A 72,089-nucleotide genomic window follows, 5' to 3' on the forward strand; every position below is an offset into this window, starting at 1 on the left:
AATTGAATATCTAAAGGTAAAGTTGGTCATGACCAATTTCTAACCACCATAACCTTAGCAGAATCATCAATAATACTATCCTTGGACACTAAGTGTACCAAGAATACCACTCAACTAAACTAAAATTCACACTTTGAAAACTTGGCATATAACTTCTCGTCCCTCAACCATTAGAGTACGATCCTCAGATATTTTGCATGATTTACGTCGCTCTTGGAATACACCAAAATGTCATCAATGAACACAATCACAAAAGAATTAAGATATCAATTAAAAAATCTATTCATTAACTCCATGAATGCTGTTGGGGGCATTAGTAAACCCAAAGGACATAACTAAGGATTCATAATGGCCATATCTATTCCAAAAAACTGTCTTATGAATGTCGAGGCCTAAATTTTCAATTGATGATACCCCAATCTCAAGTCAGTCTTTGAAAACATTGAAGCACCTTGAAACTGATCAAATAGGTCATCAATATGTGGTAGAGAATACTTATTCTTGGTTGTCACCTTGTTCAATTGCTTATAATCAATGTACATCCTCATAAACCTATTTTTCTTCTTGAAAAACAATACTAAAGCACCTCATGGTGATACACTTGGTCAAATAAACCCTGTGCTTAAAAAAATACTAAAGTTGGTCTTTCAATTCTTTTAGCTCAACTGGTGCCATCCTATAGGGAGGAATAGAAATGGGCTTAGTTCCCAACTTTAAGTCAATACCAAAATCAATATCTCTATTAGGAGGAACACTTGGAAGATCGATAGAAAAAGCATCCATGAACTCTCTAACCTATTTCACTGACACCAAGAAGGTATCTCGGTACTAGTATCACAAACATACACTAAATATGATAGACACCCCTTCTCAACTAACCATTGGGTCTAAATGAATGCTTAGTATATGAACTCTGAACACCGCTCCACTCTAACCTCAGATAATTAGGCGTATCTAAAGTAACTGTCTTAGCATAACAGTCCAAGATAGCATGATAGAGAGAAAGGCAATCCATGCCTAAAATTATGTCAAAATCGACCATATCGATGATAATTAAATATATCTAGGTATCATACCCCAAAATAAAAATAACACAGGATCAGTGATATTCAAATATACCCAAGTATCACACCCTAAAATAAAAAATATCACAGGATCGGTACACCTGATCCTCTACTAAGGAATCACCTATTGGGATAGAAACACGAATAGGCACAACTGTAGACTCACACATCATATAGGCTGGAAGAAAAATATGAAGACATATAAAATAAAGTAAAACCAGGATCAAACAATATTAAAGCAAGCCGATGACAAATTAAGATGATACATGTAATAATTGCATCAGAAGACTCTACCTCAAGCTTCCCTGAAAAGGCATAATAGTGAGGTCTATCATCTATCGCCTAAGTGCCTTCTCTACCACCTTTCTTGCTAGTTGGTGGTGTACCTCAACCTCTTTGAGACATGCCCCAACCAATGGTCGGAGGCATTGATGCTCTAGTAGAAGCCTGCTGACCCTACTATAGACCCCTCAGTTTGTATACTAGATAATTCCTTCAAAGATGATCTAGAATACCATACTCATAATAGGATCTAGGAGCTATAAATTACTTACAATAACCTAAATATATGATATGGATACCACAACCTAAAAACCACTGAGATGAATCCTGTGAATCCTATCCTGAACCATAAGAACCCCATCCTGAATGTTCACCTTCTGATGTCTATATCGCTACATGAACTGGCCTACCAAGCTGAGGGTGAAAATCTTTCATGAATGAACCTCTACATATAGATGAGGTACTACTGAATTGACTGAAGTATGAGACCTTTTATCCCTTATATCTTCATACTCCTTATAATGTATCAACTTAAACTCCTTTGTTGACTCAACTACCCTCTGAAGAGAAGCCGTAGATTGATCCATAACAAATACGACCTCTTTGATCCTAAGTGTAAAATCTCTTATAAACTTTCTGACCATATCGGCCTCATCTAGAAAGATCATTATAGCATAATGGGATAAGTCATAAAATCAAATCTCATACTCGCCATAAAAATACCTTTCTTAGTCAAATTCTCAAATGGGTGCCTAAGCTCCCCCCTTAAGCTATGTGGGATAAATCTATCTAGGAAAGCATATATAAACATAATCCAAGTCATTGATGAAGAACCCAATGGCCTAAATTAATATAGGAGCGCCACTACTGCTTGGTAGGACCATGCATCTATAAGGTAATATAATCAACCCCGTGAGAGTCAATCAATCCCACTATCTAAGTTTCTTATGGAAACTGACCAAAAACTCATAGGCATCCTCACGCTGATCACTCTAAAACTACAGTGGATCCATCTTTATAAACTTCTCAAACTACCACTGATCCTCATCAAACATAACTGCCCTCACCCTACTGGTATTTTTTACCCTTGGTAAAGGCATACCATTATACCTTAATTTAGGTTGAACCATTGGACCTTCATAAATTGGAATGGGCTGCTGATCTAGAATCTGTGTCCCCACCCTAACTTGTGAACCCTATGGATTGCAAATGATCTGCCTCCTAAGCTATACTCTTCAAAACTCCCAGAACCCTAATCAAGGTATTATGTAGAACTCGTGTAGCAACAAATCTTAGTAGTGCTTAACCTGGGCCCATATCATCAGAGGGATCCTAAATATCATCATCACCTACCTCAAACTCATCCTCGAGAGATCCCTATCTATCAGGAATCTAAATGACCCCTCAAGCACTCTCTCTACTATGAACTCTACCCCTACTACATCCCTTACCCTATCCATATATCCCAACTCAAGCAGACAACATAAGGATAAGTATAGGCTCATGACCACCATCCTAAGATATATGAGTCTTTACCATCTATAAGAGAATAAGAGAAGAATTTTATTATTTTAAGAAAAAGGGTCAATATTGCATGATAAGAGAGAGAGAAAAGAAAAGAATATTTCCTAAGGTCCTATAACCTCCCAAAGATAGGTAACGAATGTTTATGCACCAATCCACAAGGCTATACTAAACTCGGGTTGTATTTGAGATACCAATGAACCTTGAGCTCTGATGCTATCTACCACGATCCAACTTTGAGATCGTGATAACACCTATCCCACCCCCCGTGATAGGTAAGACAAGAGCCCAATTCCAGAAACAACATCACAAACCTATAGAAGCAGAAGAAAATATGGAAATAAGAACATAATAAACCCTGAATAATCTCAAAAGTAGATTAATAAACTAGTATAGTCTAAACATAGACAATCTCAGGTCTGGAAGTACTAATGCAAGCCACAAAATATAGAAATCAAAGACAAGTTTGAGTATCTTAAAATGCAGAAAATGCATAAAGATAAGGCTCGAGGAGATTTCAGTAGTTTATGAAAACAATAATAGCTACCTCAAATCTCCAAGGATGCTAACACTAAAGGAACCATAGGAATCAATGTGCAAAGGTGATTAATACATGTATTTAAGGTACAAAAAAAACATGGGTGAGTACGAAGCCATGTGTACTTAGCAAGCATCGTCGATCGACCCTAATTTAAAATGGGGATGAGTAACACCACATAAATCATCTAAAAACAACCATACAACCTGCACTTAGAAAAGCCACCCTAGTCTAACGGAATAATGAATTCTGAAAATCATAAAGTTATGATAACACATTCCAAGAAATCCTTAATATAGTAAAATCAAGTAACGGATATTCAAATACTTAATAAATAGTACCAAGTCAATAAATACACCTTACCCAATTTGAACCATGAATGAATGAATGAATATTGTGTAATGTAATACATATGCTATGTACACACCTATAAATCAATGGATTCAAGGTCAGGATGCATAAGAGATTTACAAGGTTCGTGTACTGTGTAGACATGCACTCCAATCCCAATAAATATATTGTGTAGGCGTGCACTCCGACCCCATACAAAATATAATTCATGATGTGTAGGCATGCACCCGAACGCATACAAAATACAATTCATGATGTGCAGGCATCCAACTCTAATCCCCAAAAGAATTTATTTACCGTAGTAAATCATCTCATCTTACTAGCAAATATGGAAAATAGTTTCAAACGTACAATTGACTTATTTTAACCCCTCAAATCACCAGTACCCACATAGATGCTCATCATTTAACCTATATGGGACCCCCATTCCCCATTTCTCCCATTATACATAACTAACATATAAATACTTTAAAAAAGAGTATAAGAAAGTCTCAACTTACCTTAAAATAAGACCCGCAAAGTAAACCCAAAATTGTAAGAGTTACATAGGAGCTTTCCCATTTTATATTGTCTTCGAGTAAGCCAGTATATTTAAGTACATTATTTCCATAAGAATACAAATCTAATAACACCCATTTTATAATTTTGTACTCTAAGAATCCCACATCTATGCTTAAAATTATCAAATCATAACAAATCAAAACATAATAATTTAAAGGTAAGGACGTAATGAGAATCAGTGGATACAATAATTTTTTTTACATGTATGAATAGGCCTTTATGTATGAATAGGCCTTTATATTATGTCTATTGAAAAAAAGTAAAAACAACGACGTGTGGAAAATTCTGAAACCCTAGAATGGGCATGAAACAGTGCACTACAAGTTAACAATTACACAAAACCCATGTGAAATCATTAACCTTAAAACAATTCTATTGTTATTTGAATGACCAACCATCATTGTCCACTCATTATCCTAAATTTTCCTTGCAAAAGTTTTCAATTCACCAAATCATGTTAATTGTACTACTAATTCACTATCATCCCTTATTAATTTCACATATACAACCACTAATATTATTCTAACTAAATCAGTAATAACGTTATAATTTACCGCAACAAAACTTTAGTTTAAAGTATTCTCAACCCCAAAAAATTATATAACTAGCAACAATAGTTGAATTCTTAGAAATCAACATAGAAAAGGAAAAGTTTTAGTGTATGAAGATCGTACCTAAAGTGAGCAGTAGATCGACCTCAAGGAACTAAGTTTTTCAAAACCTTTTTTCCTTTGGTAAGTTGATATCCTTAGAAACTATCGTGTATTACCCTATATAACATATTGGTGCAGTGAAAGAGTGGTGGGTATGGCACACTCCTAATTTTAATAAAATTATATTCATATTAATCACCAATAACTAAGTATCTAAATATTTTGCCACTTAAATAATCATGGCTAAGAGAATTGTTCAAAAATTCTTGTTTGAAAACTAACACAAAGAGTCTTTTGGAGAAATAAAATTATAGTGTTCAAAACGAGTTAACAAGTCATTATATTCAGACCTTTTGATGAATAAGGAGTTATCATAGAAACTCTGATAAATCCACATTGAAGCAATGACTCAGTAATTTTATATTTCATTGTCTAGGAGCATGTTTAAGGCCATATGAATGCTTGTGAAGTCTATAGACCAAATGTGACTCTATATGTCTAGAAAACCCTAGAGGAACCTACATATACACTTCCTTCAAAAGATCACAATTTAGAAAAGCATTATAAACATCTATCTGGAATACAAAATAATTCTTGGAAGCAACAAGCGATATAATGGACCTGAGAGTAAGTATCTTGACCTCTGAACTAAAGATTTCACTATTATCTAAACCTTCCTTCTGGCTATAGACCTTGGCAACAAGCCTGGCTTTAAAATTTTTTAATCTCACCATTTGACCTATACTTCACTTATAAATCCAACTATGACCAATAGACTTATCCCCAAGATGAAGAGGGATCAAAGATAATGTATCGTTGTTTTTCGAGAGCAACATCTTCCAATTTCATAGCTTAAACCCATTTTAGATCAACATAAGATTTTAAAAAAGTGGTAGGTTCTGAATTACTAAGAAAGCAGACACTACTTGTCCATGTAGTAGAGACAAGTGAGCATAAGAGAGGTATACATAAATGAAAAGCAAGCTTAACCCCTTCCATTTCATTAGGTATCATCATTTTCAGGATCTTTTAGATTTTATCAATAAAGTTCTAAGGATCCTTTTTAATATTAGACATTGTGAACTCTAGATTGTCACTACCTAACTAATAGGATCATATAGGCACCTACTCTAATCTACCTTGATAGGAGAACCTTTTCTACCCAAATAGAAACAAGTAGAATTCATAAAAAAATATCATTAATCTCTTTAAGATTCTATAAACTTAATACAAAATCCTAAATATAACAAAAGAAACCTTTTTCTATAAGGACCTAGTCTAGATATGTATACGAGTTACTAAATAGTCTAACAAATAAATAAGACCAACTTTTACCATAAAGAGAGAAAATAGAAGCTGCTGGATATCTCTATCCACATTGAACAAGAAACATCAACTGATTATGAAACCAGGCTATATCCTAAAAAAGGTATAGCAAGAGTAGTATCTATACAACCATAAGTATTGGTAGGCATTATTTCCAAACCCAAGATAAATCACATAAATATAATACAAATAGGCAAAGTTAAACATGAACTTGCATCATATGAAAATTCAGTTACTTAATCTTATGTTTCCCAGTTACCTAGTTCCCTATTCTTATTCTAACTACCAAGCCTTATTAATTTATTTTACTTCTTTCTATTCACAAGTCAGTTCACAATGAAATATTCATCACTAATATACCACTTCCCCTTCATTTTATTCTCCTCTGAGCTATGCATTTGTCATTTTTATAATGATCCTAATAGCTTTTAGTTTACAACATTACCTAAGGTAGTTAGTTTTAATGACTCCTTTCATCATTATGGGTAAGTTTAGCGCATCTAAATTTGGGTAAGACGTTTCCCAAATTGAGAGTTAGAAATTTTTGGCTAGGCTAACTTGAACAAAATTTGAGTGTGGTTTGGTTTGGGGTACTTTAAAAATAGATTAGCTATAGGTTAGGAGTTTGAGATAATTTTACAACAGCTAAGATGGTAAAAAATCTACAAGAACTTTCAGAAGTAAATTAGCATGAGTAGAACTTCCAATATTGAATTTGATGGAAAGGGGTTGGTTTGAAATGTCAAAATATTAGGGTGTGTTGAAAAATAGTAAAATTGGATGAAATCCTGAGTTTTTGCCTCGCCAACCTACAATAGCAGGTGGCAGTCCACTACCTTTATGCTGCTATAGCGGGACTCAACTTTGGTCAATCCCACCATTATAGGTGAATCCCATTATAGTGATGCTGTTATTGTGAGATAGGGCTACTATAGTGGGATATGTGCTGATTAATGCAGGAAATATCCCAAAAATATTATTTTTATTTCACATTCATATAAGGGACAGGGTAGGTAATTTTTTGCAATTTCCAACCAAATTCTATAAAATTTCTTCGTTAAGATAAGTTAATCCCTTCCATTAACAAGTTTTTTATTATTAATTCTTAGAATCATTAGTTTTTAGGTTTTAAAAATGATTAAGCTTGACCTAGGAAATATTTCTTGTGCAATTGGGTGAATTGGGTAGAAAACCCTTGGATTTTGGTTAAAGTGGTTAAATTACAATTACATTGTTAGAATGCACCATTATATTCATGCTATTAGTATAATTAAGGTGGAATGATGATAAAAAAGCCATGAATAGTAGAAATGATCATGAATTTGGCCTTGGAGTTATGGTATTAAGTTGTAATCCTTAAATATACTAGGTCGTTATTTGAATTGTTATCATGTTATTATTTTTAGACCATGACCAAGAAGAAATCACGAAAAAAAGGCAAGACTCAGGCTTATTAGAATGATGCAAGCTCAGATTAAAGTAGGTGATGGTTTATTATGGCTGAAACTCAACTTGACTGATGTGTGCATGTTAATTATTTCTTTGTATACTTGTTATAATGCATGTTCAAGAATTAATTTATTCAATTATATCTTAATGTTAGTTAAATCTAATAAGGTTTTACTAAAGAGTTGTTGATTTTACAAGGGCGGTCATTATTTGCTCATTATGATTGTGGTTTTTTTGATATATGTTGATTATAATGAATTGTACTGATATTATTTGCTCATTATGATTGTGGTTTTTTTGATATATGTTGATTATAATGAATTGTACTGATACTTGGACATCTTCATGGTATTTAAATTATAATTTGGGATTTATAAATAATTGTACATCTTTAAGGGATAGTTGATATAAAGTTGGCAGGAACTAGATGTCTGGAATTGCGATACATGGGCAAGAGCCCTTCCCCTGCAGGTCGTGGCTAGTGGGTGACCATAAGATAGCATGTGTATACATGGTAATAGGTGAGTGTGATGGTTCCTTGAGCATATCGAGTTTGGGAGAAACAAGGTATTTTCTAGGAAGCTTCAACTCATCATCATATTAGAGTATACCATCATAATGGATTTTAGGGACTGGTACATGATCAAATTTATTGAAATTCTTGTATTCAAGGGCCTTTCCAAGCATGACCATACGATCTGCTCTGAATGTGAAAGTCACAACTACATCACCATCCAAAATCGACCTAACAGGCTTTCCATTATCGTCAATAATAATAAAAGAGTCTAAGTATTGATCATAGACATTGGGTTCCTACCTTAACTTCTGAATTACTTCAACAGATACTAAAACTTGTCTTTGCCTAGAGCCAGTGTTAGTTAAAGAATAATCTCTGTCACGTCACAATCATAGTACTCTCTGTCAGTTACAAGACTCAGGAAAACTTAGTAGACCCAGTATTAGTTTAGTCTAGTTCAGTATTCAGTTCAGACCTCAGTAAACTCAGTCAGCTAATAGAACTTAGTAGTATTCCATCAGTCCACAGAATTTGCTGAACTCAGTTCAGTTCAGTCAAGCCATAATATCAATAACAGTTCAGCTAAGCCTAGTATGAACTAGGGAAAATTAGTTCAGTGTCTATTCAGATGGGAGTAGGATTTAGCACTGAGTTAATCCAGGGATGAGGGCATTCCTGCCAGTAGAGGGTTTAACCTTTAGTAGAAATCCCTGAGTTACAGAACTACGTAGCCATCATAGATAGAGATATATTCCTACCATTATAAGGGTTGATACATCTCATTCAAGTTTTCCTGCTAGTGAGGGTTGACGAAAGAGCTTTCTGTTAGAAAGGGTTAACTCACAGCTTATGCTTACCCATGGCACGGTATTAATACCCTTTTAATTGGGGCTATAGGTTCGACCCTAATCTATCTAGTAAGAGGTATGTCGGTTAGATGATTATCTCCCACAGTCTCAGTTTTAGATTTAGTCTCAGTATAGAACTCAGTTCTGTTCTATAGATTCAAGATTGTCAGTTACAGTCACTCAACTTAGTATAGAACTTAGTATAGTTCCATAGAATCTTGACTGTTAGATACAGTCATTTAATTATCAGTAATATAGTATTAGTAAACTTAGATTTCAATTAATCAGTATTTAGACTCAGTATTAAGTGTTATCATGATCTCAGTTACAATCTACGTATTCGTGTATGTACTCTCTTTCAGTCATATTCATGTTATTCTGTTAGCATTGTTCATATATATGAACCCATACATCTCAGCCTACCTCACTGAGCATACCAGTACACTCAAAGTACTGATGCATGCTTTTCTTTTGTGCTATGATATCTTATATCATAGGTTTAGATTCATGGGTTTCAAAGCACCCTTAGCAGTTCAGATTCTCAATAGACAGAGTTAGTGGTGAGTCCTCATAGTCCGAGGATATGATTGTTTTTAGTAGTCAGAGTTAGTTAGGGGCTTATCCCATTAACTCCACAATTCAGACAGTTTAGAGGTTTTTTAGATGAGTATTTTTAGGAAGTTGTTCAGTTTTTAGTATTGAAGTTTAGTTTTGGTATTGTGATACCATATTCAGTATTTATTTCAAATTTGAATCTTATGGTCATTTTCGCCTAATTCCATAAAGTTATAGTCTTACTATTCAGATGTTGCAGCAGGTACCTGACATGGGTTAGCTTGTCGTCCTTTGAGATTATGAGCACCATGTAGTGTCCGGAGTATTGACTCAGGGCATTACAAACTTGGTATCAAAACTTAAAGTTCGACAGATTCCTAGGAAGTCTGAAAGCCACATCTAGTAGAGTCTTGTGCATGGGTGTGTTGCACGCCACACTTATGGACTGAAGGCTATGAGATATTTTAGGAAAAGTTTCCCTTCTTTTGGTATTCGTGTCGTGCAAGTGAGCATGATCTCCAGTTAAATTCTCTATCTAATCCTTTCTCTTTCATTTACAGAATATGCCTCTAAAGAGGACTAAGGAAAGAGGAATGAGAGACTAGTCAGAACCTTGGCCCATCCAACTAAATCCTATAGATGAACACATCTCTCACGCTGAGTTAAGAGCAGCATTCACCACACTAGCTCATTCTATGGCAGCACAGAATAAATGCCCAGCTATTATTCCAGCCAACCCAATGGCCAATACTGTTGCTGTCGAGATTCTAGACCTCACCCAAATAAACCCTCTATCATTTACCGAGTCTAAGTCAGATGAGGACCCTCAGGAATTTCTTGATCGGGTGCAGAAAGTTACTGATATTATGGGGGTGACTGCTATTGTGAGCACTGATTTGGACGCATACCAGTTACAGGATGTGGCACACTCATGGTTCAAGTAGTGGAAGGAAGAGAAGGCCACAGATATAATATCCATAGAATGGGAGAAATTTGCAGTTGCTTTTCTAGATAGGTTCTTCCCTCTAGAGTTGAGGGAAGCGAAGGTATTGGAGTTCATTAACCTGAAAGAGGGCAATATGATAGTACAATAGTATTCTCTCAAGTTTACTTTGCTAGCCAGATATGCCCCGCATATGGTAGCAGATAGCAGATCTAAGATGAGTAAGTTCGTATCAGGGATGTCTAGTAGTATGGTCAAAGAGCGCAGGTCCACACTGCCGATTAAGTTAATGGACAATTCCAAGATCATGGTCCATGCTCAACAAATAGAGGAGGCTAAGAATAAAGAGAAGGAGAGGGATAACAAGAGAGCAAGAATAGGTAGTTTCAACTTTGCTCAACCTAGGTTAGAGGGTGGGAATCATTCTTAGTTCTGCCCAAAATTTTTAGTCCCATCTCCATTCTGAACTAGTGATCCTATGCCAAAATTGAAAGATGGCCATAAAGATAGGGCATCAGGCCCTCAACCCCAGGGCAGTATTAGTAGTGCCCGAACCAATCCCTTTTGTTAGAAGTGTGGTAGAAACCACCAAGGTATCTGCACAGCGGGTAGGCCACAGGGTCAGACAGTATCATCAGGTAGGTTTGCAAAGTTAGCATAATCGTCCTCCAGCTTAGTCCAGTCGCCAAAATGAGAAGGGTGCCTCTTACAGTGCCAAGAGTGGGAAATACCCAAATAGACTCTATACTATTCAGTCCTGACACGATCAGGAGAGTTCCATTTACATGTTTATGCTTTGCTAGATCCGGGAGCTTCTTTGTCCTTTGTTACTCCATATATAGCAGTTGATTTCAGAGTCAGTACCAAAATTCTAGTGGATCCTTTCTCAGTCTCTACCCCAGTGGGTAAATCTATTATAGCTAGGCGGGAATACAGGAACTGCCCGATTATGATATCTTAGAAAGCCTCTTTTGTAGACTTAGTCAAATTAGAGATGACTAATTTTGATATCATTCTCAGCATGGATTGGCTTCATTCCTGCTATACCTTAGTCGACTACAGAAATAGAATTTTTTAGTTTCAGTTTTCGAGCGAGCCCATCCTAGAGGGGAGGGGTAGTACTTTAACATTTAGGGTTCAAATTATTTCTTACCTTTGGGCTAGTAAAATGATATCTAAGGGATGTGTCTACCATCTCATTTAAGTCCGGGACTCTAGTTCAGAAAACCCTACTCTTGAGTCAGTGTCAGTAACATGTGAATTCTAAGATGTGTTTCCCGAAGATCATTCTGGAGTTCCTCCTGAAAGGGAAATTAGTTTTGGAATCGATCTTCTTCTAGATACTCAGCCCATATCTATTCTACTATGCAGAATGGCTACAATAGAACTCTGAAAATTAAAAGAGCAGTAAAAGGATCTCCTAGATAAGGGATTTATCAGGCCCAGTTTTATTCATATGGAAGAAAAATAGTTCTCTCAGGATGTGTGTAGATTATCGTCAGCTGAATAAAGTCATAGTCAAGAACAAATATCCACTTCTTAAAATAAATGACATGTTTGACCAACTTCAGGGTGCCAGTCATTTATCGAAGATAGAACTTAGATCAGTCTCTCATCAGCTCAGAGTTAAAGAATGTGACATCCTAAAAATAACTTTCAGAACTCTGCATGGTCACTTTGAATTCTTAGTCATGTCCTTTGGTCTTACCTATGCCCCAACAGCCTTCATGGACTTGATAAACTGGGTGTTCAAGCAGTACTTGGACATGTTCGTTATAGTCTTCATAGATGACATTCTTGTCTACTCCTATAGTGAGCATGATCATACAGGCCATCTTAGAATAGTACTACAGACTCTCACAAATCATCAGTTATTTGCCAACTTCAGTAAGTGTGAATTTCAGCTAAGGTCAGTAGCTTTCCTCAGCTATATCATTTCCAGTGATGGCATTAGAGTTGATCTCCAAAAAACCAAAGCAGTGAGAAACTGGCCCAGACCCATCTCTCTATCAAATATCAGGAGTTTCTTGGGTTTGGTCAGCTATTACCGATAGTTCGTTGAGGGATTTTTGTCTATTGGATCCCCCATATCTAGATTGGCGTAGAATAAGGTCAAATTCCAGTGGTCAAATTCTTGTGAGAAGAGTTTTTAGGAATTAAAGACTCGACTCACTGCAGCTCCAGTGTTGACCTTACCAGATGGTTCAAATGGCTTTATTATGTATTGTGATGCTTTCGGAGTCGATTTGGGTTGTGTTCTAATGTAGAGAGGTAAGGTCATTTCCTACGCCTCTAGAAAACTTAAACCCTATGAAAAGAACTATCTTATTCATGATCTTGAATTAGCAGCAGTAGTTTTTGCCTTAAAGATTTGGAGACACTACTTGTGTGGGGTACACACTGATGTGTTCATTGACCACAAGAGCCGGCAGTATGTGTTCTCTCAGACAGACCTAAACGTCAATCGGAGAAGGTGTTTGGAGTTGTTGAAAGACTACAACATAAGTGTCCTATTGTAACGCCCTGAAAATGGGTGCCAGAGCATCACACGGTGCTTGAGGCTATGGGTAGCCCCAAGCTAACTGTTTGAGACATTTTCATTCAGTTCAACACGAATCAACGGGGTTTCCATAAATAACCCTCAAATATCAACAGAGTAATCATCATCCAAGAATAAAAGAATTTTAGAAAGATAAAAAAATACGACTTATTAGTCAACTCCCAACATCTATACTAGTTTGACAAGCCTCTAAGAAAATCAATAAAACTAGCGAGCCATTGAGACATGCCCCAACTGACTTATACTCAGTTATCAAATGTAAACAATTCCATGAAACCAACATCAGACATTACGTTCTCAAAACATGAGGACTTACCACAACAGAGAATGTAGAATAGTGTGTCCAAAGAATCATTATCGAACCTGGAACTGAGCACCTGGACCTACATTCCAAGAAAATACAGCCCACATCCGAAGATATGGGTCAGTACCATGGAAAAAAACCGAGTATATGGGAGTGTATGCAGTTTTATAAACATCATCATCATAAATATTTATAAGAAATATCCAGGATGTATGAAAAACTCACATAGACCAAAGAAAATCATCATAATCATAAGAGGATGAAATAAGTACAATAACACATGTGAGTCGTCATATAATTTGTCAATCACTTTCAGTTCATCAAGAATATCAATTCTCATAATGTAAATATCATTTAAATCTTTCGAAAGAATAACTTTCACAATTCCACTTTCAAATCACTTCACCATTCACCATAGACACAAGGAAACACACACACTGGGAGATCCTATAACTGACATAAACCATGTGAGCTACATGGAGTCCAACGTACAACCCACGTTGGGGAGAGCCGTCCTATCCTTGCCATCAGAGTAGGACTATCGATATCAAATCCATACAAACTAGTGATCACTATATAAATTAGCCTCAGGCTTACTCCTACGGGGGCACGTATTTCTAGGAAAGTAAGGTCGCTTTATACCTCCCACTCAGTGCTAAAGATTTCTCCCGGACTTAGCTCAGATCATTTCAAAGACAATCCACAACAAAACAATTTCAGTAATACATAAATATACATTGGGAGCCATCATGCTTCCCATCTATCAAAATCAACCACGTTGTGGATTTCTTTCACACTTGAGTTCAAAACAACTCCATTAAGACCAAAAGGTCAAATCATTTAAAATATCTCAAATATTCAACATCAACATGCTTATAACACACACTTTCTAAAAAAAACACAATTTTCAATGGGGATTCACGACCCAAATATCAAAATCATGATAAATATCATTCAAGATTCATGCTTTATATCTCCACACATGTAAATTCATCTTTCAAAATCATAAATATCAAGATTTCATAATAATCATCATAAGATATGGGTTCATACTTCAAATTTGTAAAAATCAAATAAAAATCATGCCTTTGTAAAGAAAATTACTTTTGGGCACAAGAATGAAATAGAGTTCTTGTTGAAAAACCCCACATACCTTGAATGATGAACTTTAGATTGATACTCGTTTTTGAGATGTTAATAATGCCTTTGAATGATGGTTCTTGGAGTTCTTGAACTAGGAACTTGGAATCTTGAATAAATTTATAGAATTAATGGTGAACTTTGGAGGTTCTTGAAGTTTTTGAACTAGGAACTTGGAATCTTGAATAAATTTGCAGAATTAATGGTGAACTTTGGAGGTTCTTAAAGTTGAATGTAGGAGCTTAGGATTTTATTTTTGAGGGAATTTGATGAAATATAACATATAATGCTTCTAATAGGATTTAATATAGGGTTTGGATGGATTTTGGGTGAGGGAGAATGACCAAAACGCCCCTAAAAATTAAATAATTCTCAAATCTGTCCTTTGGTGGACTGTTTTGATAGTCTGAAGTAGATCAATCATAATGTTTTACTCTGATATTCAAATAGGATGAAACCAATTTTATTAGAAAGAGGACTCTCATATATTTTCTTTGATATATAGTATCTTACCCTGATTATTGCGTACGAGGATTTATGATAGTTTGAAGTTGACTCAAAAATTCGCTTTTGATAGGCTAAAGTAGATCGACCATAACTTTTTGCTCCAATAGACAAATTGGATAAAACCAATTTCATTGGAAAGAGGACTTGCAGAACTTTTCGTTGATATATAGTAGATCACCCAGATCATTATGTATAAGGAGTTGTTATTATTTAAATTTGGAGCAAAAATACGCCAGGCCTCATTACTTTTTCCTGCACATTTTACTGTTCACTACTATTCACGGATCGATCGGAATGTTCATAACTCATCGCTCGGGTGTCTATTTTGGATGATCCATATATCGTTTGAAAGCTATTCGATACTATACACAATGGTGGGTCATAATCGAAGATATTCCACACGAAAAAATTTATAATTCATTCTAGAAGATAGAACCCTACACGTTTACGCACAAAATTTCAATGAAAAATTTCTCGGGGTATTACACCTGTATCATCCGGGCAAGCCTAATGTAGTGGCTGATGCTCTTAGTAAAATGTCGATGGGTAGTATTGCTCATTTTGAGGATAGTAAGAATAAGTTAGCTCAGGAAGTTCATCAGCTAGCCCGACTAGGTGTCCGCTTAGTCGATACAACAGAAGGTAGTGTATGGGTACAGAGTAGTTCAGAATCATGCCTAGTTTCTATAGCGAAGGAAAAGAAGGATAGGGATCCCAGTTTAGTCAAGTTCAAAGAATCAGTCAGAGATCATAAGGTAGAGGTTTTCTCCCAAGAGGGAGATGGTGTGTTGAGTTATCAGAGGCGACTATGTGTGCCAGGCATAGATGACTTGAGGCAGTGAATTCTTATAAAAGCACATGGTGCACACTACTCAATTAATCTAAGGGCCACTAAGATATTCCATAATTTATGGGAAATCTATTGGTGAAGTGGGATGAAGAAAGATATTGCAGAGTTTGTGGCTAAGTGCTTAACATGTCAGCAGGTTAAGATTGAGCATCAGAAGCCTAGTGGGTCCAAGCAGGAGTTCAGTATTTCTATCTGGAAATGGGAAGAAATGAACATGGACTTTGTGACGGGTTTGCCTCGTACTCGTCGTTAGTATGATTCAATTTGGGTCATTATAGACAGGATGACTTAGCTCATTCCTACCAAGCCATACCTTTTACTCAGTTGAGGATTATGCCAAACTCTATATTAGGGAGTTGGTCAGATTGCATGGTGTTCCATTATCCATCATCTCAGATAGAGGTACCTCACCTCTTATTTCTAGAAAGCATTCTAAATGGGTCTTGGTACCCGAATTCACCTTAGTAAAGCCTTTCATCCTCAGACTAATAGTCAAGTAGAAAGGACCATTCAGACTTTAGAGGACATGCTGCGAGCGTGTACGATGGACTTTAAGGGTAGTTGGGATGACCACTTGCCTTTGATTGAGTTCGCATACAACAACAACTTTTATTCTAGCATTTGGATGACTCTGTTTGAGGCACTTTATGGGGGGAGATGTAGATCTCCCATTAGTTGGTTTAAAGTGGGTGAGGCCACAGTGGTAGGGACTGACTTGGTACTTGATGCCTTAGAGAAAGTTCAGTTGATCAGGGAAAGGCTTAAGATAGCCCAGAGCCAATAAAAATCGGATGTAGACGTACGTAGAAAGGATCTCAAGTTCGAGATTGGTGATTTTATGTACTTAAAAATCTCTCGTATGAAAGGAGTGAATCAGTTTGGAAAGATGGGGAAACTCAGTCCCCGATATGTCGATCCTTACTGAATTCTCAGCCATTTAAAAAAGATAGCTTACAAGCTTGAGTTGCCTTCAGATCTATCTTCAGTTCATCCAATGTTTCACATCTCCTTGATAAAGAAATGGATAGGTGACCTATCAGCCGTAGTCCCCATAGAGGGCATAGATGTTCAGAACAACCTCTCTTACAAAGAGATTTCAGTCGAAATCCTTGACTATCTGATTCGCAGACTGAGAAATAAAGAAGTCCCTCTAGTCAAAGTTCTTTGGTAGAATTATTCCGCTAAGGGAGCTATTTGGGAAGCAGGAGCAGATATACGGACCAATTACCCTTACCTCTTCTCCGCAAACTCAGATTCAACCCAAGGTAATAGTTTTCCTTAAGATTATTCAGTTTCATGCTCAGATTTCCATTACAAACTTGGCATCAGTTACCATTGCATATTTAGTCATGCGTTCATAATTCAGTTCAGTCATGTCTTTATGCATCAAATATGCACGCTCTATATGAGAAACTCAGCTTATTAGTAATCCTAGTCATGCATTCATGAATCAACTCAGTCATGTACTCATGCATCATATATGCGTGTTCAGTATGAAATTCAATATGTCAGTGATGTTAGTCAGATAATCATGTTTCAGATGTTCATGTCTAGTAAGTAAGTTCAGTCTACCAATATTCTAAGCTTAGTCAGTCTCATTTGAGGATGAATGTTTCGAAGGGGGAGATAATGTAAGACTCCACAAAATTCTTATCTTAAATAAGTCCTTTTAGCTTGTTAAGGGATCCCAGACTTAGAAAATTCTAGCTAAGTATTCAGACTTAGTGTTATTTTAGCCTTCGAAAGTTGGAAATCTTGTTTTGCGACCTCTACACCCATTAAATATTGATATTTGAGTTAGTTTATGATTAGGAAGGTTAATAGGTGTTCTCGGATAGGTTTTGGATTTTTCAAACCTTATTTAGACCATGTTCGAATGACCAAAATAGTGATTCAATGAGATCTCGACGCGTTGTGTCGTCAATCGTGTCGATAGATAATTTTTCCCTCAGCTCAGTGCAAATTCAGTGAATCGATGCATGCTCAATGCAGCGCGTTGGCCATCGTATCGATGTCAATGACGCGGCACGTCGGTCTGCGCATTGATAACACAATTTTCAATCATTAAAAGGCCGCGTCCTCAGGGTTAATTAAATTTTTTTTCCACGCCCTTCAGCAACACAAAATTTAGCCTCTTTTTAGCAAGTTATATTCATTTTTTCATAAATTACTCTAGAACAAAACCCTAGGTGAATTAAATTCAAATGCAAGGCTTCAGATTCTACCATTAATTTTCAAGAATTCACCAACTAAGGTATGTGAAGTATTCATCCAAGGGTTCCTTCCACCCTTGGAGTCCAAGAATCTCTTTTAAATTTCAACTAGTTTGAATTCATGATTTCCATGATTGAAATTAAATTGTATTCATGATTAGTATATGAGTTAGATTACTATTTCATGAATTATTATACGTTTCATGTGGGATTGACTACTACGTATGTAAATTCATATAAATGCATTTAAAGCCCTTGAAATTGTGAAATTTGAAGTGAATCCTGTTGTTCACTTATTATGTACATATATTATGCTCACCAAGTTCTTGATGAATTGTTCATGTGAACTAATAAGGGAAAGAAGTCATGTCATTCTAGCTTATTTGCAAGTTATACCATGCAACTATTTGATAAGATATCTCTATATATACATTTTAAATCCAATGTGCATGTTTATGCTAAACAAGATCATGTGATACTTTATTTTCATACTATCAAGTCCTGGGTGTATTTAATACTAGACAATTTAGCTGTTTTCCTAGAGCCAGTGTTAGTTATAGAATAATCTCAATCATGTCACGATCCTAGTTCTCTCAGTCAGTTACAGGACTCAAGAAAACTCAGTAGACCCAGTATTAGTTCAGTCTAGTTCAGTATTCAGTTAAGACTTCAGTAAACTCAATCAGCTAATAGAACTCAGTAGTATTCCGTCAGTCCATGAAATCAGTTGAACTCAGGTTAGTTCAGTCAAACAGTAATATCAGTGATAGTTCAGTCAAGCCTACCATGAACTAGGGAAAATCAGTTCAGTGTCTATTTAGATAGGAGTAGGATTCAACACAGAGTTAACCTAGGGATGGGGGCATTCTTTCCAGCAGAGGGTTTGACCCTTAGTAGCAATCCCTGCATTATAGAACTACATAGCTAGCATAGGTGGAGATATATCCCTTCTACATATTATGAGGGTTGATACATGTAGTTTGCGTTTTCCTGCTAGCGAGGGTTGATGAAAGAGCTTTCTATCAGAGAGGGTTAACTCACAGCTGGTCCTTACCCGTGGCATGGTATTGACACCCTTCCAACTGGGGTTACAGGCTGGACCCCAATCTATCTAGAAAGGGACTATTGGTTAGATGATTACCTCCCAGAGTCTCAGTTTTAGATTCAGTCTTAGTATAGAACTCAGTTCAGTTCTACAGATTCAGGACTATCAGTTACATTTACTTAGCTCAGTACGGAACTCAGTATAGTTCCATAGAATCGTGACTGTCAAATACTGTCATTCAGTTATCAGTAATACAATATCAGTAAACTCAGATATTAGTTAATCAGTATTCAGTGTTATCACAATCTCAGTTACGATCTACGTATTCATACATGTACTCTCATTCAGTCATACTAATGTTATTCAGTTAGTATTGTTCATGCATATGAATCTATACATCTCAGCCTACCTCACTGAGCATACCAGTACATTCAAAGTACTGACGCATGCTTTTATTTTGTGCTATGATGTCTTATCTCATAGGTTTAGACGGATGGGCTCCAAAACACCTTTAACAGTTCAAATTCTCAATAAACAAAGTTAGTGGTGAGTCCTCATAGTCCGAGGACATGATTTTTTTCAACATTTTAATTTATTTTCAGTAGTCAGAGTTAGTTTGGGGTTTGTCCCATCAATTCCACAGTTCAGACAATTTAGAGGCTTTTTAGACTAGAGTATTTTCAGACAGTTGTTCAGTTTTCAGTATTGATGTTTAGTTTTGGTATTGCGATACCATATTCAGTATTTATTTCAGATTTGAGCCTTATGGTAATTTTTGTCTATTTTTGCAAAGTTACAGTATTATTATTCAGATATTATAGAAGGTACCAAACATGGGTTAGCTTGTAGTCCTTCGGGATTATGAGCACCGTGTAGCGTTCAGAGTACAGACTTGGGGCGTTACATAACTATTACTATAAATGAACTTGATAAGAGGAAAATGATCCACCTAACTACCACTAATGTCAATCACACAGGCCCTTAGCATATCTTCCAAAGTCTAAATAATCTTCTCTGCTTGTCTATTTATCTGAGGGTGAAAAACGGTGTTAAGGTTCACCTTAGTCCCTAACTTCTCTAAAAAGAATGCCAAAAGTGAGGAGATAACTGCGTACCTTGATCAAATATGATAGAAACAGGCACACCATGCAACTTCACAATATTTTGGATGAAAAGCTTATCATAATGCTTTGCAGAATAATTAGTACTCATAGGCAAGAAGTGATCAAACTTAGTCATCCTATCCATGATGACCAAAATTTAATCAAACTGACTTCAAGATGATGAAAGACTAGTAACAAAATCTATTTTAATTACTTTCCACTTCCACACGGGTAACTCAATCTCTTGAGATAAACCACCAGGCCTCAAGTGCTCCACCTTCACAAAAACCATACACTTGGCCACAAAATTAACGACATCACTCTTCATGTTATTCCACCAACAAATCTCTTTCAAATTATGGTACATCTTCATCGAACCAGGATGAACTGTGTACCTTGACTCATGATCCTTAGCCAAGGTCCTCTCTCATAGCCTATCAATATTAAGAACACACAATCTACCTTGGTAACTCAAGATACCATCACCACCAATCTCAAAAGCCATGAATTTTTGGTGACCCACCTCATCTTTAATCTGCATCAAGATAGGATAAAACATCTGCTTCTCTTTTACCTCAACACCAAGATATGACTTCATCATCTCATGCATGATCACACCTCCATCCTTAGAGTCCAAAAAATGAACTCCAAGATTAGCCAAATGGTGAATATCCTTCACCAACCATCACTTATTCTCCTCCACATGAGATAAGCTCCTCATGGAAAACCTTTTAAGAGAATTAACAACCATATTAGCTTTACCCGAGTGATAGTGAAGGCTTATATCATAATCCTTGATTAACTCAAGCCATCTTATTTGACTTATATTTAACTTCTTTTGGGTGAACATTTACTGTAAGCTCTTATACTTTGAATATGTGTCAACATGAACCCCATACAAGTAATGGTGCCAAATCTGCAAATCAAAAACCACAACCAGTAACTCCAAATCATGAGTCGGATAATTTTTCTCCTGTACCTTTAGCTGCCTTGAAGCATACGCCACAACCTTACTATGTTTCATCAACACATAACCCAGTCCTACATGAGATACATCACAATTAAAAACAAAGCCATCAGTACCCTCGAGTAGGGTCAAAATAGAGCTGAAGTCAACTTATCCTTCAACTTCTTAAAACTACCCTCGCAGGCATCCAAAAATAAAATATTCACCTTTTTATGAGTCAAATTAGTCAATGCAGCAGTGATCAAAGAGAAACTCTCCACAAACCTCCTATAATAGCCAGTTAAACCCAAAAAGTTCTGAATACAGGTTGGAGTCGTGGGTCTAGGCTACTTCATAATGGCCTTAACCTTTTGTAAATCCACCATGATTTCATTACTAGAAACAATATGACCCAAAAAAGTAATGACATTCAACCAGAACTCGCACTTTGAAAACTTAACGTACAATCGCCGATCTTTAAGATTCTGCAACACTATACGGAGGTGATTGTCATAGTTTTCCTCACTCTTAAAATATACCAAGATGTCATCAATAAATACTATGATGAATAGATCCAAAAACTTCCTAAACACCTGGTTCATAAGATCCATGAATGCTGCTGGAGCGTTAGTGTAACGCCCTGGAGTTTTAGTCCTCAATAATTTTTTGACTTCTGAGCTTTTTAATCTGGAAATAAATTATATAATGAGTTGTAATGTGTCTTAATGGGTTAAGCAACCCTCGTTGTATGGTGTCCAATAAATGGTGCTTGAGTTGCTGTCTTAGGTATGACTTGGGAACACGAGTCGTAAAGAATCATAATGAGTCATTGGGATAAAAGCATATCTAAATAAAAAATTAAGTGGCCAAGTTCTGCTCTGAGTACGAGTGGATCACTATGTGCCATAAGGACTTATTATGAGTCGTTGGGTGCAAATTGTAGGATGTCCAATATTTACCCAATTAGGTTCTGTGTTGACTATGACTAAACCCTATGAGTCGTAGGGTCTCATTGTGAGTGGTACCAGTTGAGTCATAGGGTCAACAATGTGTGGGATTCCTAAATCCTATTTTGGTTATGACTCATGGTGACCAGTCGTAAGGAGTGGCTACAAGTCAACGGTTGACCCGTAGTCAACAACAACATTTTTTTTATCTTTTAAGTTAAGAGCATCCTGGATATTTTCCCTCTTGCCCAAATTAAAACCCACGTCTTATAACCCCTTTAGGGTGCCATTAGTACTCAAAAACAAATCTAAGTAACTTTTCAAACACTCCAAAAGGCTCTTTGAATTCCCTCAAGCAAGTTAAGTTAGGGTTTTATCAAGTTGGTTATCCAAGGGTTTAGGGATCAATTTCTCTTCAAATTTATTGGTGTTTAAGGCTTTTTACTCTTCCCTGATTGTTAATTTGTTAAAATTATATTCTTAAAGTATTGTTCATGAGATGTTTATGTTGGTTTTGAAACAAGGGTTGAGGGTTTTGGATGTTTATGAATTGAATAATTATGGTTTACATATGATTTTCATTCTTTAATTATGGTTTTGAATTTGTAGGTGCATATTTACGGTGAATGAACTAGGGAATTATGATTTTTCCAAAATTGTGACTTTAAAAGTTGTTATGACTCCAACCCCATAATGTGAAAATATTTTTAATTATTAGAAATGTGGGAATTCGTAAAATTGAATCAAGGGGGTTGTGAATTTCCCCAAGTCATGAAATTGTTTTGGCATATTGTCGTTACTTTGCAAGTGTAGTTCGTATGATGATACCAACAATGTATGCCTTAAGGTGAAATATGGTTCATGAATAGGATTGTGAGATAAATGTTTTAATTAGGCTTTAATGGGAGTTGTGTTGTTGAGTCATAAAAGTGGAGGTTCGAGTGATTGATACTGGAAACTGCATTTATCAATGCAAGTGTCAAAGTGACTAGGGAGGTTCGAGCCTCCTTCATTATTATTTCATGATTAGGCAGGTTTGAGTCCCCCATAAATCATCACATGATTGAGTGCTTAATTCACCTTAGTATATGATTGGGAGGTTCGAGTCCCCCATGTATATATATGAGATTATTCTCTATTTCGTGCGGCTATACACACTGGAGCCCGACCAGGGGGTGAGATATGGGGTACATATAGCCCGTGGGTACATGTTATAATGGTTAGGCTACATAATCCAGACTAAGGTTTTAAAAGGAATGTTAAGCCTTGTTCCCTATCCCTGACATGTAATATATATATATGTATATGTATTTGATTATTTGCATTGGTTTTGAATGATTTTGATATGTTGACAATACAATTATGTTAACCTTATCCTTGAGTTTCATACTAGCTCTCCAACCTCTAACTGTCTTCGGATGATGTATCCCCATGTGATGAAAGAATTGGTCACACTTCTACTCCTCCTGCTTAGCGATTAGAATTCAAGATCAACTCGTGAGTTGATATCAAAGTGGTGAGCTTACATATGTCGGAAGTCTACATTTCATGTTTTTTCTTTTATTCCCAGACTGTTTATACTTATTTTGTCTATAGTCAGGGACATTTCCCGACATTTTATTGGTATTTAATTTTGATTCTTTGTTTTGAAGGCTTTGTTTGGACTACTGTGGATATTGGCCGGTGTCGCTTGGTTGTTTGACCAGTCATCAATTGTTTGTTATGGACTTATTTGAATTTTCTTAAGCTTATTGTATGCTATCTTGTTATATATTCAAAATTTTCCGACTTTGGGGGATGTTGAGTTTGATTTGGTTAGGTGCAGAGGGTGATTTATGGTCTTTATGGGACTTGAGATACCCATCACGGCTAGGCCTTGGTTTGGGTTATAACAAGTTGGTATCAGATCCTAGGTTAGGTGTTATTGGGTGTCCAACAAAGTCGTGTCATGTATAGTCTTGGTTATGGTTATGTAGTGCACCACAATTATAAAGGAGAGGATCTGAGGCATTTAGGAATATTTCCCTTTCTTATTATTCTATTTCAAGATGTAGATTATAAGGTCTTGAATCTTCTCCAATTCTCGTGTGTTTGCTTTTTAGATCATGCCTCCCAGAAGATTTGATGCTTATGGTAACTCTTCTGTCATGTCTACGGATAATGTGGATCGAGCTCGTCCAACTCTAGAAGTTTAGACCCGATCTAGGATCGCAACTTCTAATTTTCCTGAGAGTTCACCACCAGTTCCCCTATCCTTCCTTAGGAACCATTTATCGATGTATCTAATGCTGTGTTTCGCCAGTCGATTCAGTTTTTTACCAATTGGTGGACTTCTAGACTGAGCAGGTTGCTTATATTACTCTATCATCTGAGGCCACTAGAGTTGAAAAATTCATGAGGTTGAGTCCTCCTATTTTCACTGATTCTAAAGTTGAGGAAGATCCTCAAAATTTTATTAATGAGATGGAAAAGATCTTCCGCATTATGTATTCTAATGATGTGGAGGTTGTAGAGTTTTATGCTTATCAATTAAATGATGTGCGTACCAATAGTATGATGAGTGGGAACAGTCTAGGGGTGATGCTACTGAGTCCAATTTTTGGAATGACTTACCTAGTCCTTTCTTGATTGCTTCTTTCCTCAGGAGTTAAGGAAGGCAAAGGCCAAGGAATTTGTGAATCTGAAGCAAAACAAGATGTCAGTGAAGGAATATGCCTTGAAAATTCATTAGCTATCGCGTTATTCTCCTGAATTGGTAACTAGCATGAGGGATAGAATGAGGAAGTTTGCCTCGAGTTTGTCCTATGAGTTGATCTTAGAGAGCAAGTGTAACACCCCAAAAATGGGTCCTGAGACGTAACACAGTGCTCATGACTACGAGTAGCCTAAATTTGACCTTGTAAGCCTTCTACTAAATCTGAAACTAATAATGGAGAAATATAAACATAAAATCAATGTGGAAGTCTGACTAATCTAAGTTGAAATTATCTAAACATAATATCTGAAAATATTTGTCTTAAAAGCCTAGACAATCAATACTGAAAATCTGAATCATAACTAGCATTCTGACAAATCTCTACTACTAACAATAGAGAGCCACTGGGACAAGCCCCCAACTGACTCAAACTAACTAAAAATACTAAATCAACCACTGTAATAATCTAGAAAATTTTAATGACTGGGTTTCCAAACTATGAGGACTCACCAACTGTCGGAATACATCGGGAGATGCTCGAAATCATGAACGTTACTGGAACTGAGCACCTGAACCTACATTATGAGACAATGTAGCACATAGACATATATGTGAATCAGTACTTTTGGAATATATTGAGTATATGGGGGTGAAATGCATAGTTAAACAGTGAGGGAATACATATATCTTTCTCATAAATAATGCATGCTAACTAATAATGGCTCACTTTGGCTTGAGTACTTGAAAGTTGTAATCATAAATCATTAATGACAAAACATACTATATGAATGATGTGAGCCACCACACTTAGTTCTAAATCTATGCTTGAAATCTTTGTGTCAAATCACACATGCTAAGTATAAAAGGACTCACCACTGTATGTGTAAACTGAAATATGAAATCTAGTAACTAATGACTTATATAAAACAGTATCTAAATAAAATTGTGAGCCTTTACACTTAGTTTTTGAAAGTTTTTCTATTATTCTTTACTCTTTTCCGTAAGGAGGTTCTTCTAACCAACATACAATATGTGAGCTATCATAGTGTCCAACATCTAGTTCCCTTATGGGAAACCTCACATTAGGGAGAGGTTTCATACTCTTACTAAGGAGTATAACCTAAGCTAAGTGATCACATTTATAACTGTCATCCATATAGAAATGAGAATAATATAATAATCTAAACCTATGTTGTCTCGTACTTCTGAAGCATATGAACATACCCAACTCGATGCTAAATACTACTCCCTTTAGTCTGTATGCTCATTCTGTAGGAAATCCAATTTTAAAACTAGTATAAGGGTTTACAATGAAAACCAATCATAAATGTATTTACTATGAATTGTAATGAAACTGTAAAGTGGATTCCATATCTATTCCATATCTAAGTTGAGGTTCAAGAGATCAAATCTTTGTTCAAAATCTAAATATAAACTAATCATGCGATGCTTAAAAGCATAATCTACTTAAAATATCAACATTCAAACTAGGGCTTAGTAACCCATGCATCAATTTCATGTCAAGTCATCATAAAGTTTATGCTAAATAATGAAAATCTTGATAATTCAATGATAAATCTAGAAAATAATGTCACACGCATAAAAATACGAAATTATACATGCAATTTAACATCTAAGTCACTTGTAATCTCATAATCTTCAAATAGTAATGAGTGGGTATAAACCCTAGACTAAAATTTATATAATTTCATATAAAATTCAACTTTAAACTAATTTTGGGCACAAGGATGAAAGAATTATCCTTGTTCATAATCCCACAAAATTTAATTAATGATTGTATGAAGAAGCTTGAAATTTGAGTTCCTATATGTACTCTTAAAATTATTTCTTGAAGGTCTTCAATTGGGAATCTTGAATTTTAGGTTATCTTGGAAAAAGAATGGTGAAATTTAGATTTCTTGAGGTTTGAAATTTAAGGTTCTAGGGTTTATTGGAGAGAAATTTGATGAAAACTAATCGTAATATGCTTAGAATAGGTTTAATGCCTTGTTTTTCATGATTTGGGAGCTTGAAAATAACTAGATTGCCCTTTAGAAAATTTAATACGGAACTGGAATCCTGATTTTGGGCCTCAGTGCAATGCGACGCCATCGCTGTGGCTTACTGGAAAAAGGATGAGTGCTATTTTGCACCATGGCATGACATGACGTAATCACGTTGCATCACTGGAAAAGGACGAGTGCCATTTTTCTCTCCACCGCGATACAGTCTCTGTTCCATCGGAAATTCTGGTGCGATACTAGCAAATCATGGTTTAGCTACTGGAAAGGGGCAAGTGGGATTTTAGGCTTCACCGTGATGCGGTTCAATCGTGGTGTTTCACTGGAAAATGGGACAATTGCAAAACTGCACTTCACCACGACGTGGTGCTATTACGGTGAACTACTAATTTTTATTAAAATTGCCATAACTTCTTAACCGAGTATTTGGTTTAAGCAAAATTGGTATCGTTGGAAAGCTAATTCAATTGTCTACAACTTAGTAGGTCTAGAGATGGAAAATTCCACACGTATCAAGAGTTATACATATTTAAAGTTGATCCTTGACACACTAGGAGCTAAACAGGAATAAGTAAAGTATTGGGTATTACAACAAGGCTGCCTTGTTGAACAAAGATATGGACATATCTAGAACTATGGTGTATATATATTAAGTAGAGAAAGAAATAAAAAAGCAAGCGGAGATAAGTAAGAGATATAAAAAGAAGTTTTGCTCTTTAAATCAGGGTAGAGGTCAGCATCAAAGTAGTAGAGATGGTGGGAAATAGTCCAAATCCTTATTGAGTTATACTATAAAGATTTGGGAGAGGGTGGTTGAGTAGATATTGAGGAGGATCATGTCCATTTCGAAGAATCAATTTGGTTTTATGCCTGGTCGCTCGATGACAGAGGCAATCCATCTGGTGAGGAAACTGGTGGAGCAATATAGGGAAAGGAAGAGGGATTTGCACATGGTGTTCATTGATCTGGAGAAGGCATATGACAAAGTCCCTAGGGAGGTTTTTTAGAGATGATTAGAGGCGAGAGGGGTTCCGAAGGCGTACATCAGAGCTATTAAGGACATGTACGATAGAGGAAAGACTCAGGTGAGAACAGTGGGAGGGAACTCAGAGTATTTTTCGGTCAAGACAGGGTTGCATCAGGGGTCGACTCTTAGTCCATTTCTTTTTGCATTAGTGATAGATATGTTAACGCGGAGTATTCAAGGGGAGGTGCCTTGGTGTATGTTGTTTGCAGATAATGTAGTGCTGATTGATGAGATACAGGGTGGGGAAGGGGGTATGAATGAAAAATTAGAGGTTTAGAGGCAAACTCTTGAATCTAAGGGGTTCAGGTTGAGTAGGTCCAAGATGGAGTATTTGGAATGGAAGTATAGTGACTTGAGGCAGGAGGACGATATGGTGGTGAGGTTGGATTCCTAAGATGTTTGTAAGAGGGATAGTTTTAAGTATCTTAGGTCTATGATTCAGGGGAATGACGAGATTAATGAGGATGTCTCTAACCGTATTAGAGCAGGCTGGATGAAGTGGAGGCTCGCCTCGGAGTGTTGTGTGATAAGAAGGTGCCACATAAGCTTAAAGGCAAATTCTATAGAGTGGCAGTCCATCTACCCATGCTATATGGAGCAGAGTGTTGGCCAGTAAAAAACTCCTACATTCAAAAGATGAAGGTGGCAGAAATGAGAATGTTGCATTGTATATGTGGACTTACTAGAGGGGATAGATTTAGGAATGAGACTGTCTGGGAGAAGGTGGTAGTGGCTTCGACGGAGGAAAGATGTGGGAAGGAAGGTTGAGATGCTTTGGGCATGTGATGAGGAGGGGCACGGATGCCCCAGTTCGTAGGTATGAGAGGCTTGCGTTGGATGGTTTCAGGAGAAGGAGAGTTAGGCTGAAGAAATACTGGAGGGAAGTGGTTAGATATGACATGGAGTAGTTTCAGCTTACTGAGGACATGGCACTAGATGGGAAGGTGTGGAGGTCACGAATAAGGGTAGAAGGCTAGGATGTGTGCATGAGTTGTAGCAAGTAGTTACAAGAGCTCATGTATAGCTGGGATAGTAATCCTAGGACAGTGTCCATCGGTAGGAGCACCTAGTCAGGTGGGTCTAGGTGTGGCGGGTGTCTCTAGTCTATGACTGTATGTTACTACTAGGTGAGGGTCATATTCCTGATGTCTTATTTCTTATCTCTTATTTCATAGTGTGCTTATTTATCTTATCTCGTATTGCTATGATTTTTGTTTTATTATGTCTTATCCCTTTTTATGTTATGCCATTCATCATGCTTCATGCTTTATTACGCTATTGTTTACTATTCTCTATCTTGAGCTGGGGGTCTAGCGAAAACAACCTCTCTACTTCTTTGGAGGTAGCGGTATGGACTACGTATATTTTACCCTCCCTAGACCCATATTGTGGGAATACACTGGGTTTGTTGTTGTTGTTGTTGTGACATGAATAGTGTATAAAGCATCATTTGAGCATAAAATGGGTAGTGTGATTTAATCACATCAGCCTTAGGCTATCTTGTCTAATCTTGCTAATAGAGGAGAAAGAACTATTGTTCTTAGAGCTAAAAACAACAAATGAGAGAAGGCTTGAAACTTTTAAATTTACAATCAAAAAGTGTGTTGTGCTTACATGCACACACTACAAACGATTGAGGACTTAAAGTTTTCCTATTCATAATTAACTAAAAAAGTTTTTACAATTTTTATTTAAAACTACCATTCAGTTTGTTTACAGTTCTGATAAATTTGTGATTATACACTCTACTATTTTTGGTCTTAGAAATGGTTGTTGCAATGAAGGTGATTGCTAAGATGGATGTCGAACTAATAATTGAGGAGAGGAATTTGGTGTCAATTGGGTATTAGAATGTAATTGGAGCAAGAAGGGATTCATGACATCGATTGAATAAAAGGAGGAGAGTATGGGCCATTAGCAGAATGTTAAGAGAATTAAGACTTACAGACAGAGGGTCGAAGACTAGATTACGAAAATATACACCAATATTTTTTCAGTGATAGATGAGCACCTTATTCCTTTGTCCATTAACAGAGAATCTACTGTGTTCTACTATAAGATGTGAGTTGCTGATTTTTTCACTTGGTTTCTGTTCTTATATTTTCTACCATCTTGTTCTTTTGTTTTTGCATGGCTCATTATTTGTGATGGAGATGAACACATAGTTGCTTTTCGAGTGACCCCGTTTTAGTTTTATTAAAGTTAGTCGCCTTTCTTTCGTTTTGTCCTTTAAAATGATTGATCAACTTACAAATTTACCTCCTTTTACTTCACCACTAGGAAGGGAGATTACTATCTCTCTTTAGTAGAGTTCAAAGCAGGGAAAGATCGTAAAGAGGCTACTGAAATAGTCACTCAAAGCTTATGAGCTTTCTTTTGTTCTATGCTTTCAGATTTGGATCAAATGTTCTTCTACATCTGTATGAAAGATCGCCAACATTTGTTTCCTGTATTTGTTGTTCAAATTGCACATTATTTTTGTATTTATTTGATTTTATGTCTTAGTCTTTATTTAGGTTATTGCTCTATTTTTGTAGGTTGTTGCTGAGACTGCTAGTTCAGATCTTACTCTTACTCACCCAATCAGACTTGGACTTGCATTAAACTTCTCAGCTTTCTACTATGAGATTCTAAACCTAAGAGGTTAGAGATTAATCTTATGGACAACAGGTTTAAATGTTATAACTACATAGAAGATATTAACTTACTATTAACCTTAAAGTATAAATCTTGTTTCGCACCCGAGGGTGTGGCCTAGTGGTCAATGAAGTGGGTTGAGAACCATGAGGTTTCAGGTTCAAAATTCGAGCAGAGAAAAAAATACTAGGTGATATCTTGTCATCTGAGTAACCAAGTACTGTGAGAGGTGGTAGTTATCGAGTGGAAATAGTTGAGGTGAGCAAAAGCTGATCCGGACACCATGGTTATCTAAATAAAAACGTATACCTCTTGTTTCTTGTTTGTCATGCATAATGAAGCTAGCTTGATACTAATGGGAAAGCTCTTTGAAAATGGTTCTCTCACAAAATAGTGAAATTGTGAATCATTTAATGATTTTGAGCTGTTGTTGCCTTTTCAAATAGAAGTACATAAGCGATAAAGTGAAATAAGGAGTTTATATAGTGTAAATACTTTCAATGGATAATTTTGGTAATATATTTTTTGACATTTTGACTTCTTGCTATGAAACTTTCCTTCTAAGGTAAGGGTTTATACGAAATAACCTCTCTACTCCACAATGGTTGGGGTAAGGCATATGTACATCCTACCCTTCCTATAGCCCACTTGTGGGACTACACTGGGTATGTCGTTGTTGTTGTTGTATGAGTGTTTGACATTACTTCTTTATTTTTACACATGTGATCCGTCCTAGGAAGGTAATTTAACTTGTGATCTGCTTTTATTATGGATACTTCCCGTAACTTATTTCATTTCCCTCTTTTGTCTAATTCTCTGCATACCAGGGCATGTCACTTGACCAAGCAAGCATTTGATGAAGCTATTGCTGAGCTCGATAGCCTAATTGAAGAATTCTGCAAGGATAGCACCCTTATCATGCAGCTTCTAAGGGACAATCTCACTTTGTGGACATCAGATCTTGAAGAGGAAGGTATGTCTTATGGTATGCTTCAATAATTTCCAAGTTAATTCTCTTCCTTATGGTAGCCGATAATTATGAGCTAGGTGTTAACGACTGTCTCATTTGGTAAATAGGGGAGAAGTTGTTGCATTTGCAATTAAAATATAGCTTTTCTTATGCTGTATAAATCTATGAAATTAGTTTTTGTAGATTAAAATATATTGATATAACTGAAAGGGGGATATATGACAAGATAAGACTAAGAGCTAATTTTCAATCTTTATCAACGAAAAGGATTTATTGAAAATCAAACATAAACGAGTAAAAATTATACCAATTCAATGTGATGTTGACATGTGATCAATCATTTGTAAGGTTAACATTCCAAGGGTGATGAGCATCAGGGATAGGTACAATTTTTAACTGTTAGTTCTCTTACTATCACTGATATGTGTTTGGTTTCCGAATCTCTTCAATGAACACATGTTTGCTACGATGAACTATTAGTTCATGAAAATAACAAGTAGAAGTGTCAGCCAGGTGAGGTTCCAAAGCGAAATGCTGAAGCAAGGCTTCTTTTACTTGCATTGTACAGAACTGTATAATGTGTTTTCATCTTATTGGTTGTATTTTTCATAGGATGTATTCCATGCATAAAGCATAAGTTAGAACCAACTGACCAAATCATTAATCTAGAAACATAGACATTCTTTAGGATGTCTTAAACCATGCAATATTTAGGAAATTTTTTTGCTCTTTTTGTTAAAATTCTTCATATACCACTAGGTACCTTGGACACATGAAGAAGGATTCTTCAATCCCCTACCACAAACAGCTTATGGCAATTATGATTATACAATATAGTATATGATGATTATACAAACGGCATTCTTGAACATAAGGAATTTTGATTGGACTTTGGTTTGATCTCCTAGAGGGTGCAAGTGTATTTGCCTGACCATGCTGCGACCCCTTCTGTTAATTTTTTGTAGTTGATCAACCATATTCTTGGAACTCATAATTTTCCTAGACATCCAACTTGTTGGGCTAGCAGTATCCATTTTCCTTGTTCCTTTATATAGAAGGTATTCAATTTCTGATGCACATGAGTTAATCAAACAATTTTTCATCTTGTGTGTACGCATGCATATGTATTGGTTCTGCTTCCTAAATTTGCCATATTTTATAATGTTATTAATTTCTTTCTCTTTCTTTTCCTCAAAGTTCTCCTAATCTTAACCCCAACTTACACTTTTTAGGTTTCTAGCATAAGCATCACCTTTTTCCTTATTTGCATTATCAATGATGCCATCACCTTTTCTAGATGCAGTATTTTTCGTAATATGAGTTATTAATTGTCTTTGCAAAATTTTGTTCTTATAGATTTCTAAAGATTGAAGATACAAGTGAAGATGCAATTTTAGAAGATGCACAAGCTTATTATTATTTTTCCAAGAAAATTATGTAAAGTTTGACATCATATTCTATCCTGGGATGTTAATTGGTTATGTTTTTTTTTTTTTTTTTTAGGAGATATTGAAACTATTGACAATATTCTAGTTGGGGATGTTAATTGGTTAAGTTTTTTGTGCTAAGCAAATATTGAAATTATATTTATTATACTTTGACATTTTCAGTAGCAATTTTATATTTAGCAATGAAATATATACTTTTATGATATGAAGTTTCAGGACATACCATTAGTGGTAAATTAGATACATGAATATATTGTTGTTTGATCTAAACATTAATCTAGGATGAGTTATTTGCTTGTCTTTAAAGGTTAATCAAGGACGGGTTAGTTGCTCGTATCTAAAGGTTAATTTAGGATGAGGCAGTTGCTCCTCTATAAAGATTAATCAAGGACGAGTTAGTTGCTCATCCCGGTAGAGTAATTTAGGACAAGGTAGTTACTCATCACAAAAAAGGTTTAGAGACCAGAAAATAAATATTTTTTAAAGATGAAAATCATCTATTTGGGATGAGATATATAGTCTCTAAAAGTGTTTTTGAGATTGGATATGTTACCTTTGCTAATGATATTTAACGACCAGCTAGAGTACCTTGTCGCAATTGACCATTAGTGAAGGAGGCTATTAGGAGGAGCTGCGACCAATATTTTCCCTTCCTAAAGGATTATTTTCGACCATATTTGGACCTTTAAGGACCAGATTTCCCTTCCCTAGAGGCTGTTTTACTTGCTGTGACCATCAGTTGGGGATTCAGGCTGAGAATATCCCAAAGACAACCTTTAGGACCTTGTATGATCATTATGAGTTCCTAGTGATGTCTTTTGGATTAACCAATTCCCCAGTCACATTTATAGATTTGATGAACCATGTGTTCAAACGTTATTTAGATTTCTTTGTGATTGTGTTCATCAATGATATCTTAATGTAATTGAGGAGTAGAGAGGAGTATATGCAATATTTGAGGATTGTGCTCCAGACCTTGAGAGATCATAAGCTTTTTGCCAATTATCTAAGTGTGAGTTTTGGCTTGAGTTTGTGACATTGCTTAGACATGTGGTGTCTAAGACTTGGATTATGGTGGATTGAATGAAGATTGAGTCTATTCATGATTGGGCCAGGACTACATCTCTATTTGAAATTCATAGATTTATTGGGTTGTCCGGTTACTATAGATATTTCGTCAAGAGTTTTGCTACTATTACGGCGTTGATGACCAGATTGACTTGAAAGAAGATTCCTTTCCAATGGTCCAAGAAGTGTGAATCGAGCTTTGGAAAACTCAAGGGATTTCTCACTTCAGCTTTTATTATGTCTCTTTCTAGAAAGGGTGAGGGATTGATCATATATTTGTGATGCTTTCGATGTTTGTTTAGGTTGTGTGTTAATGAAGTAGGGTCGAGTTATTACTTAAGAGTTGAGGCAGCTGAAGGTGTATGAGGAAAACTACCCCACTCACGATTTGGAGTTGGTAGCGATAGTTTTTGTGCTTATGATTTTGAGGCATTATCTTTATTGTGTGCATTGTGGGATTTTCACATATCACCATAGTCTTTAGTATCTTATGCTGTGGAGAGAGCTTAATTCTTGGCAGCGTAGATGGATGGAGTTGATTAAGGATTATGACATGTATATTTGTATCATCTGGAAAAGGTGAATATGGTAGCGGATACCATGAGTCAGAAGGAGGTGAGTATAGAGAGTTTGGCTTTTATTTGTGTTTCTCAGTGACTGTTAGCATGGGACATCCGATCCTTATCAAACTTGATAGTGTGACTTAATATTTCAGATCTTGGGAGGATTCTTGCTAGTCTTAAGTCTAGATCTACTTTATTTGAGAAGATTTTGAGTCATTAGTTTAAGGATATGAGACTTTGCCTCATTTGTGATCAGGTTTTGAGTATTGATTCTAAGAGGGATACCATGGACTCTGAGGGTGTTTTGAGATTTGATGGCAGCATTTGTGTTACGAGTGTTAGTGACTTAATTTAGATGATATTGTATGAGGCTAACAACTCTAAGTATTCTATTCACCCGGGTACGGCTAAGATTTATAGATATTTAAGGCAACATTATTGGTTGAGTGGTATGAAAAGAGATGTGGCAAACTTTGTAGCTCGTTGCCTATGTTGTCAGGAGGTGAAATCTAAGCATTAGAAGCCTGGTGGCTTGATTCAAAGGTTACCTATTCCTGAGTAGAAATAGGAGCGGATTGCCATGGACTTTGTTAGTGGTTTGCCTCAAACTTCCCCTGGTTTCAATGGTATTTGGGTCAATATGGATCGAATGACCAATCCAACAAATTTCATTCCTATTCAGATATCCTTTAGTGTCAAGAGGTTAGCCTATATCTATGTTTGTGAGATAGTCCATTTACATAGTTTACCTATATCTATCATTTTAGCTGAGATTCAGTGTTTACTAGTATATTTTAGAGAGCTTTTATGGAGGAGTTGGGTACTGAGGTGGATCTTAGAAAACATTCTACCCTGAGACTGATGGACAATTGGAGTGAAATATTCAGGTTCTCGAGGATATTCGTTGAGCCTGTGTTATCGATTTCAAAGATCAATAAAAACAACACTTAGCTTTGGTGTAGTTTTCCTATAAGAATAGCTACCATTTTATAATTGAGTGTAATACCCATATTATACTTAGCTTAGTTCAATTCCTAGTTGCATGCATAAGAGGCTTAAGCCCTGAAAATTTCACTAATTGTTGCGGACTTAGTCTTATTTTTCGCCTCAAAACTTTGAGAATTTTTAAATTGGTCTTCTCGACCCCGAGATTTAGGTTTTTGAGTTAATTCAGGTTCAGGGGTGTAAAGAGCATGTCTCGGGGAAGTTTTTGATTTTTCAGATGAGGATTGGGTCGTGTTTGGATTTTGATTCAAGCAGCTCACCGCGATTGCATCGCGTCGCCCTGATTATAATGATGAGACACTTACCATATCGTGGTTTCTTTTTAATCAGCATTCCAGTTACAAATTTAATCTCCCAAGGGGAAGTTATGTATTTTCCCATCGACCCAATTTCCTCTCAAAAACAAACCCTAATCATCTTCCAAGAACATCAAATTCAACGTCCTCTCCAAGAAAACCAAGAATTTAAGTTTTCCAATCCAATAACTTTCAAAAAAGTATCCGAATTGGCATTCATGTTTCAAGCTTAAGGGTTTAAGGTATGTGTGATGTTCATCCATGGACCTTTTTCACCCATGGAGTCCAAGAATCCATTTTTGTGTTCTAAATGATGAATTTTATATGTTTATGATGAATTATTTCCATGAAACTCTTTGATTTTTGATTTATGTATTTTGTTTACAAGTGTTTTGATGGAATGAGCCTTTACACATTTAAATGATGAATTTTTCATCTTAAATCCTAAACACGTGGTTTTAGTATTATAATTATGTTATTATCACATGATTTACCCATTCCAATGCTTAAGTTCGTGACTTTTATGTGTTCGATGAAATGCCTAAGTGTTGGATTTTGAACAATGATCCCTACTATGTTTTCAAAGCTTTTATATGTCTGTATTATTATTTCCATACATTGCTGGAGGTTTATGAACACCCGATACATAGTTGTTTACATAATTTCAGTAGTTTCAGAATGACTTCAGATATATCATGAGTATTACCATTCAGGCAGTTATTATGATCAATTCTTTGTTCAGTTAAGCTTAGTTCAGTCTAGAAATAAGTGCCAGTTCAGTTGGGAGTAGGATTCAGCATCGAGCGAACCGAGGGATGGGGGCATTCCTGCCAATTTAGGGTTAGTAGCAATCCCTGAGTTACAGAACTACGTAGCCAGCACAGGTTTGAGATGTCTTCCTGCCAGCTTAGGGCAGACACATATCTCATGAGTTTCCTTCTAGTATAGGGTTACTCTTTAGTCCATCGAGACACCAGTTTAGTGAATCCACATCGCTAGAGTTAGTACTAGTGGCATGGTACTACTACCCTTCCAACTGGGGTTATAGGATGGACCCCAATTAGCTCAGATTAGGAAAAGTCGCATAGATGATACCTCCCACAGTCTCAGTTCAGTATTTAGTACAGAATTAAGTTCAAGTTTTATTTACCAAAGTATAGAGATTACTAGTTATTCAATTATCAGATTTCAGTATTTTATCTTATAGATTATCTAAACAATAATATATGCTTGGTCAAGCATTCTCAAATTTCACAGCTCTAATGCATTTTTCTCAGCTATTTTATGGATGCATACTCAGGTATTTCATCCTATTCAGTCAGTTATTATCTCATGCACAGTTAACCCATGCATTTCAGCCTAACCTCATCTCATATACCAGTACATTCAAAGTACTGACCACATACTTTTCTTTACGCTATGATGTATTATATCATAGGTTCAGATGCACAGTTCCTGACCGCTCTTAGACAGTTCAGCTTATCATAAAAAACAGTCATGGTGAGTCCTCATCTATCGAGGTCATGATTGTTTCATTTTATTTTATCTCAGTAGTTCAACATTTCCATTTAGTTGAAGTTAGTTGAGGGTTTGTCACATAAATTCCACAGTCAGTTAGTTAGAGGCTTTTCAGTCAGTCAGTTAGTTTATTAGACTTATCAATTGGATTTAGGTATTTTTTCGCAGATGTTTCAGACTTGCTAATTCATTTGTATTTCAGTATTTAAAACTTTATGGTATTATCAGTTATATCCACATATGTCTTTATTTATTAGTTCACCCAGTGCTCATAGCAGGTACCAGCTCATGGGTTAACTTGTAGTCACTTGTGGCCATAAGCACCATTGTCGCGATTAGGGAGTAGCCTCGGGTCATGAAAAAATTTGGTGTCACAGCCTAAGGTTTAACAGTTTCCTAGGGAGTTTGAAAAGCCGCGTCGAGTAGAGTCTTGTGCATGGGTGTGAAGCTCTCCACACTTATGGACAAGAGGCTATGAGATGTTTTATGAAAAGTTTCCCTTTTTTCAGTGTTTATGTCATGCGAAAGATCATGATCTCTATTTAAACTCTGTTTCTGACTCATTCTTCCTTCCATTTATAGACAATGCCTTCCAAAAAACTATAGAATAAGAAATGGATTTCAGGCCGTACCTCCACCTGTTCAGGAAGATCCCCTGAATGAGCACGTCTCTCATGCCGAGTTCAGAGCTGCATTTACTACCCTAGATTAATAACCAACAGACTTTTACCCCAGCTAATCCAGTGTCAAATACAGCTACAACTAGGATTCAGGATTTCACCCAAATAAATCCCTTTTTATTTTTGGGATCCAAGTCTAAAGAGGATCTGCAGGTGTTTCTTGATATGGTTCAAAAGATGACTAATATCATGGGTGTCACTTCGAGTGAGAGTGCAAAGTTGGCTACATATCAGTTGCAGGATACAGCTTATACATGGTATAAGTAGTGAAAGAAGGATAGGGGTACTGAGGTAGGGCCTGTGGAGTGGGAGGAGTTTGGCATGACCTTTTTTGATATGTTATTTCCTATAGAGTTGAGGGAAGATAAGGTTCTAGAAATTATTAATTTAAAGAAGGGTAATATGAGTGTGAAGGAATACTCGCTTAAGTTTACTTAGTTAGCGAGGTATGCTCCTAATGTGATTCCGATATTAAGTCTAGAATGAGTAAGTTTATTTCTGGTGTAGCTAATAATGTGGTCAAGGAGAGTAGGAATGCAATTTTGATTAAGCAGATGGACCTATCTAGGCTTATGGTTCATGCTCAGCAGATTGAGGAACAAAAGCTTAAGAAGAGAGATGGGAAAAAGGGCTAGAATAAGTAGCTTTAACTTTTCTTAGCCGATGTCAGAGGGTGGTAAACGTTCTCAGTTTTATTAGAAATTTTCAACCCCATCTCCGTATTTTGCTAGTGCTCCTGTACCAAAGTTCAGGAATGACAGTCGAGACAGAGCACCAGGCTCCAAGTCCCAGGGTAGTATGAACAGTGGTCGTACAAAGCCATTTTGCAAAAAATGTGGCAGAAATCATGAGGATGTGTGTAGGGCTGGCAGTGATGTATGTTTTGGATATGGCAAGCCAGGCCACCAAGTCAAAGAATTTCCATAGGTTGGTCAACAGAGTTAGCGTAGTCGTTCTCCAGCTCCAGTCGATCACCTGACTCAGCAAGGTGCTACTTCCAGTGCCACCAGTGGTCAGTGCCAAAATAGGCTATATGCACTTTAGTCCTGACAGGATTAGAAAAGTTCTATTGATGTGGTTACGAGTACATTATAGGTCTTTCATCTTCGTGTGTATGTTTTAATATACCCTGAAGCCTCACTAATTTTCTAATCTCCTATATAACTTTTAATTTTGGTGTCAGCCAGAAACATTATTTGAGAATCTCTCAGTGTCTACCCAATGGGTAAATCCATCATAGCCAGATAGGTATACAGAAACTGCCCAGTTGCAGTATCTCAAAAAATCACTTCAGTAGATCGTATAGAACTAGAGATGTCTGATTTTGATGTCATTATCGGATGGATAGACTCTATTAGTACTATGCATTAGTTAACTGCAGAAATAGAGTCATTCAATTCAGTTTCCTAACGAACCAATCATTGAATGAAGGGGTAGTACTTCAGTTCTTAGGGGTGAAATTGTTTCATATCTTAAGGCCATAAAAATGATATCTAAGGGGTGCTTGTACCATCTTATTCGAGTTAATGACTCTAATTCTACGACTCATAGTCTTGAGTTAATTTCAGTAGTAAGAGAATTTCTAGATGTGTTCCCAGAAGATCTCCCTAGAGTCTCTCCCGAAAGGGAAATTAACTTCAGAATAGATCTCCTTCCAGATACCTATCCTATCTCTATTCCACCCTACAGAATGGCTCCAGTTAAGCTAAAAGAGTTTAAAGAATAGATAAAAGATCTGTTAAATAAGGGATTAATCAGGCCTAGTGTTTCCCCATGGAGTGCTTCAGTCTTTTCCATGCGTAAAAAAGATGGTTCTCTCAGAATGTGCATTGATTACCATTAGTTGAACAAAGTCACAATCAATAATAAATACTGACTCCCCAATATTGATGAATTATTTGACCAACTTCAAGGACCTCATATCCGGCTATCATCAGATTAGAGCTAGAGAATGTGACATCCCAAAAATAACCTTCAGAACTTGGTATGGTCACTTCAAATTTCTAGTTATGTCTTTTGGACTAATGAATGCCCCAACAACTTTCATGGAATTAATGAACATAGTGTTCAAGAGTTACTTGGACATGTTTGCCATCGTCTTTATTGATGGTATTCTTTTCTACTACCGTAGTGAAAATGATCATGTAGACCATCTCAAAATTGTATTGCAAACTCTTAGAGCCCATCAGTTATTTTCCAAATTCAGTAAGTGCAAGTTTTGGCTAAGATCAGAAGCTTTCCTTGGCTATATTGTTTTAGGTGATGGCATTAAAGGTGACCCTCAAAAGACCGAAGCCATTAGAAATGCGCCTAGACCCATCTCTCCATTAGATATTAGGAGTTTCTTGGGTTTACCTGGCTATTACCGATAGTTTGTTAAAATGTTTTCATGTATTGCTTCACCCATATCTCGATTGAATCAGAAAAAAGTCAAATTTCAGTGGTCAAATTTTTGTTAAAAGAGTTATTAGTAGTTGATGACTCGACTCACCTCAGCCCCAGTCTTAACTTTGCCAGATAGTTCAGATGGGTTTGTTATTTACTATGATGCTTCCAGAGTTGGTGTTGGTTATGTGTTGATGCAGAGAGGTAAGGTCATAGACTATGCTTCTATATAGCTTAAAATCCATGAAAAGAATTACCCTACCCATGATCTTGAGTTGGCAGAAGTTATTTTTACCTTGAAATTTTAGAGGCATTATCTTTAAGGGGTTCATGTTGATGTGTTAACGAATCACAAAAGTTTTCAGTATGTCTTTTCGTAGAAAGATTTAAATTTACATCAGAGAAGGTTGATTAAGTTGTTAAAATATTATGATATGAGTGTGCTGTATCATCTAGGGAAGGCTAATGTAGTGGCAGACGCCTTTAGTAGATTGTCTATGGGTAGTGTTGCTCATGTTGAGGATGATAAGAAGAAGTTAGTCTGAGAGGTTCATCATCTTGCTAGGTTAGGTACCTGGATAGTTGATTTAGCTGAGGATAGTATATGGGTTCAGAATGGTTCAGAGTTTTCTTTGGTTGCCAAAGTGAAAGAAAAGCAAGATAGAGATTCCAGTCTAGTTAAGTTGAAGAAATCTGTTAGAGATTAGAAAGTAGAGGTTTTCTCCCAATGGGGAGATAGTGTGCTACAACGTCAGGGTAGGCTGTGTATGCTGTGTGTTGATGGTTTAAGACAACAAATTTTGGTAAAAGCGCATAGTGCACGTTACTCTATTCAAGCCACTAAGATGTACCATTATTTACGGGGAATCTATTGGTGGAGCATTGTGAAAAAGGATATTGCAGATCTTGTAGCTAAGTGTTCTGACTGTCAGCAAATCAAGGTTGAACACTAGATGCCTAGTGGCATATTTTTGGAGTTCAATATTCCTACTTAGAAATGGGAAGAGGTGAACATGGATTTTGTGATAGATTTGCCTCGTACACATTGTCAGCATGATTTGATTTATGTGGTTATGGACAAAATAACCAAATCAGATCATTTTTTTCCAGCTCATACTTCTTATTCAATCGAGGACTATGCCAAGCTCTATATTAGAGATTTGGTTAGGTTGCATAGAGTCTCGTTGTCTATCATTTCAGATAGAGGTACTCAGTTTACCTCTCACATTTGGAAGGCTTTTTATAAGGGTCTTGGCACCCATGTTTATCTCAGTATAGCTTTTCATCCTCAGGTAGATTGTCAAGCAGAGAGGAACATTCAGACCTAGAGGACATGTTGAGAGCATGTGTTGTGGATTTTAAAGAAAGTTGGGATGGCCATTTTCCTTTGTTCGAGTTTGCCTATAATAGCAATTATCATTGCAGTATTCAAATGGATTTGTTTAAAGCTCTCTATGGGAGAAGATATAGATCTCCTATTGGTTGGTTTGAGGCAGGTGAGACTACTCTGATAGCACCAGATTTGGTGTTTGATGCAATAGAGAAAGTTTAGTTGATTAGAGAGAGGATAAAGACATCCCAAAGCTGTCATAAATCCTATGCATATATGGAAGAAGAGATTTTGAGTTTGAGGTTGGGATTTTGTGTATTTGAAAATATCACCTATAAAAGGGGTGAAATCTTTAGCATGAAGGGGAAGCTTAGTCCCTCATATGTTGGCCATTACTGAATTTTGAGTTGTTTTGGAAAGGTAGCTTATAAGCTTGAGTTGCCTATAGATTTTGCATCAGAGCATCTAGTGTTCCATGTTTCCCTATTAAAGAAGTTTATTGGTGACCCATCTATTGGAGTTCCTTTGAAAGAATACATGTTCAAGATAGCCTTTCTTACGAAGAAATCCCAATCAAGATCCTTGATCATTAGATTCATAGACTAAGGAGCAAAGAAGTTCCCTTGGTCAAAGTTCTTTGGAACCATTAGGCTGTTGAGGAAGCCACTTGAGAAGCAGAAGTAGATATGCATGCCAAGTACCCTGTAACGCCCCGATTTGCTGAACCAGAATGCTACATGGTGCTCATGATCCCGAGGGACCACAAGCTAACCCATGACTGATATCTGTACCTATAAACTGCATAATATCTCATAAAATATGCAGAAACATAAATTGTAAGGCCATAAGGTTCAATACTGATACATATTTAAAAAATATGGTATAACAATACCAAAAAAGAAACATAAATACTGAAGTCTGAACATCTAATTTGACATCTTGTCTAAAAGCCTCTAACTGAACTGAATAAGGAGTAGATGAGATATGTCCCCAACTAACTCCAACTACTGAAATAAACTGAAAACTGAATTAGAAATGAAACCATCATGTCCTCGAAGGATGAGGACTCACGTTTAACTTTGACTGCTGATTCTGGAATCTACTGCTGATTTGGAGCTCATGCCTCTGAACCTATGGTGTAACATAAGACAAAGCACCATAGCGCAAATGCGTCAGTATGTCTGAATGTACTGAGTATATGAGTGAGGTAGGCTAAATGCAAAGGGTTATATGCATGTACAATACTGATTGATATGAACGTAAGAGTACATACATGCATGCATAACTGTAACTGAACTCGTGGAGATACGAACTACTGAGTCTGAATACTGACAACATGAGTGTACTGATAATGAGATTTTAAAAGACTGATTTTACTGATATTGATATGTAAATCACTAATAAGTGATAGATCTGATACTGTATTACTGATATACTAAGAGACTGATATTGCATTACTGATAAATAAATGCTTGTTTCTGACAGTTTGAATTATGAAGAACTGGTCTGATTGACTGTATCTGACTGTCCTGAAACTGAGTAGTGATAGCATGAGTTTTGATAACTATTGTGATTGATAGCATAAGTGACTATATCTCACAGTCCATAAATCTGAAGGAAACTATCTGAGTTCCATTCTATTTCTGAGTTGACTGTATCTGACAGCCCTGATATACTGAAATTTGAAGAGCTATTTGCGTTCTTTATTGAGAGTGGGTAGCTATAGCTGACAGTTCTAAAATCTGTAACTGAAACTGTGGGAAGTAGTTATCTAACCGACATGCCCCAAATACGCTATAATAGCTAAGCTGGGGCCCAATCTCTGCCCTGAATGGAGGGGTATCAATACCGCACCACTGGTAAGGATAGCTGTGAGAAGCCTATACTGGCAGGTACTCAATGAGAATGGTGGGAACCCTAAACTGATGGGTTAAGCAAGCTCATCAACCCTAATCTGATGGGTTAAGATATCTTAACCTACGCTAGCTACGTAGTTCTGGAACACGAGGATGACTACTAAGAATCACACCCTGAATTTGCGGGTGAGTTTCCATCCTTGGGTACACTAGGTGCTAACTTCTACTCCCATCTGAAGGATACTGAACTGAATAACTAAGATGAACTGAATAACTGAACTGAACTGATTAGCTGAACTGATACTGATTAACTGGACTGATACTTGTGGTATTGTTTAGCAGAGCTAAACTAAGTTTACTAGATTCCAATGACTGATGGAATATAATGAGTTCTGAGGACTGGTTGAGAGTACTAAAGTTACTGAGATTGACTGTGAATACTGAGGTTGCTGAGGTTACAGAGCACTGAGATCACTGGACTACTGAGATTGCTGAGATTTTTGAGTTTTCCTGAGTCACATGACTGACTGAATTCTATAGATCATGGCTTGAATGAGAGTATCATGAAAACATAACATAGCTCTAGGCACACGACTATATTTTTCGGGTACAAGTACCCCCAGGACTCGATGGAAGAAAACTAACACAACTTGAATTTCTTGAGTACACGACCGTCAATAAAAATCCATAATACATGAGTGGGGGATTTCATGAAGTAAATGGTCATCATAATATCTATCATGAATAGGAATACTTATAATCTAGTCATAAATCTCATATTCTAATATCATGGGCATTCCGACAATGTATACTATTCATAGCAATCGCATGGAAACCATTCAAGAATAAGGAAACGACAACATGTAACGTTTAGTTCATATTGTAATGATTTGGGGATATTACACTTCATGTATTTATTCAACATCTCAACCATGGTAGGGAAAGCATGGATATATTTTGTGTACATAATTTATATCTCCATTATCATACATGCTTGATACCACAACAATAACAACACATAATTTGCATAGAAATTCATATTGGAGTGTATGACTAACATGAAATTGTTATTTAGATACCATGAAATCATTTAAATATGAAGTTCTAACATACTAGGCATTTTATCGAACACCTTGCATGCATTCTTTAAGGCATAGGTGGATTTAATACTTGCATTCTATCAATCCATCATGTTTTCAACTAACAACGTAACTTTCATGAGATATACAGTCACGATACTATTATATGGCAAAAAAAACCAACATCAACATGGGTATGATCATATCACTACAATCAACCAAGCTTTTGTATTTTAAAGATTGATTCTTGAACTTCACGGCTGAAAGGAATCCGTGGATGAACACTACGTATACCTTGGAAGGGAGGTTCTTGATGATTGATGGAGGAATTTCCTTGAAATTTGATCTTCAAGCTTAATTATGCAACCCTAGTTGTTTTTCTCTTTTAGTGCTCTTGGATGATGAGCTTTGAGATGTTAATAGGGTTGTAATATGTTTAGAAGCTATATATTTCGTAGGGTTAATTTTAGGGACGTGTGAGGAGTGTTAAAAGACTTAATTACCCTCAAAATAACTCAAAACAGAGTGTTTTTGGCATTGGAACTGACTTAGGCGGCACCTAACCAATCGCCTAAGTTTGGTTGGGCGGCGCCTAACCGATCGCCTATCCTTACTGTCTTTTATGAAAATGGGCATAACTTTTCACTCGGGTATTGGATTAAGGTAAAATTGATATCGTTGGAAAGATAATTCAATTATCTACAATTTTATGGGTAGAAATATGCAGAAATACCACATTAACATTGAGTTATACTCGTTCGAGATAAACCTTGCAAAATCGAACACTAAAACTTGATGGATTCAAAATCTCTTAGCTTGTATTACCTTAAGTGACTCATATGAACATGCTTAATGTATCATAAGATATCTTATCGCTAGGATACTTATTGTAAGTCATACACTAAAATGCTACTCGCAGGATAGGAGGTTTCATATATAGGAAAAATAGTTCGTCTCCTAGCTTAGAAATATACGGGGTATTATATACCCTCATCTTTTCTCCGCAAACTCAGACTCAACTTAAGGTAAAAGTTCATCTTAGAATGACTCTTTTCCATTCTCAGTCCTATCTATATAATCATTCTCATATCTTTTCATGCATTCATGAATTCAGTTCAGTCATGTATCATGTTTCAGACTCAGTTATGTATTCATATTTTTAGCCAAGCATGTTTAGTATATGTTCTCAGTTTCTTCACTGTTGTCATATTAATCAGTCTCATCTAAGGATTAATGATCCCAAGGGGGAGACATTATAATACCCTGTATTATGCTTAGCTTATTTCAGCTCCTAGTTGCATGCATAAGAGGCTTAAACCCTAAAAATTTAACCAAGTGTTGGGGACTTAATCTTATATTTGGACTCTTAACATCGAGGATTTTTAAATTGGCATTACCAACTCCGAGATGTAGGTTTTTTAGTTAATTCATTTTCAGAGGTGTAATGAGCATGTCTCAGGAAAGTTTTAGATTTTTCGGATGAGGATTGGGTCATGTTTGGATTTTGATTCTAGCAGCTCACCGCATTTGCATCGCGACATACTGCTTATAGTGATGAGACACTCACCATATTGTTATGCCCTTTTAATCTACATTCCTGTTATGAATTTAATCTCTTGAGGGGTAGTTATGTCTTTTTCCATTGACCCAATTCATAAAAACATGAATTAAAGAGTTAGTTAGGGCATTATTTTTCCATACTCTCCAATTTTCTCTCAACAACAAACCCTAATCATTTTCCAAGAACATGAAATTCAATTACTTCCTCTCCATGAAAACTAAGAATTTAAGCTTTCCAATCCAAGAAATTTCAAGAAAGCAACCGAATTGGTGTTTCTCTTTCAAGCTTAAGGGTTTAAGGTATGTGTGATATTCATCCATGGGCCATTTTCACCCCTGGAGTCCAAGAATCCATTTTTATGTTTTAAATGATGAATTTACATATTTATGATGAATTATTTTCATGAAACTCTTATGAATTTCAATTTATGTATCGAGTTTACAAGTGTTTTTATGAAATGAACCTTTACACATTGAAATGAAGAAATTTTCATGTTAAATCCTTACCACATGGTTTTAGTATTGTAATTATGTTATTATCACATAATTTACTCATTTCCATGCTTAAGTTTATGACTTTCATGTGTTTGCTGAAATGGCTAAGTGTTGGATTTTAAACAATGATTCCCTACAATATTTTCAAAGCTTTTATATGTTTGTATTATTATTTCCATATAGTGCTGGTGGTTTATGAACACCCAATACATAGCTGTTTACATAATTTCAGTAGTTTCAGAATGACTTCAGATATTTCATGAGCATTACCATTCAGGTAGTTATTATGATCAGTTGTTTGTTCAGTTAAGCTTAGTTTAGTCCAGTAATCAATATCAGTTCAGTTGAAAGTTGGATTCAGCACCGAGTGAACCCAGGGATAGGGGCATTCCTGCTAGTTTAGGGTTTCAACCTTAGTAGCAATCCTTGAGTTATAGAACTATGTAGCCAGCATAGGTTTTAGATATCTTCCTGCTAGATCAGGGTTGACATATATCTCATGAGGTTTTTTGCTAGTATAGGGTTACTCTTTTGTCCTTTGAAACACAACTTTAGTGGTTACACATAGCCAGAGTTAGTACCCATGGCACGGTAATGATACCCTTCCAACTGGGGTTACTGGTTGGACCCTAATTACCTCAGATTAGGACATGTTGATTAAATGATACCTCCCACATTCTTAGTTCAGTATTCAGTACAGAATTCAGTTCAAGTTTTCTTGACCAAAGCATAAAGATTACCAGTTATTTAATTATCAAATTTCAGAATTTTAGCTTACAAATTATCTTAGAAATAATATATTCTTGGTCATGCATTTTTAGATTTTACAACTCTTATCCATGTTACTCAGCTATTTTATGCATGCATACTCTGTTATTTAATGTTATTCTGTCAGTCATTATCTTATGCACAGTTACCCCATGCATTTCAGCCTAACCTCATCTCATGTACCAGTATATTCAAAGTACTGACCACATACTTTTCTTCGCACTATGATGTCTTATATCATAGTTTTGGATGCATAGTTTCCTAACCGCGCTTAGACAGTTCAGTTTATCAGCAGCAACAGTTGTGGTGAGTCCTCATCTATCGAGGACATGATTGTTTTATTTTAGTTTATCTCAGTAGTTCAATATTTATATTTAGTCAGAGCACGGTCAGTCAGTTAGCGGCTTTTTCAGACATTTGAAATTTAAATTTTAGAGCCCATTCCGTATTTTGAAGTCTTCATTAGTTAAAATTTGTTATGGGTGAAAAATTCAGCCAAATTACTTCATATGCCAATTTTGACAGTTCCAACATCTCTAAAAATTGAATTTTAGGCTAGTGGGACCCTTGTTTTGGGTCTCAAGGCTTCCAAAATTATTTTGGACTATTGGTCGGTAGTTAAGAAAATTAGCACATAAGTGTGGGACCCCTTTTTGTCGAAACAACCTCAAATAAAAATTTTGATTGTGCCATTGAGTTTGAATCATCCAATTTGATAGGGTTTCCATATACAGGTTTTTGAATGAAGCCCGAGGTATCAGTGAAGTCTTGAAAATTTCCAAGTCCCAAAAGGTTCTGGTGCATTCACTTAAGTGCCCATTGGGTCGCTTAAGCAAAGGCCGCTAAAGAAGCCAGTTGGTTACTTAAGCGGCCTGGCTTTCTCAGCAGGTGTCGCTTAAGTGATGCCTTTGGCACTTCAGCAATGGTCGTTTAAGTGGCCAAAGGTCACATAAGTGACATGGTTGATTTAGGCAATGTCACTAAAGTGGAACGTGGCTGCTTAAGTGATGCCCGCTTAAGCGACACCTGGGCACTTGGAAACCCTATAAATTCCTGACTTAGCCTATTTTCTCCCTTTTTCACTCATTTCCAAGTAAACAGAACCCTAAAAAGTGTGAAAACTTGGGAGAACTATTAATGGGTGATTTTGGAATGTTCGTAAGCTTGAATAATGCATTTCTTCTCAGAATTATTAGTAATCTTCCATCAATTTCATGATTAAATCCTTTATCTTTATCGAAACTCCCTAAAATATTGGTGAGTTGATTGTTGCTCCATTTAAGCTCGGAATTTATCCATTTTGAGGGTAAATGTTCCTTGAGCATAAAGGGTCATATTGTCAGTTTTAAAAGTGTGATCCTGCAAACGGCCCCCACATGTGATTTTTACGTAATTTTGGATCCGAAGCACACGTGCAATATAGGTATCATTGTCATCATTTTGTTGAGTAAAACGTGATTTTGATAGCATGACATCTTTCAAAAACTTTTGCAAAGGGGAAATCGATGGTTTAGTGTATTTTTTCCGGCTTTTCTTTGGCATACAGGTTGGCTAAGTTTACCCTCCTCATAGATCGAGCTAATTTGCAGTATATTTATGATGTTATGCTAGATATGAGATGGGAACTAGGAGTTAGAGTTATAGTTGATATAGTTAGAATTATTTGGATTGGTTAGGTTATCTTGGAACCTTAAATTAGGCATAATTGACATAGTTTCTCATGTTTTAGGTAAAATTACTATCTTAGGGATAATTGTGGCTTATTTAACAGCTAGAAATGAATATAGATATCTTAGCTTAATCCTGGATAGTATTTGTCTTAGTATAAATTTCAGTAATTAAAAGTGGTCCCTCATAAACTTCTGGCCTACCTTGGGTCAAGATTTGTGTTATCTCTCATAAACTTCTATATGCATTGTGTTACCTCTAGCCTTTTATACGCAATGGTTATTGACACAACCCTACAAGGTATCTTGTTCTAATGGTCATCCTAAGTCCGACCGACATCAAAGACCACTCCCGTTACCCAACCCAACCTCCAGGCGTCTGCCCTGAGTTGGCTAAATTTCGAGCATATAACAAGATAGTGTAACAGCTCACATGAAGACTCTGGGATAGGAGCAATATCGTGACTGACTCAATTGATTCCAACCATCCCATACCAACAGTCCCACCATACCAAACTAAACCAATACCAAAATAAGGTCCATAAACCAGGCTATAACCAAATAAGTTCCAAAGCACAATATGATTAATCCCAAAATGAAATACGATAGAACAGTAAGAAATTATGTCCAATGATGTCAGCCACAATTCTAATGCCAATATGAAGGCCAAAACCAATATTGATCTCGCACATTCCAACCCATAGCAGTACCACAAAGCCTCTAACCAAAAGATTGAGAATATCTGGTTGGAACATACCCCCAACCATATCTAAAACCAATATCCAAAAATAAACCAAAATGTATAAAAGTATCCATAACATAAAATGGAGCCTTTTGGAAATATGGAAGCTCACCACTTAAATCAAACAACTATTCCTGAAACAATCACTGTATAGGAAGAGTAGAATGGCCGGTTTCTACATACCATAGGTATACAGCCGCCTAAAGATGGGTTGACGAGTGATCGCTCGTAGGAACTCAAGATAAGGATAAAATAATGCCATTTATAAATCCAAGTAAAACCATTCATATACATATATCCATATATATATATAATCATGCCGGGAAAGGGAACCAGGTTTAGCATGTCATGAAATTTTTTACCTTGGCTATGTAGCTTTGCCGTCCTAAACCACCTACGGGCTATATGGGTTCAGCTCCCCCTAATAAAAGGTCCCTAATGCATGAAGCCGTATGACCAGGGAAGAAAACCTGGGATGACAAGTACATCCCCCAAAATATAGTGTGACATCATGCACACAATCACCAAGACCAACGTCACGTTGGAAAATATGAGTTTCCAATTTGACATCCCTGGGACCTTCAAATTCCATGTATTTTCTATACACCCCGCTATTATTGCCCTTTAAAAACCATTACCAAGCAACCAACCAATCCATTAACCATTTATTAACCAAGGCCATTAATAGTGGTATCGTCATACCAATAATAACTTGCAAGTATTGTCCATAGCCAACCATATATAGGTTTAAGGGGTTCTATGTACCCTTCATGATTTTCAATTAACCAAAACCATGGCCACCAAGGCCTTTCAAATCAATTTAAAACCATTTAAACCATTCATATCATTTAGGGTTCCATTACCAAGTTAAACCATGCATAAGTTCCATTGAAAACCCAATATTATAGTGAAAACATTGTTATAGGTATTTTATCAAACACATTAGGGCATAGTATTTCCAAAACAAAAGTCCATTACCAAAGAACCATTCCCATGCAACCAATTACCCAAAACCACCATTAATGCACATGAAAGCATAATTAAAATATGGGAAAACTATAACCAAGTATTAATAACCAAAACCCTCAAATCCTAGTTGAAAACTCAAAATCATACAACAATGAAATCCTAACAACATTGTATAAAACCATGCCTTTAATTTAAAATAACAATGAGGGAAGAGAACATGCCTTAATTGAAAAATTATACGGAGAAAAACCACCGACAAGATTCCCAAATTAGTCCTCTAGTTGAAACCCTAGCTTTCTTGCCCAATAGCTTTTGAGCGAATTATAGAGTATTTATGAAGAGTTTCTAAATGTTAATGAATAGAATAATAGGGTAAGTAGTCTCCCAAGTGAGTTAGAAGTAGCAGGACCTTACTAGGATAAGTGGAGAAATGTCCAAAATACCCCCACATAAGTTGCACAAAATCTAGTTAGAGGGGTATGATTGACCCTCATGAGCCATACCTTTCGATACGAGTGGTACCCACCACTCATATCCTAAGCCTTAATCCTTGGACCTAAAATTATCCAGTGTATGAATCATCCTACACAAGTCGTAGCGATAGTAAACGATTCGTACGCTTCACTTGTATCCCTAGCAAGATAGAATTATAGAAGGTTTGAACCCTATGTGCCATATGAGTCCGTGTAGGACTCATACCTTTACTTATAGATCACAGTGAGCCACTCATACTCTGATCCAACCTAGGTTACCAAGTCTAAGGTTAAGTAAAGAAACCAAATAATTTGTATCTAACCATACGACTTGTACTACTAAGTCATACTCGTTCTAGTGACTAAAATCCATCCCACAAACCAATACTAGTCTACATATAACTGGACCATAACATCCGTACCCTAATATACGGCTTGTACCTATGAGTTGTATTAGTTCCACAGATCAAAATTCTAGAAAATTTTCTAAGGAATAGAAACCAGAGTGTTTCAGTCTACCCCACAAAAACTATTTATCCTCACATAACAGACAAGGTAGGGGAAACCACACACATGAGTCATTTGCATTATCAAATATATTCCTAAACTTTAACAGATTTTTAAAACAAAGTGGCAAAGATATTATTCATTCTTTAACAAACTCAGAAAATAAAAGTGTGTTAAAGACACACACCTTCCGCACGAAAGCTAGAAGCAGAAAATAGATGCGGATACTTGGACTTAATATCCTCCTCCACTTACCATGTAACTTCTTCCAACTTATGGTTCCTCCAAATAACCTTATCCAAATCCACATCCTTTGTTCGTAATCGACGAACCTGCCTATCCAAGGTTTCAACCGAGACCTCTTCATAAGATAGAGAGTCTGAGATACCCAACCTCTCTAATGGAATAATTGAAGAAGGATCACCAAGTCACTACCTCAACATGGACACATGAAATACCGGATGAACCTATATTAATCTATAAGGAAACTCCCATTCGTAAGCAATATTTCCAACCCTCCGCAAAACCACATACGGACTAATATACCAGGAATTGAGCTTCCCTTTTAACCAAACCAAACTACTCTCTTCATGGGAGATACCTTAAGGAATACCTCATCCCCAACCTCAATCTCCAAGTCTCTATGCCTAATATCTATGTAGGAATTTTGGTAACTTTGGGTAGCTTTAAGCCTATCCCAAATCCCCTCCACCCCTCCATAGCCTGGTAAACCATGTCGGGACCAAACATATCTGCCTCTCTAAGCTCAAACCAATAAATAGGAGATCTACTCATCCCACCATACAATGCCTCAAAAGGAGCCATACTAATACTAGAATGATAGCTATTGTTGTAAGAAAACTCTACCGAAGATAGATGCTCAACCCAATTGCCACCATAATCAATCACACAAGCCTAAAAAATATCCTCCAACGTATGAATAGTTCTCTCTGCTTGTCCATCCATCTGTGGATGAAAAATAGTACTCAAACATCATTACCTTATGTATACCCACATCGCTCTTAATTTTCATCAAGATAGGATCTAGGGCTTGCTTCTCCTTAATCTCTGCACCATAGAAGACCGAACTACTTCTTATACCATTACACCTTTACACTTGGAGTCCAAGAGGAGAACTCAAAGATTTGTCAAATGGTGAATATCCTTCACCAATTCCCGCTTTCCTTCCTTCATATGAGCTTACCTTCCCATGGATAACCTACTAAGAGTATCAGCAACCACGTTAACTTTACCTAGGTGATAGTAAAGACTCATATCATAGTCCTTGAGAAGTTCCACTATCTCCTCTTCCTGAGATTGAGCTTCTTCTGAGTGAACACATACTGTAGACTCTTATTATCAGAAAAGATGTTCACGTGTACACTATACAAATAACGTCTCCATATTTTCAAGGCAAAAACCACCACTAATGGCTACGAATCATAAGTAGGATAATTCCTCTCATGTACCTTCAACTGCTTGGAAGCATAGGTAATTACCTTCCTATCCTGCATCAGTACACAACCAGGACCTACCTGAGGTACATCATAACAGACCAAAAACCATTTATTTCCTTCTAGCAAAGCCAGAATTGAAGCCAAAGTCAGCATGTCTTTCAATTTCTCAAAACTCCCTTCATAAGCATCCAAACAAGAATTCTTAACCTTCTTCTGAGTCAACTTAGTCAAAGCAGTAAAAATTGATGAAAAGCCTTCCTCAAACCACCTATAATACCCAGAAAAGCCTAAAAAACTCAGGATGTCAGTTGGAGTCGTGGGTCTAGCCCACCTCTTAACCACAACACCTTTTACGGGTCTACTATATCCCCTCACTAGAAATAATATGACCAAAGAAAGTCATAACATTAAACCAAAACTCACACTTGGAGAACTTGGCATACAACTGTTGTTTCTTCAAGGTCTACAATACCACACGGAGGTAATTAGCATGATCTACCTCACTTTTGGAATAAACCAGAATGTCATCAATATACTTAATGACGAAGAGATTCAAGAACTACTTGAAAACCCTATTCATCAAATCCATAAATATCGTCAGGGCACTATTCAATCCAACTAACATAACCAAGAATTCAAAGTACCTATACCAAGTACGAGAAGCCATCTTAGGGATATCCTCCTCTCTAATCTTTAAGTTTATGACACCCAGACCGACGATCTATCTTAGAAAAGAACTTGGCACCTTGCAACTGATCAAACAGATTATCTATCCTTAGGAGAGGATACTTATTCTTAATCATCACCTTATTCAAATTCCTATAGTTAATGCAAATCCGAAGCGAACCATTCTTATTACATACGAAAAACACCGGTGTACCCCACGGGGAAACACTACGATGGATAAACCACTTATTCAGAAGATCCTTAAGATATTCCTTGAGTTCTCTCAACTCATCTGGAGCCATTCTATATGGAGGAATAGAAATTGGATGAGTTTCTAAAACTAGATTAGTACCAAACGTGATTTTCCTATTGGGAGGAACACCACGAGGATTATCCAGAAAGACCTCAGAAAACTCATTTACTATCAAAACTGAATAAATAGAATAAAATTTTGTAACGCCCCAATTTTCTTGAACTAGCATGCCACACGGTGCTCATAACCCCGAGGGACCACAAGCTAACCCCTTCTGATATCTGTAACTAAGCACTGCATAATATACTGAAATAAATGCAAAAAATAGGCAGAAACTTTCCATAAAGTTCAAATACTTAAAATACATCTGAATAAAGTTTAACAATATAAAAACTAATTATCTGTCCAAACAACTAGTATGAAAAATCTATAATCTAAAAGCCTCTAAACTGTCTGAATAAGAAGTTGATGGGATATATCCCCAGCTAACTCCAACTTCTAAAATACAAAAACTGGTAATAAAATGAAATAAGAACCATCCTCGAATAATGAGGACTCACTGTTAGGTCTACTGCTGCTGACTGGAACAAAGCTGCTAGGGATGCTCTGGATCTCGTACTTCTGAGCCTATAGTGTAAAGTAAAATACCATAGCACAAATGCGTCAATACGTGGGAATGTACTGAGTATTCAAGATGAGGTAAGGCTAAATGCAAGGGATTATGCATGAACAATTACTTAACTGAATAATCATGAGAGTACTGAATGAGGATATACGCATAAATACACCAACCATAATAGAAATCATCGTGACTCTGAATACTAAGACTTAAATACTACTTTACTAACGTTTGAACTCACTACAAATTCTGAGATACTGAATAACTGAATCTTCAAATATTAATAACTGAGTACTAAAGTTTAGATTAGTCCTATCTAGCGGGTGATCTCTAAATCTAGTGATAATAGAAATGCTCGACTCAAATAAGAGATCAGTCATATCTAACGGGTGATCTCTGAATTTACTAATAATGAGAGTACTTAACAAAATTTGAGACCAGTCCTATCTAGTAGATGATCTCTATTTATACTGATAATGAATATGATTTGACTTAATCTGAGATCATTCCTATCTAGCGGGTGATCTATGAATCTGATGATACTGAAGTTGACTAACTAAATCCGAGACCAGTCCTATCTAGTGGGTGATCTCTGAGTCTGTTGATAATTATAATGATTGACTGTATCTGACAGTCCTTACTCTATACTACTGAACTGAGTTCCTTTATTGAGATTGATTTTGAAACTGAGACTATGGGAAGTAGTCATCTAACTGACATTCCTCTTCTAGCTAAGTCGGGGTCCAACCTGTAACCCCAGTTAGAAGGGTATCAGTACCATAACATGGGAATGACCTCTCTTATGAAGTAATTCCTATCTAGAGGGTGACCCCTGTGATCAGTTCTATATATAAAGTGACTAAAACAGATATCAACACTTTGGCAACAATCACGATTATCTAGTAAGAAAGCTAACTTTTTTGTGGATTTAGCAGTACAAACCTTGTTAATAACAATGGATATTTCTTATCAGGTCTGGACCTAATTAGGTAAGGACCATATACATTACCAACTGCTCTTCATTTAGGTCTAACAACTTCATCCACAAAATTGTGGTGTGTCTTACCTCGTTCAAAGTCTTCATTATTTATTTCGGGCTCATAGTTATACAGAATCACATGAACAATCGGCACGAGATGATATAATCTTCAATGATGGATGATTATTTTCATGATCATCTCTTCTTGTTTAGATATAATTTACTTGTGCTCAAGTTCAACTCTTCTTATTTAGAAAATGAGCTAAACAGTTGTTCAAATTCATTAAATAAACTAGTTAAACATTGATCCTATTCACTCATTTGTGAATTTTGTTAGAGCTTCACTTTTTAGTACATTTTTTAAATAAAAACATCACTCATATAGTAAATATAAATAATCAATTTTCTATTGTATAACTTTGACTTGGGAAAGTAAAAACCCCCATAGAAATGGAAAGAAAATAGATTATACCCCCGAAAGAGTCAGAGACCTTTCATTCAAACACTACAATAACAACAATAACATATCAAGTGTATTCCCATGAAGTAGGGTCTAGGGAGGGTAAAGTGTGAATAATCCATAGCCCTACCTTAGATGAAGTAGAGAAGTTGCATCTGATAGACCCCTGACTAAGGACAAATGATAGTATAACAAGCAAAAACCATAAAAACAAACAATAAAAATAGGGACACACACCACTCTCTCTCTATATATATATGAACTATCTTTTGGAAAATCACAAACATCACCATAACACCATGACCAAGAAACTACAAGACAAATGCATAACACTATGACTACAGATACATCTACATACAAAATACTTCTTCCTAATTGTAAAAACGCACTCCCTATTCCAAAAAGAGAATAGGAAAGAGGTGATATTGATCTAAGATCATTTAATATTAAGCTTCATAATAAGATCAAGCTTATTTTGTTTAACTAAGAAACATATCTCACTTTTGTTGAGTTTGTTCATGAACATTTCAGTTCATTAGTTGTGTTATTTTTTTACTTGAAAGTTATAATCATGAATAACTTATGTATTAAATTAGTAATAAATGTAAACAAACAAAGGATAGAAACTCTTAGGAACACCAAAGGTGAAGAAACATAGAAACAATGTCATCCACAACAAATCATTATCTATTTCAGATACCTTCATATTGAATCTCATAATAAAGACTCGTGAAATTTGTTTTGGAAAATGAAGAGTGTGTAATATTTTCAAAAATAGGGAACCGCCAACTTAATCTACAAGGAACTAAAACATTTTGTACTGGAGAGGGCGAGATCAGTTTACTAACCTCATCAAAATCAACAAATACATTAGAGAACTCAGCTATGAACCAAGCTTGCAAAGGTGGATTCAATTACCCAGATCCAACTAAGCAATCAACAAACTTCCATTAGAGAATTGTTATCAAATATAGAGAAAGCATGGTTAGAACAATGGATTTTACTCCAACCATAAAAGTAATTTCAAAGTACCATGGTAGAAAGACATTGCAAACTTGATGCCCTGAAGTTTTTTTTTTTCATGTACTTCACCAGTCTCCCATACGTTGAACATACATTGGGAACTATAGTTTCTAAGTTATATGTGTATGTTCCATCTACCTGCTTCCAAAATAACATGGTAAGTAACTTTACAAATAATATAATCTAATGTCAATCTTGAGTTAGTGCAAAATGACTCTTGTTTACTATAATTAGGAAACACTAATTGTACTATACATACAAGAATTTTACTTTTTTATTGAAACTGGTAAACTGAATATACAAGATTCTTAGAGAATAAAATTCTATAAAGAATCTAATAAATAAATAGGCAAGATACTCATCTCAGATAACATATATAAGATGATAAGAAGTGATTCTATAACACTGTATAACTAAAATAGCATGATCGTCTATACAAGTAATAGGAAGAACCCAAGAATATTTTAACACAGTCTAGCTTCAATAACAAAAGTTTTCACTACAAAAATAATATAACTAAGCAGTAGGGTTTCACATTCACACCAAGGCGACTAAAACAAGTATTGTGTACTTGTGTTGAGAATGATAGGGCTCATGGTATGCTATACGCCAACTCTCTTTTTCAGATGTTAATGATGTATGCTTTCCTATTATAAAATTAGTGCCATACCTGTGTAGCTTCACTGGAAAATACCAACTCCCTATTTCATAAGCAATGTTTTCTTATTATAACAAATAATATTCAACTATAAAATGCTTATAAATAACTAAAAAACTATTTTTTGCCCTTATCTTTCAGAGTTAGAAGGTGATTTATGTGTGAACAAGAGGAGTGGGAAAATGTTCATCTGTTCCTATATTGCAATATAGCAATATATCTATGGAATATGCCTAGGACAGCTTTTGAAGTGCTGACTCACTAGCAAGAGAGTAGGAGAAGAGGTTCAAAGGAAGATTGGTGGAAATAATTCTAGCTTACATTTGGTGGACACTATGGAGGGAGAGAAATAATATATGCTTTGAAGGAAATTCTAGCAACATCTAGAAGATCAAGAGTAAATGTTATAAGAATGACCTAAAAAGATGAAGACTAAGAGAAACAAGATAACAAACAAATGCAATAAAGTAAGATAGATAGTTTGACATACGAGATTACAAGAAATAGGAACCAAATCTTATATCAAGAGATAAGAACCCTAAGACCCACAATAACAACACTAAACTCTTATGGTGACCACTAAGGGAATCAACTTCTCCTTACAACCACCGTTTCTAAGCAAAGATAAAAAATGGCTTTTCCAAGCCCTGTACTACTTGTCTTTTCATAGACCTACAGTACACTCTTAAAGAGAGAAGAAGCCTTTTAATGACTTTCAAATATCCATAATCAACTAATGAGAAAATAAACCTAAAGAGTCTATTAATATCTTATTACATAAAATACCAAAACACCCTTAATGAAAAAGGGCTCCTATGGAGTGCAAAGAGAAGGCATAAAACGACTAAAACACCCTTAATGAGTGTTTACACTCCAAGGACGCCCTCTAATGCTCCAAAGCCGTGGGTCCCTCCTTCTTATTTAAGCTTCAAAATGTGAAACCTCTTGGAACCCTTTAAGGCATCAACACAAGTACTGAGCAATCTTCCAAACATAGTTTTGTTCCATTGTAAGCTCAAACGAGTCCTCCATATATGTCGTTGTACCCTTAATATAATGAAAGCTTGAATCTTTATGTATGGGCCTCGAATGATGTCATCAAAAGCTATGATGGCCCTTTGGCTCGTATCATCCTCCCCTTCTTGAAAAGGATTCTACCTCGAATCTACACCTTGCAAAACTAAAGAAAGGACAAACAAGCACAACATCCTTATGGCATGAGGTTTAGGGTTAGTACAACAAATAACAACATCATGCCAAGGGGGTACACACTTGAAATATAACCATGAATCCTTTGCTTTATTCATGAAAGGTTTAGTGAAAATGTCACAACGGAGATGGCTATGACAAGTATCAAGAGATAAAGAAACTACAAAGGTCTTAATGGTATAACTAAATCAAAAAGGTAAGACTACCTTTATCTTAAAAACCATAAGACACAATTGTTTCATTATCTCTTTAAGTGTCCTCATCAAAAGTGGTGCCACTGTTAGTCTTAAAGTCCACCAAACCCACATAGCATTGTCATTCAAATAAGTAGACGAACCAACAAAATCCCTACCTCTACGTTATACAAATCCAAAACTAATATGGATGTCATCATAGAAAAAGATGTAGTACAAGAATGAATCATGTGTAAAGGCATCATCCAAGGCTCTATTATCTATAAGAATGCAATTTAGCCCAAAAGATATAGATCATAAAGTACATATGGATGGATTTAAGGCACTTAAGCACATATTACCTTTTCCTTTCAGGTAATGTATCAACTTGGCATCCACAAGTTGGGAATCATACAGCTTAAGCACAAGTATGTCAAGCAAGGATGCACATTTAGTAGCATTACCCCATGGAGACAATGACACCATTGCCCTCGGGTTTTCATGAATGTCACTTTTTGTCATATAGACCAAGCAACAAGTTGGGTATGAAAACATCATCATATCTACATTTGGCACCGGGGTCAAATGGAAAGAGTGACCATACGTATGGGTCTAGACAACACTCTTTTTCCCAACAAGCTTCACCCAATCTATAAGACACACTCTCTACAATAGCATACACATCATCAAAAGTAAATAGAGAGTAGAGAAAGGTATCACTCAAGTCAACTTCAACTGAGGTGTCCTCATGTATGTACTCAATGCTAGTTTCAAAATCATCACCATGAGTACTCTCAACAATTAGGTAACACAAAGTAGAAGAAGAAGTAATTTCCAAGCAATGGGCACTTTCTCTTTTTATGGAAGAACCCTCAAGTAGACACACACCACAACTAAAATCAAATTGATTATTACTTAAGTCTTCACAAGAAGCAAGCAATTCATCCTCATAGTCATCAAACATGGGTGGGGTATCACACAAGAGATCACAACCATAATCAATTTTCAAGGAACAATCACCTATGGGGTTTTTTAAATATTTAAGCAAAGCAAAGCTATCATCACCCAATTGATCATGTCTTTCCAAGACTACACATTTCTTACCCTTAATAGTACTCTCATCTTTCAAGAAGAGATTTCTATCTTTAGGAAAAATGTTTTCACATCATAGTAGGTTAGTATATAGGCTATAGGCTTCAAGACAAGCTATACCTTTAACATCATTCTCATCACTAGGTTCATTAAGAGTGATTAGACCATCTTCAAACAAGATGTTATACCTAAAGAGAGGAGGATCTACCATCAGGGAAGATTTAGAACATGCAAGTTCACTCTCTAGAAAACAACCATCAAGTTCTAAAGAAGTTTTAAACACGCAATAATCCCTATGAGTAAAACCGAGAGTAGAACATTCACTAGAGTCATGATAAAGGGGCCACTCCTATTCATTTGATCAACATTTACCACATCATCATTCACTTGAAACCCATTAAACACATCCTCAAGTGGTGGAAAAATTCTGCACATAATTTGATCAATACAATTTTCACAAGATGATGTACTTTCTTTCAACACAATGGCTTCAACACTAGGTGGACATAAATTGATCTTACAAGAAGATTCAATTCGGTCATCAATAGGATCAACTAGTACATCCATACTCACAACATGTACATCATCATTAAGATGCAAAAAATCAATATATGATATACTATCATTTAACACAATGGCTTCAACACTGGGTGGACATAAATTTCTCTTACAAGAAAAGGCAATTCGGTCATCAATAAGATTAACTAGTGTATCCACACTCACAATATATACATCATCAATAATAGTTAAAGAATCAGTAGACTCATAAATAGGTAAGCTACTATTCACACTCAATGAGCTACTAGCCACACAATCATCATTTACATGCATAAAAGTATCATTTACATGCATAAAAGTATAAGAGTTAGCCATTTTACCTTGAAATTGTTGAGCACATTCATCTTAAACTTAGTGTGAAGGTCCTCCAAAAGATTTGACAATCTGTAGGATTTCCCTAGTTAAGTATTTAAAGAGAATCTTCTCCTTTAACACTTTTCTCCTCCGCTTGTCATAGTGGTACCTACACAAATGTCCTTAGAAATAGAAAGACAAACAAAGTTAGCTTAGTTTGGTGGAAACCCCCTCACTTCACTCCTTACAAACTCTTCTTTTTCCACTCTCAGATTGCCATATTGCACACCCTTACTCCTCTCAATCTTTAGTCTCTCATAATCATTCATCTTGGAGTAAGTGATCACATCTTCTTATGGGTTGGGAAGAATTGATATAAATAGATAATTACCCCAATGGTCCATTACAACCTTAGGCTAATTTAGCACTTTGGAACTCTATGTTATGCAAACCAATCGGCACCCAAGCATACATGAGTTGGTATTACGGGGAAGATATCACACCGCACCTTCTTATAGTATCTAAATTGCATAAAGACAATCCTCACCCTCTCAGTAACCTTATACCTGTCCAAGGAATATGGAACAAGTAAAGATTCTTGAAACAGCCCTAAATAGTCAACCATGGGTGGCATGATATAGTTCTTATGGTGCTAATCATCTAGCACAAGGATGCAACCTAGTACCCCACAAATGCTTACTTTTATGGAGTGAACACTTCTTCTAGGATCAATACTAAAGAGTTTAGGACAACCCATGGGAACATGAGTACCCCTCAACCCTAGAGATGTGTTCTCTCTTCTTCTCATGGGATAAGCTACACTATAGCCAGTATACCTATTCACACAATTTCGACCTTGATAAGATGTACTAAAAGGTGAAGAATATGACTCTTCATGCTCTACACGTGCATTCTCGCCATGGCTCTCATAAGCTTTGTGAAGGAAGGGGTTATACCTTACACTAATTCTAAGTTCTGAGTGGGAAGTTTTAAGACTCCTCATATGCCCCAACTCCATCATAAGGACCATCATAAAGCCCTACACCATCTCCATATTCACCATAAGCACTAGGCACTTCATTCATCTTATTTTCTCTCTCAAAACAATAACTCTCAAATCTACCCATGTCTTGATCATGGCTATATTCATAGGCCCCATAATCTCCAACATCATCGTAGCCATAAAATCCCTCACTACAATCATAGTCTCTCATGATGTAGTCACTGTAATTTGAGGATACCAAGATTTGTACCTTGTATATCACCTTGTACCAACAAAATGAACAAACAAGATTAGTAGTAAAAGATCCTCACCAACACTCGTATACACTTATCTTTATGATACTCACAAATGGAGTGATAAATATTGAAAGTTTCTTATACTTCGATAGTCAATAAGGTGTCAATCACTACTTAGTAGTTGGACTAGATTCTTGTTTGATCGACTCAATAAAACAAATATAAAAATCTACTTATGAAATTGAAACAAAGAATTATAATGAATCAAAATAGGAAAAACACAAAAAAGAATGAAAACATGAAGAAAGGACGCTAAACTAATTCTAAACCTAGTAGATAGTTGCCAGTTTGCTAATCAATGATAGAATCAACAAAATCTATCGAATGAAACAAGAATAGAAACTAGGAAATCTAAATTTAAGCTCAAAATTTAGTTGTCCAAGGGTGTTGATGTGGCAACTTGTGATTAGACGATAATTTTGCAAATTTTTTTGTTCTTCACTTTGTGTTTCGGCCTTTCATCAATCAAGAAAGACGGAGATCAGTTTTGGGGGGATAATGCAAGGTTTTGAGCCTTTTTCAAGCTCTAAATAAGTTTTTCTTGTTTTGATTCATTATAATTCTTTGTTTTTGGAGAGTTAAAAATCCAAAAATAAAAAAAATATTGTTCATGTTTTAGGGTTTTTCAATTTTTTGAGACTTGATTTTTGTGTGTTTTGTGTGTTTCTAGTGTTACGTCCTTGTTCCTATCACTAGAAGAAGTGTAAAAAATTAAAAATCTCACAAAAAAAGTTGTTAATCCCATTTTTGTGTTTGGGCAGATTTTTGAAGTTTAGATCTACTTTGATTTTTTGTTTTGTGAGTTTGTAGTTCTAGATCCTTGTTCCCTAGCACTAATAGAGTCTAGATCTAAGATTTGAATTAGATTTGGGTTGTTTTGCGTTATCCACCATTGTTGAACTTGAGCTTCAATGTATTTGAGGTGGATCTCATTTTGGGCTATTGTGGTTGTAGCATTTTTGAGCTGGTTTTGTGGTATTTGTGTTTGGCTTGGAAAACTAACCTTGGATCATCAAGAAAATTCAAATTTGGAGGTCATTTTCCTAGTGGTCCGAACGTTGGTCAACTCTTGAATATTCTTGTTGTTCTTCATCACCTTCATATCTTGTTGAAGAGGAATATTCAAAAATGGTTGTTTGATCTTGAAAAAGAAGGAAAGAGAGTGTAGTACTTGTTTAAGTAAATGTCCATGCACCTTCCTAGTCATCCAAAAGAAAGAAACCAACAAAAAGGAAAGAATAATCAAGTGCAAGTGCAAGAGCCTTTTTTCAAGCTCCAAATAAGTTTTTCTTGTTCTTGTTTCTTCATCACCTCCAAATAATTATTTTTGGATTTTTGACTCTCTTTTTGTGTTGATTTTCTCAAGGTAACAACAATCTATCACTTAGAATTGTAGGAGCAATTCTGAATGTGGCTCTTCATACCAAATGATATAAGTATGACCTAAAAAATGTAACTAAGAGAAACAAGATAACAAACAAATGCAATATAGTATGATAGATAGTTTAACATACAAGATTACAAGAAATAGGAACCAAACCATGTAACAAATGGTAAGACACCTAAGACCCACAATAACAATACCAAACTCTTACGGTGACCGCTAAGGGAATCAAATCCGCCTTACAACCACCGTTTTTAAGCAAAGATCTATAATAGTTTTTACAAGCCCTACACTACTTGGCTTTTCCAAGCCCTACACTACACTCTCAAAGAGAGAAGAACAAGTCTTTCAATGACTTTTAAATATCCATAATCAACTAATGATAAAATAAGCCTAAAGAGTCTATTTATATCTTATTACATAAAAGAACAAAATACCCTAATGAAAAAGGGATCCTATAGGGTGTAAAGAAAAGGCACAAAAAGATTAAAACACCCTTAATGAGTGTTTACACTCTAAGGATGCCCCTCCAATGCTCCAAAGCCATGGGTCCCTCCTTCTTCTTCAAGCTTCAAAATGTGAAACCTCTTGGTACCTTTTGGTAGGCATCAAAACAAGTCTAACATAATCTTCCAAACATGGTTTTTCTCCATTATAAGCTCAAAAAGAGTCCTCCATGCATGTCGTTGTACCCTCAATATGACCAAAGATTGAATCTTTATGTATGGTCCTCTAATGATATCGTCAAAAGCAATGATGTACCTTTGTCGCGTATCATCAAAAGGTACCATTCTAACAAAAATAAAGGTTCAATAATTGCATGTCTGAGTAATTTGATTTCTTTAATTATGAACGCCAAATATCTTCCCATGTAAATATGTGTAACCAACTAATCATAGTATTTTTTTTATTTCAAGTTAATATGACTCTTTGTATCAATTTGTATCTCATACTGTTATATTTTATTTCTTAGGTATATTTGGGTGCTATCCTTAAGAGCTTCAAAAAATATTGTCATTCTCAAGGCTAAGAAAATATATGAGGTATGTTCTAGGATTCTTTCAAGTACAAATGTGTAAATTGCACCTTAAGATGTGAGAAAGAGTCACAAAATTATACGACTACAAAATAGAGTCCTATTTAAAGTCAATGAATTCATTCATCAGTTTTTTTAAGTAGAGCAACCCTACATTACTTTGAATACCCATGTGAGCCTTTGTCACTAATAGTGTCCAGGAAAACCCACTGCCTCAAATACTTATGGGAGCATTTAGCACAATGAACTAAGAAAAAATACAAGTTTTTCCTATGCACAAGAAACATATCTAGCCTATATGTAAGGTGGAGTTTGTCTATATAATAGATCATTAAAGGAGTCCTACTCTTTAGCTCGAGCTACACAATAGGTGGACATCAAATTTAAAGAGCCTTTAATTATTTGTGTGATATAGCCAAGAGAAACCAACTATGGGAGTGAAAGAAGCAAGTGAGGCTGCATTAACACCTTGAACATGTATTGTAATACCTCGAATATTTCTTGCTTAGTCCAACCCTTAGTACGTACTTGAAGCAGTTAGAACCTAAAAATAAATTTGAGAGTTAAGGGACTTAGTCATTTTCACTCCCTTTAAACTTCAAAGATTTTTAAGTTGACCTTCCAGGCCTCGAGACAATAAATTTTTGGTTGAATTATATTTAGGGGTGTAAATAGCATATCTCTGGTAAGTTTCAGAATTTTCTGACAAGGATTGGATCATATTCAAATTGGTAAAATAGTAGCTCATCAAGATACTCACCGCAACGCGGTGCAATCATAATGAGCATGCTATCACGTCGCGATAAAGTCTATTTTGACATTCGTTAATTTCTATAGGATCACCGACTGCCGTCGCGGTAAACCCAGAAAAACTATTGTCACAATCCAGTGAGTCACCGCGATTCCACTGCATCGCAGTGGGTATCATGATGACCCACTCACCGCTTCGTGGTAAAGCCTCAATCGGCAACCCAGTTATAGATTTTAAATCCCAAGAGCAGTTTAGTCTTTTACCCACATCCCCAAACTGTGAAAACAGATGATTAAGTGAATTATTGAGCAAAATATGCTCATTGTTCATAAAATCCTTCTCAATTAAAACCCTTGGCTTCAACTTTCAACTTCAAGAATCCCCAAAATTCCACCATTCTTTTCCCAAAAAAGTTCAAAACTCAAGGTTCCCATTTCAAGAATTCTAAGAATCAACATTCAAGAGCACAAATAGGATCTCAAAACCAAGCTTCTTAATCTACTTCATCAATTAATGTATGTGAGGTTCTGAACAAGGATAAATATTTCATCCTTGTGCCCAAAACTAGTTTTAAATTAAAAGTTTACATGACTGTGCATGGATTTCAATTTATGGTTCATACGTGTTTATTGTATTTGAAGATTATGATGTTTTATGTTTTTTGGGTGTCGAATTGCATGTTTTCTTTAGTATTTTTATGGGTATTGTTGAAATTTCTAGATTTTGAGTTTAATTATCAATATTTACATTATCAAACATGAAAATTATGATGTTTTGGCATGAATTTAAAGCATGGGTTACTAATCCCTAGTATGTATATTGAAAATTCAAAAATGGCTATGTTTTTAAGCATCCCATTATTTGTTATTTTCATATTTTGATAAAGATTTAATCTTTTGATCTTTAGTAAAGATATGGAATCAACTTTACAGCTTAATTTTAATTTTGAATTAACAGATGCACAGTTAACTTTCAATATGAAACATTATGATTTTTAAAAGTGGATTCCTACAGAATGAGCATATAATTAAGGGAGTAGTATTTAGCACCGAGCGGGAAGTATGGGTTTAGAGCACCCTACTTTCCTAGAACTACGAGCTAGAGTAGGTATAGATTCAGTATTCCCATTTCTATATGGATGATAGTTACAGATATGATCACTTAGCTCAGGTTAAACTCCCTGGTAAGAGTATGACACCTCTCCCCAACATGAGGTTTTCCCCTTAGGGGAATGAGATATTGGACTCCATGATAGCTCACATGGTTTATATCAGTTAAGAGAACCTCTCTGCTAGTAAAAGTAAATAAACAGCTTTTGAGTAAATTTCCCTAATAGTAAAGATCTTCAGGATAGTTTTGAAAGCATTTTCCTATAGTCTTACAGACAAGAATGACAGATAACAGCTCAGTTTTTAGACTTGAAATGTGATGGATCGCCAGTTTTATACAGTGTGTTATATTATTCATGATCGGTGATTTTCAGTTTTTTGTTATTCCAGCCATGTGAGTCATTACATACAATATGCATATTCTATGATTCTGATAACATTGAGATATTACATTTACTTATACATTCACCCCCATATACTCAATACATCCTCAAAGTACTGATCCACATATATGTCTATGTGCTACTTTGTCTTATAATATAGGTTCAGGTTCTCAGACTCAGCAGTGTAAGTAATTTTAGGCATCTCTGTCTGCATCCCTATAGTTGTTGATTCCTTATGGTTCGAGGGCCTATTTATCCAGACTTCCAGCTTTCATAGTATTTGATTAGCTTCTTACAGTTTAGTTCGAGTCAATTGGGGGTTTGTCCCAATGTCTCTCTAGTTTATTAGTAGTAGAGGATTATCGAACTACAAGCTATTATCCAGATTATTAGTATTAGCTATTCAGGAAGTATCTTCAATTTATTCCAGTTCAATTTTGATATAATATAGCATTATTACTTCATTAGTTTATCTTTAAATAGGTTACAGACCTAGTAGCAAGCTTACAGGGTTAGCTTGAGGCTACTCATAGCCTTGAGTACCGTGTCACATCTCAAGACCAAGTTTTAAGGCATCATATGTATGAACCACAATAGATTGGAATTCTCACACTAAAATAGAGGAAGGACACCAAGACCCGCTCCCGCACCACACCCCCATGATTTTAAAAAGCTAACATTCAACCCCACCCATCTTGCCTCACTTAAAGATTGCCCCTTCCCACGCCCCCACCACACTCTACACCCATTGCACCTTATTACCATTACTAGTAGTATGTACATAGCTCATGGACCTTACCCCTACATTGTGAAGGTAGAGATATAGTAATTGACCATTCACAAATTAATATATTTCATAGTAAATGTACTAGTTATAAAAAATTTAAAAATGACAGATTTTGAATTTATAGAGAATTGGAAGAATAAGAGTAGCTCAGACAATCAAGTAATAAAATGAATTTAGAACAATTTTTGAAGAAAATGAGAAACTAGATGAAAGCATACCTTATCGCGTTTGAGAGAGATAAACCCAAGAAAAAGGATACAGTAATAGAGAACCCTTAATTACTACTCTAATTGCTAAAGATGCATAAAATTTGGATACCTACAATTGAGCATATATGACTGATGATAGAGAAATGAACCCAAGAAAAATGACACAATAATGGAGAACCCACAATTGCTGCTCCAATTTTTGAAATTGTTTACAATTAGGATCCCGACAATTGTGCATATATGATTGATGCTAGAGAGATAAACCCAAGAAAAAGAATACAATAATAGAGAACCCATAATTTCTACTCGAATTGCTAAAGTTGCATACAAGAAGATCCCTTAATTGCATATATACAATTGATATTCGGGTAAATATTGTTGACCAACAGCATGTTAATAAGGAAAATAGAGTTTTGATTAGTTTTTTAGAGAGATTAAAAAGATTTTGGTCATAATATACATATATTTAGAGATATAAAAAGAGTTATTAGAATTTTAATATTAAAACATTAGCGATACTTTCTCTCGCTCAAGTCTATGAATTATAATTTGGGACTGGTTATAAATTTTTTAGGGACCATATTTTATACCTTTGCAATAAAGTACTATATAAAGGACCAATATATTGTCTCATTCTAATTATATACTTTTAGGGATGAGATTATTAATCCATCCCTAAATGTTGGTCATAAATAAAACATTTTCTTATATTGATAATAGTTATCATTCGAGTATTTAGATGGATCCTTTTGAGGCTCTGTATGATAGGAGGTGTAGGTCTCCTAAAGAGTCATTTGAGGTTGGTGAGACTAGGTTGTTTTGTCCTAACTTAGTTTACCAATCCACAGAGAAGGTGTAGGTGATTAGAGAAAGACTTAAGACTACATGTAGTTGCCAAAAGTGTTATGAAGATGTGAGGCAAAGAGAGTTGGAGTTTGGGTTTAGTGATTAGGTGTACTTGAAAGTTTCTCCTATGAAAGATGTGATGAGGTTTTGGAAATTAAGGAAGCTCAGTCTTCATTATATTACCCCATATCAAATTCTGAGGAGGGTAGGGAGTGTTGCTTATGAGTTGGATTTGCCTACGAGTTTGGGCTCTATTGATCTTGTGTACCATGTGTTTATGTTGGAAAACTTTGTGGGTGATCCTTCTTTGATTTTTCCTATAGAAAATTTAGTATTTCGGATTCCATATCTTATGGGAAAGTCCCAATGAAGATTTCAGGTAGGCCAGTCCATTGATTGAGAACTAAGTATGTGGCTTTAGTGAAGGTTCTTTGGAGGAACCAAAAGGTGGAAGAAGCTACATGGGAATCTGAGCAAGATATGAAGGTCAAGCACATATTCTTGCTCTCCGAATTGTATTGAAATACTTGAGGTATGATTTTTATTCTCCTTCTTGTGGTACATTGAATATGTCATTGGGTTGTGTGTTTATTCTTTCTTATTTTCATTCCAAGGGGTATCCTAACTACTCATTGGAGGATGAATGATCCTAAGGGGGAATAATTTAATACCCAGGTTATAGACTCTAAAATTTCAGAAGCAAAATAGAACATGACCTAGGCAATGACTTAGATGAAAAGTCATCACCACTCATTATGAGTCGTATGGTGCTATTCATTGACTAACCAATAAGGTCATCTTAGGTCATTGTCATGATTAAAACTAGACCCCACCAGTCATAGGGTAAGGTCAAAAATTATGGTAAAGGGACTCGTGACCTTAATAATGAAGGTGCCCAAAGTTTCTGCCCAGACCACGAGAGGTTACCCGATACATAATTCCTAGAAGCAATTTTCCTGCACGATTTTCATTAAGGTCATATAGGATTTTTCCCTTCGTTTACACTTTACCCACAACCTAAAACAACCCAAGGATCGATTTTTCATCAAATACCATATCATAAACATTTTTCTCTACTCTTAAACTTCTAAAGTAAAGAGAAAGCTACGGTTTAAAGGGATTAATCATCTAGGCTTCAATTGATGGTTTTCTCTCTATATTTCTTGATGTTTTAGGAAAGTATTTCTTCCCTAATTTTATTTTACATAAAAGCATGTGCTTAATTATTATTCATGTGAAGTAAATTGTTGGGTTTTGAATTTGGGTTGAGGGATTTGAATAGTTTTTACTTGGATTGTTTTCCCATGGTTTTGAACTTATCATTCATGCTTTATCTTATGGTTTTGAACTAAATTAGTACATCGTTATGGGAATTGGACTGGGGAATATGGATTTCCCCAAATTTATGGATTTTGGTATGGAATTTACATAAACCTCTAATTGGTTTTGAAACACGGATGGATTAAATAATTTAACTCACTCTTGGAATCTTACATTGTATAAAAGGTTAATGGAACATACAAATTGTTTTTTGAGGGGCCTTAGTGGCCATGGTTTGGTTTTAACATGGAACTTGGGAGTCAAATGGCTAATGGATTGGTTATGCTATAATGGACATTAGCTTGCAAGCATAATTAGTATGACGATACCATAATGGTAAATTCCTTAATAAATGACTCTTGCCTTAATGGACGGGTTTATGTGCGTAATGGTTTTAATTTGGCCTTAATTAAGGTTGTCTAGCTCGCAATGAAGGTGGAGGTCCTAGGGTGACCAATATTGGAAACAATATCTGTCGGTTTGGGAGTGTATATGATCGTGTGCATGGTTCACACAGTATACATATTTTATTAACATAGTTAGATCCTTGGTGTCTTAGTCTGTTCCATAAATTTTCCTGGTTTGTGAGGTTAGTACGTGCTAGGACCCTTTCAGCAAGGAGAACTTCACCCAAATAGATCTTGGATGCCCTTAGGATGGATAAAGCTACACAATTTAGGATAATTGTTTTTAAATATCATCTTTATAACTTTGTGCCCTACCGCAACATTATTTATATATATATATATATACATATGAATGTGTACATGTTGTTTTGACTGGTTTTGACCATGACATTCTTTTATGCCTTCCCTAAATTACATATCAGTGCTTATCCCACTGACCGTCCCTGGACACTACATCATTTTATGATGTGGGGTCCTAGGATTCTTTGTTTACTCATTTGCAATCTTAGGTTAACCGGATATCAATTGAGGTTCTGTAAATTGGTAAGCCTCTATCATCCAGAATGCTTTACTATTTCATTAGGGTTTTTTTAGATTTTGGGAATTGAAGAGTCCTATTGTCATTGTCGAGGGCATGTCCCGACCTAATTTGGTATTCTTGTTTAAGTGGTTTTGTGGACAAAGTGTGGGTTTTTTTATTTGTTTTGGATTCTTAGAACCTGCCTATTGGTTTTTATATCATTCTTATTGTTTCTTTTTGCTCCTGATATTATTGTATTATGCTCAGGTTCTTAGGGTAGGGAGTGGTCTCCGTCCCATGGTGGGTTTGAGATACCCATCACGGTAAGGCCCAAGTTCAGGTTATGACAAACATCAACACCAAAATCATTCAATTACTGTATAATCTAAAAACAGATGAGTAGAACACAATCCAGCAACAACATATTCAACCTCAGCAGTGGTCAAGGCTAAAAAATTTTACTTTTTGGTGGACCAGGAGATCAAACATTTTCTAAGGAAGTGTGCCATACATTTGGTAATTTTTTGATCTACCATATAACCTACATAAATAGCATCAACATAGCATACAATAGTGAAATTCGTTCCTTTAGAATACCACAGATGATCTTAG

General features: G+C 35.9%; 1 pseudogene; it reads left to right on the top strand.

Moving 5' to 3' along the window:
• Positions 1-29,735: 29,735 nt before the first annotated feature.
• On the top strand, positions 29,736-31,579 carry LOC107869014 (annotated as a pseudogene).
• Positions 31,580-72,089: the final 40,510 nt, after the last annotated feature.

The sequence above is a fragment of the Capsicum annuum genome, unplaced genomic scaffold (assembly GCF_002878395.1).
Source record: "Capsicum annuum cultivar UCD-10X-F1 unplaced genomic scaffold, UCD10Xv1.1 ctg4263, whole genome shotgun sequence".
Classification (NCBI taxonomy): domain Eukaryota; kingdom Viridiplantae; phylum Streptophyta; class Magnoliopsida; order Solanales; family Solanaceae; genus Capsicum; species Capsicum annuum.